Source organism: Eleutherodactylus coqui, chromosome 1 (assembly GCF_035609145.1).
Source record: "Eleutherodactylus coqui strain aEleCoq1 chromosome 1, aEleCoq1.hap1, whole genome shotgun sequence".
NCBI classification, from domain to species: domain Eukaryota; kingdom Metazoa; phylum Chordata; class Amphibia; order Anura; family Eleutherodactylidae; genus Eleutherodactylus; species Eleutherodactylus coqui.
Window position 1 is genome coordinate 304,414,071 of NC_089837.1, and position 72,089 is coordinate 304,486,159.

General features: G+C 43.6%; 1 protein-coding gene across 1 annotated transcript; it reads right to left on the reverse strand.

Annotated features, from left to right (window-relative positions):
• Positions 1-15,096: 15,096 nt before the first annotated feature.
• Positions 15,097-57,532, reverse strand: FHL3 (four and a half LIM domains 3). Its single transcript, XM_066574825.1, has 6 exons — positions 57,394-57,532; positions 23,794-23,962; positions 23,292-23,466; positions 18,568-18,737; positions 18,268-18,454; positions 15,097-16,832 (listed from the first exon to the last, which is right to left on the reverse strand). Exons 2-6 carry the CDS (start codon positions 23,947-23,949, stop codon positions 16,681-16,683), a joined length of 840 nt encoding a protein of 279 aa, XP_066430922.1. The 5' UTR covers positions 23,950-23,962; positions 57,394-57,532; the 3' UTR covers positions 15,097-16,680.
• Between the last annotated feature and the right edge of the window lie 14,557 nt (positions 57,533-72,089).

Here is a 72,089-nt window from a genome sequence, read left to right on the forward strand (position 1 = left end):
CGTTATAGTGGATAACGGGGTCATACGAATATGTGCTGGATCACTTTTATATCTGGACTGACATTCACATCTCTCTCAACATAGAACCTCTAAATGACCTATCATTAATGCTTCCCCCAACACTATATGCAGAGCCTCTGTTGTGCAGACGCTCCGCTAGGTCACATGAATGAGTCACTCGCTTTTCAAGTTGGTGATTTCATTTTTAACTGACGTAATTCCCAACTTAACCCCCATGGGACTGCCAGCTGTTCCAAATTACCTAGCAGCGTTATATTACTCCATTCATTTTAAGGCAACACATGCAGTCTTACAGACAGTTGGATTAACCCAGTCAGGGGTCTTGCTGCTTCAACATGTTCAGTCACATTTGTATTTAGGGATGTGTACAATAAGGCACTGTTAACATTTGTCCTGTGGCAGATATGTTGCACAATGAACCCAACTGACTTATAATGGCAACTGACTTATAATGGGGTCTTTTAAATTCTGTCATCAGCACGGCACTATTTTCCATCAAATGTGATGCAACTTGCGACATTTACTCCTAAAGGCGCCTCCAATGCAAGTTTTAACTCAGCATAAGGTGGTGAATGGTTACGATTTTTTAAAGGGGTTGTCTGGTTGAAAACTAATAATGGTGTATCATCAGGATAGATTATCAGTAGTACATTAGCAGTGGTCTGTTGCCTGGGCCCCCCATTGAACAGCTGTTCACCGGGATTGTGCCATCATGTGCTGAGCTGATTTCTGCAAGAAGCAGATAGCCCCATTTCCACTGCAGTGGCCAGACTTGACATTACACTCATTCACTTCAATGAAACTTTTCCAGCAATACCAAGCTTGGCCACTGCAATGGGTACGGAGCTGTTAGCTCCTTGCAGAAATCAGCTCAGTGCATAAGCTCACCGGCCCAGAGAACAGCTGATGTGTGGTGATCCCTGGTGATGGACCTTAATCAACTATTAATGACCTATCGTGAATATATGTCGTCATTAGTATAACTGGACAACACCTTTAAATACAAATTACTCTTTACTCACTCCTGTTGCAGCCAGTTTTAGTTTTTCTGTTCTCATACCTTTTTATGTGTCCTCTGACAGTCATATGTGGGCTGTGTTTTTCTTTGCAGGATGATTTGCATTCCTAATGACACGTTTAATATACCATGTAGAAGAAAACGGTGTATGATAGCAGCACAAAGGTGTCGTTTCAAGGTCCCAAAAGGACAAGCTTTATTCCGCTTCAAGCAAGTAAAAACGGCAGATAGCTGTGACGTTTCGATCAAAACTAGGTCTTTGTCTAGACCTAACATACCATATAATGTATTGAATAATTGTGACATTTTTTTTTTAATACCAAGAGCATGCATGTACATCTTCGGTCAGTTGGCCTAGGGAGCTGAGTCCTCTCCATATACAGCAGGTGCCATAACTGGACCTGCCTCTGATCGCGGTTGTTTAACTCTTCTGTCACCCGTTGCCCTATCAAAAAGTTACATATACCCCATAACAGTACCCATATAAATTACAGCTCACCCCATCGAAAAAAAGTCCTCTCACAGCTCCATTTATGGAAAAATAATAAAAAGGTTAAGGGTTTCAGAATGTGTTGACAGAAAGGGATTTAAAAACAAAAAAGTTTACATTTTTTAAAAGTAGTAAAGCATACAAAACCATAAATTTGGTATTGTTATTATACTAACCCGCAGAATAAAGTTAACAAGATGCTTTTACTGCTCTATGAATGCCAAATAAACTAAACCCAAGAAACAAATGGCACAACAGCTTTTTTTTCCCATTTCGCCGCCCTTACAATTTATGAAACGTTTTTCAGTATCAAACTACTAACAACCACTTGTCCGTGAGTATGTGTGGGTGCTTCTCATGCTCTGACCCTGGTGACGTCATCACTTTGCCCCTGTTGATGTCATCGCAGGTCCTAAAACATATATAAAGGGCATAGCCTGACCGACAGAAAAACAGCAAAGTTAGGGCTCTTGGAAGGGGAGGACAAAAATAACACAACTCAGTGGTCCTGACAGAAGATACCGAGATACCGACCTACCACCACCACCACCACCAAGATCCTGTGGGCTGAAGGACCTGCGGAGATGTAACTGGTGTGGGAGGAGCCATTGTGCAGTTTGGTAGAAAGTTCTGTATACTGGATAAGCCGACAGCAGCCACCAGGACCTGTGGTGATGTCACCATCATGTGATCACCTGTGTGGGTGGAATCAGGGATCACATGACCAGGGGCTGATAGCTGTATCCCGGAGTTTGCTCAGCTGGTGATGTCTGGAAATCAGCATGGATGTACCATAGCTGTGTGTGTGTGATGTGTGTGAATAAGGATGCATGTAGTAGAGCTGTGTGTGTGATGTGTGGGAATTGGGATGGATGTAGTAGAGCTTCGTGTGTGATGTGTGGGTATCATAATGGATGTACCATGTAGCACAGCGAAACACTGGTACTATTGTTTCCTAACAATTACTGGTATCATATAATACATTAAATGTCCCCCATTGAAAGTACACCTTGTCCTACAAAAAACAAGTCCTCATACTGCTATGCTGTCAGAAAAATAAAATAAGTATAGGTCTTGCAACATGGGGGCAAAAACCAAGAGCAAAGAAAATGATTGGGGGAAGGGGTGAATCATATTCCGTGCTGGGTACAGACATCTACCTGACATAATCTGACTGTACACCTATGCTCAATTAAAAAGTCTAGAAGTATTTATTATAGTAAATCTGTATGGGATTGGGCAATGTTATATGTGGGCTGGTGAGATCTGAGGGCCGGGGCTGGTTTATGGTCTCAGTCTGTCCCTGACCCGGACTCCTGCAGCTGCTCCTTCCACCTCCTAACCGGAGCGAGTTGACTGATGATGACGGGATGGGATATTCCGCTGTCCTCTGTTCACACAAATCCTGCTATTTGATACAGTCTCCCTATGAAATGAAAGATAATCTGGCCTGCATCACTTGTAAGAAAAGCGTCATTCATTTCTTATTAAGAAGTCATGCGTTTTCTTACAAGTGATGGTGGCGCCCTTTTAAAGCTCTGCAGGGTTGTAGCACTATCACTGTGCAGGCAGCCGGATCATCTTACTATTCAGACAGTATCATATAGCAGGCGCCTTCTGAGATGAAAAAATAGTATGAACAGGGAATGGCTTAAAATAAAATATGCTATAATCACCGTTCGGGTGTCGCCCCCTGCCCCCGCCCCATCCCCATTCCCATATACATTATTTGTTTCTTTGGACTTTTTTCTGTCTATAATACAAGTATAATGACTATTTTGTGTTGAAAAATGGTTTTCAGATAATTAAGTGCAGGGAGAAGAATGTATGCAACTACCTATATATTAGATCAGTGTAACTGTTATCAGCGAACTGGGGCTTAATACAATATTGTGGTGCACATCACCAACATACAAAAAGTGGCAGACTCAAGAAAAGCTGTCTCTTAAAGGGGTTGTCCCGCGAAACAAAGTGGGGGTATACACTTCTGTATGGCCATATTAATGCACTTTGTAATGTACATTGTGCATTAATTATGAGCCATACAGAAGTTATCAGAAGTTTTTCACTTACCTGTTCCGTTGCTGGCGTCCTCGTCTCCATGGTGCCGTCTAATTTTCAGCGTCTAATCGCCGGATTAGACGCGCTTGCGCAGTCCGGTCTTCTTCTTTTCTGAATGGGGCCGCTCGTGCCGGAGAGCGGCTCCTCGTAGCTCTGCCCCGTCACGTGCCGATTCCAGCCAATCAGGAGGCTGGAATCGGCAATGGACCGCACAGAAGACCTGCGGTCCACCGAGGGTGAAGATCCCGGCGGCCATCTTCACCAGGTAAGTAAGAAGTCACCGGAGCGCGAGGATTCAGGTAAGCACTATCCGGTTTTCTTTTTTAACCCCTGCATCGGGTTTGTCTCGCACCGAACGGGGGGGCTATTGAAAAAAAAAAAACCCGTTTCGGCGCGGGACAACCCCTTTAACGAAATGAGCTGCACTTCTGGATAAAGAGCTTTAATGCTAAGGGTACACAATCACAGCCTCTGCTGTATGCGCTGACCTTGTCGATCATGTCCTTATGTGCAAATACTAGCTGATGTATAGCAGATATTATGGGTCATTTATGTTGCGACACTTTATAAAGCATCACAAAATCAGTTCATCTGACTAGAATCAAGACTAGAAATCCATTTTATAGGCTTTAGGCCTCATGCCCACAGCCGGGTCGGATTCCGCCTGTGAAATATTGCATCTGAATGAGACCTGGCGCCCCCCAGAGACCCCATACTCACCTCTCTGGATCCGCCACGAGTGTCTCGCCCAGCGAGCCGGCGCTGCATGACGCGCCAGCGCTGGACTGTGACATGGATTCTGTCGGTACTTCCGCAGTGCTCGCTACGGAAGTATCGCAGGATGGATGACTTCGATTGACTGCAATGGAAGCTGTCCGTGCAATTTTCGGCACAAAATAGAACATGCTGTGATTCTCCCCCACGAGCGGAAAATTGCAGTTGATTTACACTCATGGGCAGGGAAGAATCGTTTAACATTGCATGTCTATGGACGGACATTGCTGTGGAATTTGTGGCGGGTGTCTGACTGAGCATTCTGCAGCAATAATCCGTCCATAAGAATTGGGCCTAAGACCAGGTTCACACGTGGCAAAAATGCTGCAGATTTTCCATGTAAATGTGAACCTAGACTTTTGAAATGGACTGAGTGCCGCAAGCCTGCAAAATGCCACAGGGAAATCTGCAGTGGCGATCCTGCACTAAGGCCGGCTACACACGAACGGATTTGCATTCCGGAATTTGCAATCGGCGATCGCACTGTGGATCAGTAGCAAATATCATACACAACATGCTATGTAAAAGCGCTTCAGTCTGCACATTCATGGAAACCAATTGTGAGTTCCGCGAGCGGAGGAAAGAATCACAGCGTGTTCTATCTTAGTTCGGATTCTGCACGGACGGCTTCCATTGAAGTTATACTGTAAGTAAAATATACAAACATTGCACTTCTTGTCATGTTTTTTTCTCTATTATTATGCTGGGCTCACATGGGGCAGAATTGCCGCAGAAACTCTGTGTGGACTTTCCGCACAGAAATTCCACAGGCATTTTTAAACCTGAGACTAAGCAGCAAAGTGGTTGAGATTTCAATAATCTTGTTCACATGCTGCCGAACGTCCGCTGCAGACAAGCCATGTGGAAACTGACATGCGGCGCGGAATTCAAATCCGTGATATGTCAATTGTATCGCCGTCTCCATTGCAGACTCTTTTCTCTTTATGGGGAGAGATTTCCATATGGGAATACCAGCTGAAAAGCTGCTTCAAACCCACGCCAAAGGGTGCGGGGTTTGAAGCAGCCTTTCTGCTTCAAAAATCTCATGGAATCTTCGTGTGGTCCCGCTGCGAACATTCTGCGACATTTCCATTCTGTGGGAACCCTGCCCTAAGGCTGCCTGAACATGACTGGGTCGTAACTACGGCCGGCGTCCGCACATACCTGTCTTCTTTTGTTTTAATATGTATTGCAGGTGGTCCAGATGGTTCGCTGTCAGACATGCGCAGTACAGATTTTTCCCACGCCGTCACAATGCGATGACACAAGTAGTTGCGACCTATCTGCAATGTCAATTGTGGATTGGCCGGGGCGAACTGCTTCCATTGTCTTCGATGGAAGTATCTGTGCAGACACCACACAAAAATAGAGCGTTCTGCGATTTTTTCCTCCTCTCACTGAAATCGCAATTCGTTTCCGCGAAACTGCAGGAAGAAGCGATTTTCCATAGTATGCTATGAACGGCATTTCTGCGGAACCACAGTGCGGACACTGACCGCGCATTCCGCAATACAAGTCTGTTTGCGGCCTAATGCATTTTTTGGTGCTTTTTGCAAATTGCAGCATGCTCTGTGTATTGTGTTTTCTAATGGCGTTTTCCCATAGCGTCTCTGAAGGAAAAACAAAATACTTTATAAATCGCCCACATGGTCTTTTTTTACACAGCAAAAAAAAAAAAAAAAAAACACTAAAAACGACGAGTGAAGGAAGTAAGTTTAAGAGCTGGAATGGTTGGCATATAAGAGAAGTGCCCGATTTACCACCTAGGCTCTGTGTTATTAGTTTGGGTCACCTTCCTGCCTCCAGTGTTTACAGTCCACTAATAGAAGGATACATAGGAGAAGCTGAAAACTCCTGTATACAAAAAGTGACTGAAGTTAGACCAGGATTTATAATGGCCCTGATGCAATAAAGAGTATAGCGAGGTCTGAGCCTAACTGGTTCTTGTCTATAGCAGTTATTTGATAGGATATTGTGTGCACATATAGTATGAATGAATAGGCAACAAATAGTTAATATTTTCTTCCATAACGTGTGCAGGAGAGCTGCTGGGAGTCCGTCTACATAGGAGACATGGTGCCTGAATACCCATGACAAGGATAAAATCCAGATGTGTCCCATGCTCCCTCCGCCCCCAAGCTCAGCCTTCACAAATCCTTTTTCATTTCCTTTTTTGGCTAAAATTACAGAGCTTCCAGTCCATTTCAGGAGCACCCTGAAGCCTGTTAGTAATAAACTCTGCACAGTTACCAACATTGTTTTAACCCATTCATAACTGCTTTACTTCAGTGCTGGGAGCAGGACTCAATCTCTGTACATATCAGAACATTCTGTAACTGGCTAACTGTACACTTGGAAGAGCAGGCAGAGGAGTAGATTAGAGAAGAACCAGTATAAAGACTAGAATTCACTGAAGGGCCTTCTAAAACTAAACTTTTATTGAAGAATAAGTTAAAAGAGGCAAATCAATAATGTATCAAAATAAAGAGCTATCACCAAATAATAATAGAAAGGTGACCCCTCAAGCAAGAGACAAATATATAGCTAGACTAGACCACTCCTATTTTGGGTAAAGAGATGAGAGGCGAGACTCCCTTAGGAGATCACACAATCTCATCCTCAAAAAAGGTGAGAGACACTAAACAGCAGATCCAAATCAGGAGAATGCTGTTTCGAAGAACAATCGATAACCCTCAAAGAAAAAAAGGAAGAGATATAATTTAAATAGAGACCCTACCTGTGTATACTAGGGGATGTTGATGGCAATCCTGTGTGCATCATTGGGATCTCTAGAGCTGCTGCTGCTATCTATCCATTATAGTAAATATTGATATAATCTAATGCTACCGCTGTGCTCAAGAAGGTCATAATGTAAACTAAAGACCAAAACTAATCTAAGCAAGAAATCACTCCAATATGCACCAGGGAATGGTGAGAAAAGCTCCCATCTACCTGAGTGCATCATTAGGGTCTTTGCAATGATTGCCGCTTGTATCTATGTAAATTGATAAACACCAATATCAGGAATCAGAAGCTACTACTATTTTTCAAACTTGTGAATATCAATAATCAAATGAATCTACTCTGCTCAATGTGTTTCCATTGGTAATGGGCCATTTACACGGGACGATTATTGTTCACACGAACAAATTTGAGCGATAATCGCACAGTGTTAATGTACAAAAAAAAATTTAAAAAAAATCAAAAAATCGCTCACTATTCATTATCACTGACTTTCAATCAGCCAAAAAAGTATCGCTGGATCGTGGGCTTCTCGTTCCATATAAATATAGAAGGTGAAGCTCTGAGTGGGAGTCCCGCTTGAGATTAAGTTGGTCAGTGTAAACGTTCTGCACGAGCGCTAACAACTAGAGATGAGCGAGCATACTCGATAAGGCAAACTACTCGAGCGAGTAGTGCCTTATTCAAGTACCTGCCCGCTCGTCTCTAAAGATTCGGGTGCCGGCAGGGGGCGGGGAGCGGCAGGGGAGAGCGGGGAGGAGCGGAGGGGAGATCTCTTTCTCCCTCTCTCCTCCCCGCTCACCGCCGCAACTAACCTGTCACCCGTGCCGGCAGCCACTCAAATAAGGCACTACTCGCTCAGGTAGTTTGCCTTATCGAGTATGCTTGCTCATCTCTACTAACAACCTTAGTGGTGATATCAGCATTCGTGCAGTTGTTTACCTGACTGTCACTGCGTGTAAATGGGCCATAAGAATTCATCAGGAGCCATACAAAACGAGGATAGAAAAAATAAGATAACAAAATAAATAACAGCGCTACCACTTCTGATGGAGAAGTCAGATTAGCTGTATATCACTGCAGGAGGTATACTTTAAATAGCCCCCGAATGATGCTGCCCACATAGGGGGCTAGGCCAAGGCCATTTGCGACCACTTTCCCATCAGTTCAATGTATAAGACTCCTTGTTCCTTGCACTTTATGGGTCGCAGAATGCAAACATACTTTTTTTTTTAAAGCTCCAACATTTAGGAACTAAAAGTTTTACGAATAGAGGAAGTATGCATTTTAGCGTATGGACATAACAGTAGTGTAGTGGCCTGAAGGGTCCTCCAGAATGGTCACATCAACGTTTGTCTTGCAACACCTGTCTATGTGCTTCCCATAGGCATAGAAGGTGCCGTACGTTAGAGAAATCCTGTTTCTCCCCTTTCTAAGCTCAGAGCTTAGTGTTGGCAAATAGATGGTTACATATTGGCTGTTTGTCACATTTCCACTGATTGGTGGGTGAGCCCATGGCAGGAAACCTTGACATGAGTCCCTATGCAGAGTCGGCAGAGAGGGTAAAAAGCATGGGAATAGGGAGAGGAAGTGAAGGATGGGTCAGAGTTAGGAAAACGAGGAGAAGAGTCGGAGGAGGAGTGTGCAGCAAGACATGGTCGGTGAGGAGGAATGTTAGCCGCTCAGTCATGTGAGCAGTATCTTTAACAGAGCCAGCGAGGGTAATGAGGTCCCATTCTGCTCCCATGCCTTTTTCTGCAGTTAGGAGATCCGAGTTGGAAGCCAGCATTCCACAAACAGTGAGTTTAATTACCCGGTGAATTTTAAAGCCAGGATTAGTTCAGCGGCCATCTTTGACTTTCATCCAACACCTGCATCATACACTTCCAGTAAACCCACCAGCTAAACAATACTGAGTAACCTCTAGTAGAAAAGAGAGAGTGTGTTGGAGTATCGTGTTGTGTAAAATCTACTGTTTCAATGTGTTTAATCACTGCATCATTGTTAGCTGAGCAGCAAAGTTCAATTGTATTTTGTTGCACGCTCGCCATAGGGCAAGTACAATTGCTTTAAGCCCTTATAGAATGCAGTCAGCCAAACTATGATATGGAGGAGCAAACTATTCAATGCAGTCTAATATGCAATCGCGCACTCAACCCAGCCCAGACTGGGGAGGCGCGACTGCAATCAAACCTAGCCTGCAAAGTGAACGATACCAAAGAAGACAGCCAAAGATGGGTGTGCCCTACTATACAGGATAGCAACTCTCACTGACAAGTGGGTTGCCCTGTATCTCCCAAGTGGGCCACACTGGCTGACATCTTCAGCTCCCCCAAAATCTCTAGCAGACTACATACAAAAAATACTGATACATACTAATAAATGTGGGTGTTTGTTCTGCATTCTTTTCTGAGTTTACTAATACAAGCTACTGGACTCCCCTCTCGTAATTCTGCCATCATTAGACTTGTGAGTTCAGGTTGAAGTACTGGCATCACCCGTGACAAGACAATTGTTCGTTCCAAACGTATCCTTATACGTTATTTTTGCCATTGTGCAACAGCTGAGCAGAGCCCCGTTATCGCCACTGTTGGGAGGGCTTACAAAGACACCCGTGACAACCACCTTATAATACCCGTGGTCTCACCCACTTTGGCGCGCTCAGCTCAGTTGTTGCAGTGGTACTGACACTAAGAAAGGGCAGTGACAAATCATGGCCCGTTGGCTTTGACAATGCACAGTGTGGTAACAGGGAAGGCAAGTAATACTCACATCATTGAACTCAACATTTCAGCTCCTATGAGCCCACTGGTAGAATTGAGATGAGTATATTCCCTTAGGCTGGGGTCATACGGGATGTATTCCCGGCGGAAATTTCGCAGTTTGGCCACAGTGAAAAACCACAAGATTTCCGCAGGGAAAGTGCGAGTTTTGGAGCGGATTGGCCGCATGCTTTTCCGCTTTTCCGTAACAAAGGCAACTTTGGGCCTCTCAGGCACCAGCGCCTAGATTAAACTGCTGGTTTCTGCCAACCCGTGATGGTCTGCTTCCTGCCAACCCGTGATGGTCTGCTTCCAGTGCTCAAGCATATTTGTTCTATAAGGCTGGGTTGCAGGGTTTTTTTTTTTGCTGAAGGAAAAGTATTAAATCACTTATCGAACTTAAAAGAAAAAAAGCTGCCATTGGGGTATAAAAAAAAGAAACAAACCAGGACTCACCTCTTTTTTTCCCCCCAGCAATACAGTGGCTGCCGCTTTTGTGGTCAACTGACGATCTCCATTTACTGTATATACAGGAAGCCGCAACGTTTCATATTGACGGCTGCAGCGGTCATGTGCCATACTACTTGCATCATGGAGCCAATCGCTGAGTGGCGAGGCCTGAAGTAGGGTATCAGACCACTGTAGAGGGCACATGGTGCAACTTGTAAATAAAAGACCAGAGGGCACCACCAGAGGATCATTAGGACATACAAGAGGTCAGTAAATGTTTCTCTTTAAACATCAATGGCAGCAGTTTTAATTCTTTCAAGGGGGTTATTCCCCCCCCCCCCCCCAAAAAAAAAAACAAAAACAAAAAAAAACAAGGTAGGGCTTAAACTGATCAGCCATAACACCAAAACCACCTGTCAAAATTTCTGCAGGTCCCCCTCATGTCTTCACAACAGCCTTGATCCACTGAGGCATAGACTCCAAGACTTCAGGAGGTGGTCCTATGGTATCTGGCACCCAGAAGTTAGCCACAGATCCTTTAAGTCTTAGAAGTTGTGAGGACAGGGCTTAATTGACCAGACTTGTTTTTCCAGTTAATTCAACAGATGTTTGATTGGACTGAGATCTGAGGAATCTGAAGGCCAAATTAACACAGTGAAGTATTTGTTACGTTCCTAAAGCTATTGCCGAATAATTTTTTGCAGTGTTGCAGGGCGTATTTTCCTGCTGAAAGGGACCATGGCCATTAGTGAATACCAATACCATGAAGGGGTGTAGTTTTTTAGTAATGTTTAGTTAGGCGACACCTGCTAAGTAACATCTATATAAATGCAAGCACACAAGGTTTCCCGGGAGAAAATTGCCAAGAGCATCAACACTCTTGTTTTCTTCCTATAGTGCACACGGGCCGAATGCAGCCCGCCACCTCATTTTATGTAGCCCAGCAGCTGTGCATCAACCAAATAGGCAGTCGACTCCCACAGCTTGCAGCTCTGGTCCGGCGGCGGTGCACAGTCTGATCGCTGACCACTTCCCTTCTGTGTCTGTGTGTGCATTACTGTATGCCACACGGCTAATGAGGGAAAATGCCAGCAGTTACAGGCTCAGGAGCAACTGGACTGGAGCTACAGGCTGGGTGAGTGGAATGTCTGTAGGAATGCTGGCCAGCTAGGTGCCAATTACTACTGAGGCTGATGTGGGGGTCACTATTAAGGTCACTGTTACTACTTGATAAAGGCTTATTATGGGCCGAAACTTAGCCTACCATTTTATGACCATGGAGAATTAAAAAGGTTGCTTTTTTAATATTTACTCTGGTTTATGCTGCCGCTACATCTAATTTCTTCCGGACTGCACGAGCTTGTTTGGCTCTGACCTACTATAGTGGCATGCATCTGCTTTCCACCTCACCCTGAGGAGGTATATCTTGTGAGTGCTGCTGTATACCTTCTCTTTCTCTGTTACTACTGTGGCAGTCACTGTGACCCCAGTAGTAACAGAGACCCCATAATGGCCCAAGTAGTAGCAATGGGGGGGTCACTATTACCAGTGGGGCCACTATCACTACTGGGGTCACCATCACTACTGCAACCACAATGGGAGACCCTGTCCCCTTAATCCTGCGGCACTCAATCAGCATGCAATCTTCAGCAGAGGTGTACCTTTAGATTTCGCAGAGCCACAGCCCATGGACCATGGACCTCCAGTCTCCCTTCAAGTGTCCAGTCACGAAGTGGCAGCATCAAAGGTGTTTGATAAAATAGTAGATCTCTATTGCTCCATGTAAAAAAGGCAACATTTCGACTATCACAGTCTTTATCAAGCCTGGCTTGATAAAGACTATGATAGTCGAAATGTTGCCTTTTTACATGGAGCAATAAATATTTATTGTTTTATCAAACACCTTTGATGCTGCCACTTTATGCGACTGACTGCACAATGGAAGACCCTATCACTACTGGGGCCACTATGTGGGTCACTCTTATTATTGAAGCTACTCTGGTTAGTGGAGTTGCTTACTACTGGGCTCACTGTTACCACTAGGGCCACTATCACTACTGGGGCCACTCATCATTGGAGCCACACTGATTTCTGGGTTACTTTGACTACTGGGTCCACTATGGGAGTCACTTACTACTGGGGCCACTATTATGACTGTGGTCACTATTACTACTATAGTGGTCACTATTACTATACGGTCTTACAATTACAATCGGCCCTTTGAAGGCACCCATAAGGCTGATGTGGCCCTCGGTGAAAATGAGTTTGACGCCCCTGCCATAGTGCCATCTCTTCCACATGTAAGTAAAGCATACACATTTGGCTGTCCACATGATATAAATGAAAATGATATTCATAAGACTAGATCACCCACTTCCACTGCTCTGTGATTTAGTTCTGAGGCTCACATGCCTATTGTAGTCACTGACCACTCTGTGGCTATGCAGCAAACTGTGATACACATTATTCTGACATTATTCTGACACATTTCTATCAGTGAATATCACGTTTTTAGCAATTTTTACTAAAGTAGCTCTTCTGTGAGCTTAAATCAATCAGACAGGCTAGCTTTTGTTCCCAAACAGATTAATGAGCCTTCAATGACCAACATGTTACCGGTTGTCCTTCTTTGGATCATTTTTGGTAGGTACTAACAATATGTTAAGAATACTGCACAAGATCTGGTGTTTTGAAAAACCCTCTGAACCAGTCATTTATCCATAACAAGCTGGCTCTTGTCAAAGTAGTAACATCCCTACAGTTGCTCTTTAATTCTTCCAAACACATCAATTTAAAAGAACTGCTGCGTAATGTATCCCAGCACTTGGCAGGTGCCACTGCAACAAGATAATTACCCGACAGCTGTTTTTATGTTATGGCCCATTGGTGTACACCAAGTTTGTATTCACACCTGGGTTTGGATTAAAAACAAAAGAACTGCATGTATGAAGCCAGTTGAAGTTTCAGATTTAAAAATATGTTTTGTAGTTCTACAGCTTTCATTCCTTAGATCAACAAAAGCTACAGAGCCCTTTTAGAGTCTTGGACTACAAACCTTCATTACATCTCCTTTTCCCTTCCCCTATGTTTTTGCTGATAGAAGCATACATGGTTAGAAGAGTTAGGGAGGAAGCTATCCACACGTTTTTACCAAAATGTTTTTATTGCATAAGATTTTAACAAATATCATTAATAAGATTACATGATTATGTGAACATTATAAAAGAAAAACAAACACTCTGATTATTGCTCTTCTTAAAACTGCAACTCTGATATGCCCGCATCAAAGTTGGTATAACAAAATTACAAATATGTCGAAAACAAGCATTTGATCAGGTTTGGTTAAGAGAAAGAAAAAAAATGCATTACAAAAATCAGGATCTTTTTCTTAAAAGCAACCCTTCCGTCCTGGACAAAGATGGCCGCAACACTCCTCTTACTACGAGACATGCACTGTGCATTAGTATGCATCACAATGTAAGACACAACATGCTGCAATGACTGGCCACAGCTGCTCACATGGAGAACCCTGCCCAATCAAAGTGGCATGTAGTGTCTTAGACTACCAATGCAAACTAATACACAATGTGCACCAGGTAGTCCGATTTGTTTGTCCAAGACCAGTGGGCCACTTAAATATTTTTACTCCTTTTTAAAGATCCATTCCTGGCTTTGGTTAAAAAAAACAACAAAAAAACACAACATCAAAAACTTCTCCAAACTGCCCTGTGCGAACCTGACCTAATAAACGCTGCTCTGCAATACTGCACTACTTACAGTGAAAAAAATTGTATAAATTGGTGTACAGGAATCATTCGACAGATTGTGAAACTTAAGTCAAAAAGTTAGCACAGACCTGCAGCAATAGGAATTTATTTCAGTTCCTTGAATGACTACTTACTGTAGTTTTAGGACAGCTCACCTTTGGGGGAAGTATTTAATGGGCAAATCGTCCATTCCCTTAATTAACCAACAGCAAGCTTTCCATGATCAGTCACCCATGAAACTGACCAATTGGGTTGGCTTGCTGTAGGCAATGTACAATTTTCTTTTGCACACGTTATCATAAAGGTCTCCAAAAGATTGAAGAAAAACGGAGAAGCAGGAAGAGACCTTCTGGAGAAAAAAAAACCCAGAAACAAACAGGACTGAAGAATACCAGGAGTTAATAGAAGAGACTCAAACAGGGGATATCAATTTACTGTATAAAGAAATTGATCAGACACTCCAGCTAAAACACATTTTTTATGCCTGCCCCCCTCACACTCTGGAGGTCTTTGAGTACCCTAGCCACTTTCCTGCAGTGTAGCCCCCTGTCTGATGCTTCTCAGACACCATCTTGAGTAATATCTTACATATCTATCCCATGATGCATCAGCACATTAGCTGATTCTATACCACTTTTGTCTGCTGGGGGAACAGTTTAGTTATCATAACCTTTTATATTCACCTAAATTATCTACAGACAACAAGTATACAGGCAGGAGGATGAGTTGTGATCTCCTCTATTATTGTAAGACAGGAGCTGTGCGTTAATCATCAGTAACTGATGAGTGCCTGTGCCCCCTCTGTAGGCAGTTTCTGTAGTAGATCCATGTAATAGCATCACACAAACTGAGAATTTGACTAGAAAAGGAATAGATAATCCTATAAAAGATCTAATCTGGTAAGAATTGAGATCCCATGACCATCAAAGGAAAAGAGGCAACTAACTAAGGTAACACTAGCTCACCTATACATACACTGGGGAATAGCTACATAATGAATTGTGGTCCTAGTCCCACCCCCCCCCCCCCTCCCTGGACCTCAGCCTACTTTTTATTTGTGAGGGCACTAGAAGGCATGGATCAGTGGGATCAAATAGTGGTCACGAATCAAAAAACATACTTCAAATGCAATTATATGCAGGTGAAGAACAGCTGAACGTGGTTTCAAGGGAAGGTCAACTACACAGGACATGTTTTGTGAGTATTCTACACACAGTTGGTGTAAAAGTGTGACCATTTTCCCCAAGTATGAAGACTTTTGAATCAGGTCGAGCTCACATTGGCCAGCATGCTGCATGTGTATCCCACGAGTGCGCAAGAAGTACGCAATGACATGCGTACTTGCTGCATTCCGCCAATCGCTATGCACCATCTTGGCATGTATATGTTCCAAAAAAGAACCTTCCATGATTTTTTTTTCTTCCCACGTGGCACAAATGAAAGTCAATTGGGAGATTGGTACCATGTATCACACACAGAAAACCTCAGCGTACAATATGCAGCATCATACGCTTGTGTGGGACAGCTCTTATTCTATATATGATCATATAATATACAAAAAAAAGGAAAAGCCTTGAAATGAAACTATAACACAATACATTTTCCATTTCCACCAATGTTTTATATAAATTCTACAGTTGGTTGGTAAGAAACAATGACTGGCCAAAAGTGAGCAGCCTTCTGTTATTAAGATGCAGAGACCTTGTATTCCTCACTCTCCGCCACCAACGATTGCCAACAGCAAAACCCATGTGGATATATGCAGCACAGGAGGCCATAAAGTGCTGTTCTTTGGGATAGTCAACGGAGGACCTCAATGTCAATACAGTATTACTGCTGCGGAGTCCATGATCGCTTGGGAATTCTGGTTGTAGCACAAATAGTGGTATAAAAGGCACTTTATATTGCAGTCCAGAAGCAGAACATCGATGAAAAAAAAAAAAGTTATGACACCAGTTTTAGGGCAGCTATATTGTATGAAGATTCTAAGCAATACACAGCATGTTTGTTTTATGTGTGGGAGATCCATGACAAAAGAAGGTTACTGCCCTCCAACTGCTTGGTTGTTTGCAGGCAGCAAACCAAGTCATGAGTATAGTATAACCATTGTTTCCTGGTTAAGACGGTGCGTTCAGACTCATTATAGGACTGTTAAATGGATATCAGCTTGTATTTGCCAAGTCTTCACTTCATCAAAAGGTCTGCTCTAATAGTAAAAGTTATGGAATAGAAAAATGTGCATTAACAAGAAGCTGCACCAGAAGTTAGCCATGTAGGAAGAGCTGAATTTTCGTTATTATACAATCATTTTATTTTTAACCTTTTTCTGCAATATTTAAATTATGAAGCATGTTTAGTAACTACTGAGCAATAGCTGCAAATCTTACTGCAAAATCCAAACAGAACGAACCGACGTACTCCAGCAACCGAAACAATAGGCGATACAGACAAATACTGGAGCGTCAAGAGCCGTTACAGGTACACAAAATTATTGTGCAGTCCACAAGCGTGTTATCGGGCATTGCCCCATAGGCTTATATGGATTCCTGAAATGGAGTACACATGGGTGCAAATAAATGGCGCCCCTCGGGAAGGTTATAGGTCACTGTTGCAGTCACGGCACAGAATGTCCTCATTATCTGGAATAAATCCTTTCCCTACCAGGGAACACGAGCAACGGGAGCAGTTAAAGCAGCTGTGATGCCAGTGCTTGTCTTCAAAGGAGACATACTTACCTCCGCCAAAGCCTAAAGGAAAGCAAACAAAGCATTAGAAAAAAGACAAAGAAAACCTTGTAAATTGTTGCACTTTAACATTTTAATCCAGGTAACATGAACTTGTGCTTTTAGTTTGTGCATCTAGTGGATGTTCATAGGAATAGGAGTACTTGGAGGTAATTTATGTAAGGGGCACTTGAGTTAAAGGGAACCTGTCACAGGTTCCCTTTAACCCCTTAAGGACCAGGCTATATTGTACCTAAAAGGACACTTTTTAGGGATTTTACCCGTGTGGTAGTTTTTACTGCTTTATTTTTTTCCTAGAGTTACCGAAATTTTTGTTGCTGAGTTTTTCTCCCCTGTGATATATAGGGCTATTTTTTAAAATATTTTTCACCGACTTTTCCCCCGTTTTTTTAGTTTTATTGGGTGTAAAATGCTTAAAAAAAAACAACCCAAAAAAACCATTTACACTTTGTTTTTTCAATTCGTATATTTACTAATGGGTTGCTTATCTCGTTTTGGACGTTTTGTTATTAGGTATGGATTCGGATTACAGAGCGCATACGGCAACTGTTTTAGTTAACGTCGGCTTTGGGTCATTTTCTTTAATGTATAATTTTTATTTTATTCTGTAAATGTTTTTAACCTATTTTTGCAAGTTTTTTTTTTACCATCCATGTCCCCCGTGATGTCATACAAGACCTCTGGGGGTAATTCACATGGTAGTGATCAGGGTCTGCTGTAACAAGGGGCACTCGGCGGTCACGTGATAGCTGGGTTGCGTAGTGGAAGAAACACTTCCACTGCTACGCCATACATAGCGCTCATTGACTGCTATATACCCTAGGAAAGGAGAAGGCAGAAGCGGTTAAAAACAGCTTCTCCCTTTTCCTCTGGGTTCTCAGCTGCTACTAACAGTTGAGTATCCGACCTGCTCCTGCTTGATTGCAGAAGAGGCTTTAATCCCACGCCATATTTTTGGGGATTTAAGCCAATGACCAAGCGCCATATATTTACAGCGCTTGGTCCATAAGGGTTTAAGGACTCTATACACAGCAAAGCAAAGTAGTGAATTGAAAAGGCAAATAGAGGGATGTGACGTCAGATTTGTGACTTGATTTGTTGCACAATTGGGTGGAGGCAGAGAAGCACCAGGTCAGCAAGTCAAAAAAATTTTAGGAGGAAAAAAAAAATATATAAAAAATATATAGGTCTTTAGATCCGTGTCCTAGGTGATAATAGAACTCAACAACCTTTTGGTCAGCAAATTCGCACAGTGAATATTCTTCTGATTCTACTGCCCTTCGTGCCACTTTCTTTAAGGGTTTGCATATACAACACAATAAAGGCTCAATAAATGCACATGAGCAAACAGATCAAGTTCAGCATATACTGACAGACTATGGAAGGAAAAAAATTTGGAATTTCAATAAAATTACTCACAAATTCATTTTTTACATACCCGTGATAGGTTTAGTGCATCCAAAGCATTTCTTGGCATATAAATTTCCAAAACACTTGATACAATAAGGCTTCTCATCCTGCGAGGTAAACTGTTGGCCAGCCAGCTGGGTCTTACACCCAGTACAGACAAAACATTCCTTGTGCCATGGCTCATCCCGGTAGGTTACACCACCTTTGGTCAGGGACTGCAATGTAATACGATTGTGTTAGGGATTCGTAAAACCAGAGATGGGTTATCAGGACTGGATATTCAGTACAACACTAGTGGCAAGTCTATGCTCAGGCCACATTCCTTTACCTTTTTGCAATGTGTACAGCGAGGGGCAAACTTGCTCTCATAACATGGAATGCAATAATGGGCCTGATTATCTGGAATGAATGAGCGCGATCCGATTGGCTGCTTACAGTTATTGCATATGAAACAATGCTCATGCCACGTCTGTCCATTGTATTCCAATTTGCGTGACCCTACAGAAAAAAAAACAAAAAACAAACACACAACATGAAGTTTCAGGATTACACATATCCATACATAAATAATACACAGAACTACAGTATGGGAGCCATTTACTAAGCATAGCACATTCCCAAACCAACACTAGAACTAAGCAAGTCAAAGTTACAAATTTGACCACATTGTTAGCGATTACAAAGTATTCAATTTTGGATGTGTCAATGGGATAAAGCGGAAAATGCAAAAACAGCACCTGCCAGAGTCATCAAATGAAAGATTTTCAAACTGTAGGTGAATTTCTAAGCACAGTGAAAAAAACTAATAAACTGTACTAAAATGTCAAAATGCTTGTATTGTAAAATACATCAAAATAGCACAGAGCGAGGAACTATAAAAGGAAACTACTAACGTTTTGTTTTTTTTAAGCTCAGACTTATTATTTGCTCTTCTGTAAACACGAGGCAGGGGAGCATAGTTATCCGTTTTCTAGGAAAAGTCCACATAGGCTTAAAGTATTTTAAATATTTATAGCTTGAAGAAGCCTTTAATCCTATTACTGCTGTGTCAAGAAGACTTCAGCTCAAAGCCAAGGCTCAAACCGAAGAGTGCAGCATCTAATCTCAAAGAACGTAACAGTCAGAAAAGAGCAAACTCGCACCAAAATTTGAAAGAGATCACAACCCAGCATGTACTCTAATCCCCAAAATAAATAATGTAATCTGACAGGTTTTACACTGGCTAAAGCTGACCATAGATATCGGAAAGTCGTCTCAACTACAATTAATATGTATGGGTGGATTGACTGAACCTGCCTTTTTGGGAAGGGGTGGTGGGGAGTATAGAAGTCGCCGCTAGGCATGCTTGAAACAAAAGCTTGAGGTGCTGCAAATGCGGAGATGTCTGGGGATTACCTGGCAGCCCCCAGACATGTTCTACTGTCAAATCCTGCTGCAGTGAATGAGATCTGCCGATAGTAGTGTAAGGTACATGACCAGCATAACACCGTGCTTTTACATATTGTGGATTAGCAAGTATGACAACATTATGATTAGAGATGAGCGAGTATACTTGCTTAAGCATTGCCCTTAGCGAGTACCTGCCCGCTCGAGACAAAAGGTTCGGGTGCCGGCGCGGGGGGAGAGGCGAGTAGCGGCAGTCAGCAGGAGGGAGCTGGAGAGAGATATCTCCGATCCAGTCCGCCCCGCTCTCCCCCGCAGCTTCCTGTCCACCGCCGCCACCCGAACCTTTTGTCTCGAGCGGGCAGGTACTCGCTAAGGGCAATGCTCGCTCGAGCAATTGCCTTTAGCGAGTATACTCGCTCATTTCTAATTATGATCAAACCTATACACTCATCCTGGAAATAAGGTAAGCAGATACTTTGCCTTTGAATATATCCTAAGCAACATCAGCATATTACAGCAATGGTTTCTGTGGTTACATTGTTACAATTTCACAAACATACTTTGGATATTGAAATGAAAGGCTCCCCCTAACGTTTCTTCCTCATTTCATTTAGCATATAGAGAGGGGAGAGTTGTGGTGCCACATACTTCATTTTAATCAATCGGAATATTTTTCCTACATTAATTTGTTGAGAGGGGTTACCCTTTAAATTAAAGGCAATTTTTAACCTACATTTTCCATCATTTTAGAATTCCCTATTTGGATTTGGGCAGCATATATTCAATTCATCAGTAGCTAGACTGAATCATAAAGTAGTTGGAGCATGTCATAAGAGAACATCCGGGCACACTTGACGACAATTTGGCTTACACACTACAAATGTAACATATGCCAAGGATTCCCGAACATTGATTTATTTGCTTTTCCTGTAAATTTCCCTGAGTTCCTTTATGGATTATATGCAAGATAGATGCCAAGTAGTTTTTCAGCCCCTTCACAATAAAGTAGTGTCGATCAATGTAGTAAAAGACACTAAAGATTGGAATAGAAACCCAGTCTCTTGCATGCATGTAAAAAGGCACTGTAGTTTAGGCTAGGCACACAAGGTCGTGCTTCTAGGCTGTGTTCTATCAATGTAACATACTAAAGCCACCCCCACCCACCCCCCACAAAAAAACCAAACAAAAAAAAATAAAAAAAAGACAGACATGTTACGAGAATTGATTGTAAATGCAACCTTCAGACGTTTTATGTGCCAGTTCGGGTAAAAATTAGGAAAAAAAGGGGGCAGAAAATGTAAAAAGTGATACAAAACATCTTCTATCCCTACTTTAATTCAATGTGGAACCTCTAACCCCTTCCTGACATCTACTGTACATATGCGGCAGAAGTCTGGGGGAATGTATGGAACAGATTCAGGACCTCAGAATGCACTCCATATGCAGCGGGTACTGGCTCTTACACAACTTTCACAGCTGGGATTGGAGATCATTTGCATCCTGGCCCTTTAACCTAACAGGCGCCAACAGCATCTGAGCTGTTAGAGGGAGGAGGTTCCCATCACACGATCATATACTCATTATGGAGTTTAATTTTTAGTAGGAAAACAAAACTAAAGACTTAGACAAGAGTACTGAGCCAATGAATAAAGATAACATATCATTTCTGCTAAGACACAATGGCAGAACTGCCTTTTTCCTTCTTTCAATTCCAAGCCACAAATATTTTTTTCTAAGGTTCTTAATATAGGATATAGAATAGTTCAATAAAAAGGAAAATTCAACTTTAACAAAAAAAAAAGAAGCCCTCAGGACGACTATATCTATGCAGAAAAAGAAAAGGTTAAGGCCCTTGGAAAGGGTTAATAATGAGATCCTCTTTGCCTGTGTGGCGAGGGTCAACCAGGGCAGGAGGACAACTTTTATTTTTATTACTGTCAGTCTTCATATAATCTCTAGAATTTCTCCTGTCCCGGCTGACCCTCACCACACAGGCAAAGAGGATCTCATTATTAACCCATTTGGGACTCACAAATTGCCTGTAGGTTTTAAACACCAGCTGAACTGATGTAGGGGTTATCCCCGAAATGTGTCTTCAAATGCTGATCACGCATTTTATTCAATAGAAGAAGTTTTCCACACCTTTGGTCTCTTCCTACATGCCTTAATCTGCAGTGTTGCGCCTCCTTCACTGCCAGCTTTTAGTCCTATTCTCTTATTCCCTGTAAAAGGACCTTAACATGTAAGGTCCTGTGCATCGCGAAATATCAGTCAGGTTATAATGCATATATGCAGGTCTGTTTTGCCTTCTAGTTAAGACATAAAAGGTAAAAACTGGAATATTTTGCCGATCTGCGAAGCCTGTTAGCTCTAAGTTTGTCAAATGTTTTTCTTTTCCTATTTAACAATAGTTTTTTACAGTTCTTTTGTCTTGTTGCAAAGTCTTTCTATGAAATTAGTAACCTGTTACAAAAAATAAATAAAATTGTGTGTGCCCCAAAATGGTACTAATAAAATCTGCAACCCATCTCACAAAAAAACAAAACAAAACATGCCCCTATAAGGCCAAGTTGACAATAGAAAGGGAAAAATTATAGCTCTTGGAATGTGGCGACACAAAATTTACTTTGTTTTCTCCATAAAACAATGTCTTTATTGTGCCAAAGAACAAAAACAAAAAAAAAAAAAGGAGGGAAAAAACTTATACACAAACAAAAACAAACAAAAAAACTTATTTGGTAATGACGTATGCGTATTAACCCATAGAATAAAGTAAACTCGTTATTTTTACCACATAGCAAACAAGAAAAAAAAAAGGGGCCTAATTTAATCCACCCCCCCAAAAGAAAATAGCTAAAGCTAAAATCAGCAAGTTAAATGTACCCCAAATTGCTACCATTTAAATATACAATTTACAGAAAAACAAGCCCTCATAGCACTATATTAACAGAAAGAAATAAGTTCTAGCTCTTCAAAAAGGGATGATGAAATAAAAACACACACACAAACAAAAAACACAGGAATAAAATCTGCTGTCTTGCCATATTGACTTCTGCATTACACCTTTTGGGTTTAGCAATGCAAAGCACTGCAATAAGTGTTAAAAATCCATGTGCAAATTGATCTGTAGTGTGAATTATTAATTAGTAGTATGTAGGGATGAGCGAGTATACTCGCTAAGGCACTACTCGCTCGAGTAATGTGCCTTAGCCGAGTATCTCCCCGCTCGTCCCGAAAGATTCGGGGGCCGGCGTGGGGCAGGGAGCTGCGGGGCAGAGCGGGCAGGAATGGAGGGGAGATCTCTCTCTCCCTCTCTCCCGCCCGCTCTCCCCTGCTCCCCGCCGCAACTCACCTGTCAGCTGCGGCAGCTCCCGAATCTTTAGGGACGAGCAGGGAGATACTCGGCTAAGGCACATTACTCGAGCGAGTAGTGCCTTAGCGAGTATACTCGCTCATCCCTAGTAGTACGTTAACATCCCTTTCAATGAGTGGCAATGAAAGCCGCATGTAACAAATGTGAGAGTTTTGCTGAGAATCCATTGCTAATTCGAATCAATGCAAAATTATGTTGTGTGAGTAGATGTACCCCCCTTAGTAGTCAGTCTAGTTGTACACCTTCTTTAGTGCTATAGGACAATGCCAGGTTTCTCATTCCCGAGTACCTACCTGGCATCACAGTCTTGTCACAGCTCACACACTTGGAGGAGAATTCACTGCAATAACAGTCATTACACAGCAGTTCTTCATCTTGACACGTGAAGGGCTCATCAGCCAGCGACCGTTCACATCGGAAGCAGCGGAAACAGTTCTCATGGTAATGACGATCCTCATAATAGAGCTCCTAGAATTCATAGAGATCAGTCACGATTACAATGCTGTATATTACTATAGAAAAAAGTAAAAAAAAATAAAAAAAAAAAAAGCCTTCTAATCCAGATTTTGATTGAATAGACGACCATTTCTACTTTTATTACTTCAAATATTCTCTAGATAGAAATCCAGACTTGAATGCCAACACTATGACCAAATGTGATCATCACTGCAGAGGATTCTTACATTCATACATACACATTTTATGTAGCAATCATAATTCTGTCTTTCTTCACAAATTTACTATAAAAACATGAAAGTTTAGAAAGCAAAGCAAACCTCCACAAGGTTGACCTACCCTTGAATCGTGGCCAATAAGCTCTTTACACTCATCGCATGTATTGGCAAATAGGCTGTCATAGCACGGAATACAGTAAGGACCTTCTTCCATTTGGATATACTTCCTTCCATATAGAGACTCCTTGCAGCTATCACAGTCAAATGGTTCACTCATTTTTGTGCTGGTTCTTAAAGAGATAAGAAAAAAAAATCCTGGTTAAAAAGACCCATACTTTTACTTTCGTACTGTGGACACCACGCCAGATGTGTTAAATCATGCATGCCACATTGTCTGAAGATAGCATAGCCAACACAAGAACGGTGCAGTAGGATCTTCATAAAAATGGCTTTCTACAGAGCCGTACCGGCGCACACACATCTTCACGCCCAATGCATCTGTTGGCGTGGTGTAAAGTGCACCCCTCTACTGGAGTCTGGGGCAGAACGAATCACATTTCATTATCTGCCAATCTGATCGGCAAATTTGGGTTGGACTACATAGGCAAGTGCATAGAATAAGTGGAACGGTCCTCTCATTCTATGTGGGCATAAGCAGATCGCTGGGTGCATACAGTGGCAGCTTTGATGGCACACTGCGGTTAATGCTGAGGAGGGCCAGTATAATGCATCCTTGGACTTAATCACAATGGGAATGTTCTAGAATAATGGACATTACCTACTTCAACTTATATACATAAAAAAAGTAATGTAGACCATTCGGTCTTTAAGGGGGACCTATCCAGGAGAGTGGGCCAGATTGTACGAGTGCAGCCGTGGCCCTGCTGAATCTACAAATATATCTAAACACACACACCTTCATCGGATTCGTTCTTAGGTCCAGCTGCCAGTGCTCTCATTCGGTCAAGAGGGGGGCGGTCCTGACAGCTCACCCTCTATGGGTGATGTTGCACAGTCAATCAAGTTCAATGACACCCATTGGGAAAAGAGCAGGGGACCACTCTTGATGAATTGAGAGCTCTAGGAGCCAGACCTATAAAGCAGTACGTCCAGGCAGAGGAAGCAGACTATAAATAAAAAAAAAAAAGAGAAAAACAAGATAAGAGTCAGTGGGGTCATGGCTACAGAGGCATGCAGCCAGCCTCTCGGATTATTTCTCATGACAGATCCTCTTTAAATCTAAGGAGCAAGTAGGTATCCTATCCATTAGGCTGCATTGGCTGTCGGCAGCATGGTATGGTGACCAACATGCTGATTTCAATGATCTGCCATTTATACTGATTGATGCAAGAGTATATGCATGTTCCACCCCATCCACTAGATGCTAATTAACAGATTTCTCATGCGCAGTAATAGAGTCCTGTTAGTCAGTGTCTGGAAGCAGTGGGAGGGCAGGAGGAGGGTGCATACATGAATACTAGCTGATATACCCAGCCTCGCCCTGAGTTAATTTGATACAGGTGTTTACGTGTTGTTCGCACAGAAAATTTTATGAAGTCAAGTTTACTATAGCGTAATCGAGGAATAACATATGTATACATATAGAGGAGCGTTAGATTCTCCTCAGGCTGCATGTATCGATGTCCTTCTGCAGAATGTGGCACCCTTCCATTCTTCTCATTTAGGACCTAAAGAATGCTCCTGCCAAAATTTCACACTAGTACAACACTGGGAAGTTAAATTACAAAAGGGTGCACATACTTTTGCAATTAGCATTGAATAATCAAGTTGTGATCCCTTTACTTTTCCTATTTAGGACCTAAAGAATGGTCGTGCCAAATTTCATGTTTGCACGGTAGCAGGATGGATGTAGTAGAGCTGTGTGTGATGTATAATGTAGCAGAGCTGTGTGGCACATTGCGCCACCAGAAACACTGGTACTATAATTTCCTACACAACTCAGCAGTCCTGACAGAACACATTGACTTATCCCAGAGATCCAGTGGGCTGAAGGACCTGTGGTGATGTCACTGCTATGGGAGGAGCCAAAGCTGTGTTTGCCATAACACACACACACACACACACACACACACACACACACACACACACACACACACCTTGGGCTGACGCTGTAAACCTTCCAAGTACCCTTTAAGTTTACCAAGCAAGTATCTTTAGGATAAACTTAGATTATAGGTAGTGCTGTAGCAATCTGTACTCATGGTATTCTGCCATCATGGAGCACTGATTGACTGATACTAACAGTGTTGGTTGTTATTTCTACAAAAGGCTATGCAGTCTATAAAACAGTCCCGCAGAATGTTGCGCACACAGAACAGTCTTATCAGAGTACACATCCCAGGAGCAAAACTAGAAACCCAACACACCTCGTCCTTTCCCTCTTTAGTCAATAAAAACCACTCCCTGCACTATAAAATTATGGAGGCAAAAGGTTAAAGTCAAAATGGGTCTTCAAGCCGTCTAAGGAAAGTGTGCAAAGTGTTTACATACAAGGCAAGGCATTTATAAAATCTACCAGGTATATTCAGCTCCATGTATCACCGACTTTCTTCCAGCAATCTGCAGCTGTCCTGAGTTTTATCCACCTACCTTAACACAAGCTGGTAGCACATTCATTAGGATCGGTGCCCTTAGCAAGCCCTCTTCAAATATAGAATTCAATGCATTGATCATATAATCTCACCTACTCTGCTGAATCTGTTTGGTCAGAGCCCTCTCCAACTCCAGCCCTAGCAGACCCTTTAGACTGATCTACTGCAATTCAAAGTTTGCTGAAAAATGTAAGACCCTAAATAATAAATTTACCCAAGTGTCTACAAGAGACTATATAGCTTAAAAAGCTGAAGTATGTTGTTCACTAAAGTTATAGGGGGGATGGGGTTACTAGTAATAAGCTAATCACCACACTGGTCTTGGGTTGGGATGGATTCAGTTAGTAGGTGTGAGTAGACCAAAAAAGGCCACGCAAGGACGCTCTATGAAGTTTGGTGGCCTGTAAACAGGGCCAGGCACTGAAGTAGTAGAAAGCCACTTTCCAACAGGTAGCACTGACTACGCATTGTAACATCTGCAATTTGCATGCCAAATTGCCCAGGAGGATCGCTGCATGGCCTTTTAAGTCTCCTTATATCTACTAGGTGGTCTCCACAAGATGAAAGTATACTCCTCACAACCTACATCATAGGCCTCTCACCCAACTAGAAACCTTCTGTACACTGCTGAGGGGCGAAAACTTCAAAACAGTCTGTCTGTACATGGTTATCTTCATTCCTGAGAAGAGGCTGGCTTTGGCTTAACATATTCACAGTCATGTTCCAAGGTACCTTAAAAAAGGTCAGACGGTCTACGTTCTAAAAAAGGTGGCGCTGCTGAGACATTACACTCTCTCTTCATCAAATTCTCCATCAGATGTCTATGCCACGGGCTCCCCATTCCATTTGAGAATATCAACTGGGTCAAAGATGGCAGCTTTCAAAATGGCCACCTTGTTAAGACACTGCCCCTCACAGATTTTCCCCCCTTTACCTTAGCAACATGGCATACACACAGGATGGCATTACCAACCACGGTTTTCCACTTATTCAGGTGTCTCCATACCTTTGGACCACCCTGTAGTTATATCTCGGAGAGATACTTTTTTTTTACTGTTTTTAAGAGACTTGTACGTATATTACCGATTCTTGCATTACTAACAATCACTCATCAAAACTTCATACACATTATTAATGACATGCAAATTTTGATACTCAATTATTCAAGGATGTGCGAGGTCATCCTTAGAATTCCCAACAGGTAAAAACAGGTCAGTAAATGGGACGACATTTGGAGTTCAACTTCTCAGAGTTGTCCCCTTTCCAGGAAAACAACTGAATCTGCACCCCACATTCTAAGACCCATTTAAAAAAAAAGTCATTTTATCCATTTAAAAGGTTTTTTTTTGAGGAGTAGGGTAGAGATGTGCATTTAGTTTTTTTTTCCAAATGAAGCATTATTGAACTCGTTTGATAGCCAGGATGGTATACTGCATTGCGTATGTAATGCATTCTACAATGACTATGACATCAGTCTGTTAGGCCTCCAGCTGCCATGGGATCCCCTTGGCATCTTACAATCGTTTGGGTGGGGCCGAGTCACCCCACCTGCTTACTGTTATTGATTGTGGCATGTAAGGGGTTAAACTGCCAGGATCTGGGCTCTGTCTGTTCTTGGCAAGGAGCGTGGCTCTCAGTAGTCAGCATCTCCCCTACCTTAAGAAGATGTATGTGCAGGTTTAAAGCCCATTAGTAACAGCCGTTAGTACAAATGTACAAGTGAGTGTAGCAATGAGAGACATATGGAGTAGAGTAAGCCCCGATATATTTGTGGTACGTATGCTGTCCGGGTCTACAATAGGCTCGTCTCTGAAAGCACATGGACTCCTAGTAGCCAATATACCTATTCACACATTTTTTTTCCATACATAGCTGGCAGAGGAGGAGCGGAAAAATAATTACTAGAACGTACTGTTCTTGTCCAATTACGGACCTGACCCTTTAACATTAAACTGGACATGGCAAAAAAAAAAAGAATATAAAATGGACAGCACATAGTCCATATGCACATCTGTATTTTATGGGTCAATGACCAAGAAACACGTGGGGAAAAAAAATAAATAAATAAAAATTGACAAACCAGGAAGAGGGGTCTGTTTTTTTGTGAACGTGAAAAACAGATGACCTACAGATTGAAAAAAAAAATTACTATACACAGACTACAGAGAAATGTTTCAATGCCAACATGAATTCAGCCTCAGTAAATATGTGAAACCTGATCTGCTAAAAGACTTCATTCAATCATACGGTGAATGAATATCTCTGCATAGGGACAGGGTGCCAGACATTAACCCCATGAGAGCCAATGTGGCTGACAATGGCGGTCACACAGCTACTCTCTCCAAGGAACTGGAGGCAGGAGAATTTTAGGACAAAAAGGCAGATTTACAACAAAAAGACTGCACAAGCCGCTTCAGGAACATAATCAAGTTTTCATTGTTGGCAAAAAGAGGATCTATCCATCCCATATCTCTCCATCTCTCTATGGAAGGGGGCTACAAAATAGATAACGAGAAGTCCATGGTTTTATTAGCACTGCAGGAAACCTCCTTGGAAATCATGTTATGTTCCTTATTGTGATCAATATGAGGCTAATTTGAAACTGGTGTACATAATGTGGATACATGCAAGTTCCAATTAAATAGGACTATATACCAGTTCACATTTATGGAGAAGTGGGGAAACACAACCCCCCCCCCCCCCCCCCCAAAAAAAAAACAACACAAAAATACAAACTATTCTCTCTCAATATTCTCTCTCAATACTGAGTGTGAAAAGTTCTATAAGGTTTTAGAACTGGAAAAAGCTGCAGCCAAATGCGATATCCCAGAGGATCCATCTTCCTGCAGCGATGAAGTCCATTCTGGTTAACTGCCAATAAGATTTTTCTTGGAGCGCCTTGCGCCATTTCTGAAGGCAGATAGTGTCAGGCAAGGACGCAACAAAACCTTGTAGAAAACGAATTTATTTTTACCAGCAGCAAAAGAATCCAGGATTCTCACATTACTAGCGATGCTTAAGTATCACGGAGAGAACCCAGTAGATACAGACAAGGTGAAAAGTCAAGAATGATGGACAGACCTTCACCACTTTATTAGTCATTTAAGTGAAAGGCAAGTAGTGCAGACAAATAGTACAAGCAGCCCGTCTTCATCTTGGCCAGGTGTGAGCATGTGTGCTAACATAGAAGATCCCTATAAGCTTTCTGGCACTGGGTCACCAATCTAAATTTTGTTTCTATAGGAGCACAATGGCTTATTTTCACAGTTCTGAAAGGCATGAGTGTATGTACCATAGAAGCCTCAGATGTGGCTGCTCTGGGGCCTTTGGAAAGAGGAGGTCTAGCTCTGATTGCCTCACAAAAGGGAGTGGGGAATCAGCCCAATCAGGACCTTTCAGTCCTGAATTGCAAAACCAGCACCATAATGGGGAGAGGGAGATGGTTCTGTCCTATGCTGATCCCTCTTCTATGTTATTGAGGAACAGAAGAGTCGAGTTTCTTAACTCCATCCCTCAAGTGCCCTTAAACCATCCAGGCACTTGAGTTCCGAATTGAGAAAGCACTGAAACAGAACAGTCACACAGGCCAAACAAAATGCAGTATAAAATTCATATACACAAGTAGTGCCTCAACATACAATGTTAATTAGTTTCAGGACGACTGTTGCATGTTGAAACCATAACTGTACGAGAAAATTGTTACTGGTTCCAAAGCCCCAATAATTTCATCCAATAGTAATATAAGATAAAGATGATAGAAACATTAAGTAGATAACTAATAAAACGAAATAAAGTACTTACATGAGGTCGGAGCTGCTGAAAGCTGTATACCACTTTTCATGTAGAGGACCAGAGCTGCCTCAGGGTTCGGTACAGTACACATAGAACCATAAAAATACAATGGAGTCACCCAAAAGCTCATCCTGGCACAGGTAAAGTGCAGTACAGAACAGTACTGACTGTACTATAGAGAGGCACTCGAGACAGCATGCACAGGGGTTTTACCAGTTAAATGCCCGTGCCAATTGGCTGGATTTTCCATCCAAGTGCACATGCCGCAGATCTGGCCTGTCTGTGACATAGTATGTTGAATCTGGTTTCAAGTGACAACACTGCAGGAAAGACCCTTGGATATTGAAAATATTTCTCTCCTCTCGCTCCCCCACGCCTCTCCACTGAGATTACACAGCGGCTGTTCACTACTGAACGGCCGCTGTAGAAACTGGACGATGAGCTGATCGTGCATCGTTTATGCAGCATAAAAGATCAGCGATAAGCTCTTGAGGGGGGGGGGGGGGGGGGGGAGGGAGAGGAGAGAAAACTCCTGCTCTACCCCGCCTTCCTGCTGGCTGCTCCGTGAGCGAGACAGCTCTGCTAGCTGCTGTGCAACAGCACGTGTGCAAGAAAACACAGGGACGAGTGTTGGGCATCGTTTGGCCGACATTTATCCCTTGAAAATGGACGCTTACTGGGAGGTCAAAATAGCAGGGCATTCTTATTATTTTGTGGTGGGCACAGTGTGAATCTGTGACTGTATAGAGGGCACTGAGAGGAGCATTGGGGGTAGTGGCAGGATGGGCAGTGTATGTAGAGATGAGTTGTGACTGGAAAAAGTTTTTATGGCAGTGTGGACGCTGATAGAGGAGAAGCGATATTAAAATTTCTGGGGGCACAGTGTGTTGGAATTTATTTCTGAGGCACAATGAGAAGCAGTTATTTTCAGACGAAATTGATGCTATTGTTTTCAGGAGTAAAAGATATCTGGGCTACAAACTCCACAAAAGCAAGAATTAGCTGGAAAAGTAATGAAGATCTGGACCACAGTGGGGAAGAAAAGGAACAAGTCCAGAGGACGTTACCTGTGAATATCAGTATTGTGTTCACATGTAAGGTCGGCTGCATTCTAGTTTGCGAGAATACAACTTTCAGCATATTCTTACCATAGTAAGGTCATACTGGGAGCTGTAGGTTCACATGGTAAAATCTTTTATAGCACACAACTGGTTGCCAACAATGCTTTTTGCAACCCAAGTATACAACATGATTTGACCGCACAGGCTTTCATTCTCTTTCTCTCTTGCTGCAGGCTAGACACACCCGCAAAATGACCATCCCCATCACCCCATGTACGGCTCTCCCAGGCTGATGTCTTGGGATTAGTCAGCTTTGTGTACAGTAACTTGTGAGGCACGCTGGCCTTTCTCTTGTTAGGTCGTGAGTGAGTGATAGGGGACTGACGCAGCAGTACAAGTGGAAAGAGCTGTCTGTTCATGGAGGCAAAAAGCTAAAAGGAATAGAATATGTAATGATAATAAAAACAAATGGTTTGGTACCATGTTAGCCAGTAGAGCAAAATGTGATTGTTCCCAGCAAGAGAAACCACGTAATCTTGTAGATATGATACCTTTTAATGGCTAACAAAAATACATGATGTTAATGTGAGCTTCCGAACCTACATGAAGTGGTCATTCAGTAGATCATTAAAATCATCCAAATAGCTATAACTGTCCAGTAAGCAGAGGAATAGACATATCTTCTCTCTACACAAGGAAAGTGAACCTCCAGCAAATCAAGAAAAGTTTTCCCTGTGACTATGAATCAGAGTCGTCCATCTAGTTTTTAACTGAGAGTCTGTGTGCGTTTTGCTCGTTGGCATAGTCATATCAATATCAAACAACTGAACGGCTAACATAAATATCCTTCTGGCACGCAACTGGCCATTATTCTTTGGGACTTTGCAGCCCCAGCTTTATTGAAAAGCGCAGTCGACTTTGCAATCCAACCGTACACAAAACAGAAAGAAAACGGATAGTGATCTTTGAAGACTGTCCTGGGTACATCTCAAGACAGGTGGGGTTTAGGCCAAGTTTTCATTAAAATGGGCACTTCTCACAGCTCGATCCAAATGTGAAATAAGATAATACATTTCCTGGAGCAGTTTGTGGTCTTCTTCCAATTACATATTCCAAAAAGATCCACTGAATGGTGAAAAGTTGTTTTGAGCTTGGGATGGCAGACAATAAGAGTGTATGGGCTACAATCCTGCCAGACTCGCTGGATACAAAATTGCCTGAAAACAGTAGAATAATAAGCAGCAATACATTCACAATCGTTGCTGTTCGAATTACATAGAATTAGAAAGACAATTCCCAGGCTAGTAGACTTCTACAACCATTCCTACTGAGCACAGATATGCATCCAGAATACGGCTTGTCAGAAATACAAGTAAAACTAACTTCACTTCTCTGGCATGAGGTCATCGTTAAATCAGGCATTGGAAAAAAACAACTTAGCCGAGAACAGAAAATAAGTGAGGGGTTGCATGCTCACTACATGAGTCAGTCATCAGCATTAGGGGTCAGATTATTTATGGCTGGTGGGCCTAGTCCCTATCTCCACCTCCAATTGGAAATACCACACTGACAGCACAGCCGGGCAGCTGGAAGAGGTCAGCACAGAGAAGAGACATGTGGCGGCACACAGTTTTACTATCTATAAACAACCCTGTGAGATCAAAGAGATTACACTCTATATCCAAGAGAAAAGAGAACCAAAGTTACCCTACATGGTATTCATTTACATCAAAACAGGGATCCAATACAATAGTCAGGACCTTAGCCACCAGATTGTGTCATCCTAGATCAGGGGTGTCAAGCTCATTTTCACCAAGGGCCACATCAGCCTTATGGTTGTCTTCATAGTGCCTAACAGTCTCATAACACCAAGGACATAGATTTTCTCCTTGAAGCACAAACCCACATTTCGCCTTTCCCATGGCTGGCAGGAACTCCAGTCAAACTTAGAAGTTCTGCATGTTAAATCGGATTCAGGCGGTCCGGATTCGGGCAGGCCTTATGTTTGAGATCGCACGGTATAGCAAGTTGTACCTGGGGCAGCCGCTTCTGTCGATCCACAGCATCCCCCACTTCTCACCTAGAAGGACTAGATTAGACCTGGAAAACCTGGACATAACATAAAACAAAAAAAGTGTTCCCACTTGTTGACAGCAAAGATTTAGAAAGCAGTGAGAAAGTAAAGAGTATATTAGAAAGTTGTAGAAGTCTTCACTTAAGAAGGACTGTAGTTCTATAAATCTAAAACCAAATATGTGGACTGCCAACATGATGCCACCATGCCAGACAGAGCCGTGTCAGAAAAATATTCAATAATTACACCAATTTATAATATTGGTTAACTTACCTACACAAACCTGAGGTGACTATAAACCATCAGCTAATTTCTATGGCTCATATAAGGCCTACATAGTGATCCTCAGTAAAATGTGTGCCTTTGCCACTAGATACCCATGTGTCTGGCAATGTGACAAGCTGAAACCGGAGTGTCACCTGGCTTATAAACTCCTCCTGCCCAGCTAACAATAGCAGATTCCAGGAAAGAGTCTACATTTTTATAGCCAAGGCAAAAAAAAAAAAAAAAAGCGATCTGTTGTACTGCGTGAGCGATGGAGGGACGTCTATTACTGCTCGCCTCATAAACTAACAAAGTATTTTCTGGCAGTCTATTAAACCTCTTCGGTAACAACAGTTCTCGCACTAAATTGGGCTTATCAGAAACTACTCCGAGAGCTGAAGGAATACTAACCAAAATGAGCGGAAAAGAAGCGATCTCCAAAGCCGTAGTAAGAACTGTGTAGGAAATGTCAAGTCTGATAAGTTCCTCCTACATCTCCTTGACACAAACGAGTTAATAAAAAAAGAGCCTCGAGAAAGCAAATTACATAGGCTTGGTCGCTGTTCTAGTTGTGTCAGGATGAAGCAGATGACATCATTGACCACAATCTGAAGCCAGACTAAATACCTACTTCTCAACGCTACTGTTTGAGGTTCCACAAGCCCAGACACCCTCACAGATGAGAGACATCTAATTACACCACACACAAATGGGAAAGCAAACTTTGCGTTTCATTAGCTAAATACCCATTATAAAGGCCTGGCATTAGCCAAGACGGCTCTGAACATGGTTATTATTTGTTCCCTACAAGCAGTACATACGCATCATGGTGCCAAAACTAAGAACAATGATAAAGAGGGCTCCTTTAATGCTAATGTTACTATAAACCTGGCTCATCGTAAGGTAGCGCTGAGAAGATACATGTGACCCCTATTGGAGCGCCGTTGGCTTCTTCACTTTCTTTAGCACATTTGCCCTTGTCACCTTGTCTGTGATATGACTAACATCACACAGGTAAGCAGTTCTACTATATTACAGCATATCCCACAGACATGTAATTAGAGTCATACGTATAACATGCCGCCGCCATCGCTGCGTCCTGATGGAGCACATACGCCAGTGGCTCGAGGCAAACCACAAACCTCAGACAGTTTCCACTTTCTCTGGAACAAAGCATACTTGCAGGGTGAGGTAACATCACACCAGCACATCTCTCCAGTAACAGTAAAGGGTCCTTTCCCTGATGGAGGTTCCTCTCTACAACATGTGATAGACCCGGATAAAAGTGCAGGTGCGGTGCCGTGTTCCACGCAAAGTAAGTGATTATATACATAAACATTAGCACATGACATTCATTGGGGTGTCAGGCCAGAGGCTGTAACGGGCCACGCTCACATCAGACACTTCCTATGAGGCAGTCACAGATTACAGAAGAGACGGAAGCCTGTGAAGTGGTTAAATAGTTGCAATGCATATACACCATACAATTACTGGCTATATAAAGCAGACCACGTAGCAGAACCCACTGCAGAAACACAATATTTACTGTCACGGATAGCTTTTTGCACAGACAAAAACTGCGTGCGCGAAACACTAAATAGAAACCCTTGATTTATTTCTTTTTTTGTATCCGCAAAAAAACAAAAAAAAAAACAAAAAAAACCCTGCATTATTTTTCACATATTTGCACACCAAAAAGGCCAAACAGAAGACTATGGGAGGTGTGCAGATGTATACACAATATGCAAGAACATGCGCAATACGCTGTGCAATTCTGTGAAAAAGAGAACACATCCGAACATAATTAGCCAAATCGTTTTTTAAAATCAGGGCAAGGGTGTGTCGCATGCACATATGATCAGGCCCCATGTGCCCAAAAAAAGTACAGTTCTATGCGCAGACACGTGAGCAAAATCAAGCTTGTTTACTGCACAAAAGGGGGGGGGGGGGGTAATAAATAAAAATTACCTGAAAGTGCTGCTAAATAAGTTGAGTTGGCACTATACAAACAAGATTTTTTTTTATTTTTAATGACTATGGCCACCTACAGACGGCCGGGTTGGATCCTGCTGTGAGAATTTTCGCAGCGGGATACAGACCCGTGCCGCTGCAGAGGCTGCGGCTCACCCGCTCCCGACGTCTTCGGTTTCCTGCTATGCGCCAGCTGCACAGAAATAGAGCATGCCGCGATTTGTTTTCCACGTGTATGTTCACGCGGACCAATTGCGGCTGTTTGCATAGGATTGCATTTTGTAATGCAATCCTATGCAGGCGGGCACGGGCGGAAATTCTGTGGGAAATCCCACAGTGGAATTTCCGCCTGTATGTGCAGGGGGCCTATTTGTATAAAACACACTAAACAATGCTAGTTTAATCTTTAGTGTAGCCCATTACAAAATATCAAAATCGGACAAGCAGGCTTAATTTAGTAGCCTAGGACATGTGGTTTTAGTTTCCCTAAGCAGAGCAGATGAATTGAAGGAGGAAGGGAAGCTATGGAAGGAAGCCGGAGTCCCTATAGAGGGAGACCGATACTTATGGACGTAAGGATGCAAAACAAGCTGCTGCTGTATGAAACTGACTAGAAGGACTAACTCTGCTGCTAACATTAGGGAAGCATCAGTGATTAGCAGTATTCTCCCCCTATAGACTCCCTACTAGCTGGGGCTCCTTTTGTACAAGCAGTAAGTTACATGGTAAAACCCAGCACCAATATTATGTATTTAGGATACTCTGTAAGCCACGGAAACGTAGAGACTCCAAGATGCTTTTTCCTTGAAAATCCTATTCGACAATTAAAATGTTAAACTTATTCGGCTGTAAAGAGAAAAAAAAATGATATTAAAGCCATTATCCCTTGTGCAAAGCAATTGCTGTATAACATTAGTAAGAAGGGGTTAAACTTGAATTTGGTGCTCCCCAGGATAAAGTACAATTTCATATAGTATTAAGGCTGGATCATTAACGGTTATGATTGTCATCTAGGAAAGAGTTATTAGAGAGGTTTCATCTACCTCTGTATATCTGCCCATTTACTGAGTGTACACTATTAGATAATATTGTTTCACCCTTTTTGCCACCAGCTAAGGTTCTTCTATAAAGCGGTTTTGCCATGACTGTATAAGCCCCGCCAGCAGACATGATAGGCGCTCAGTGCCCAAGCAGATCAGCTTTATTTCTTTATCCGTTCCCAAATTAGACTGTAAGCCCGGCAGGACTGCTAATGAAACAATCGCTCCCCGCGGCAGTGCCATATATAAGAAAAATATTATATGATGCAGACAAAAGGGATAGGAGCCAGGGATTTCCTGAGGTCATTGTGCTTGGGGCAATAATAGCCACTTCCACCTGCTCTCTCATGTTATTTTAGGAAGTCCTTGTCTACAGGCCTGCTGCTATTATTTCTTGGGCTGCTGCAGACAGGATGCACCTGTATACGCCACTCAAATGTTGTGCCCAGGTGTGCCGCACCATCAGCTGGCAGCCTGTATGCCACTCACAGTTAGAGGATTTTTAGCCTTTATTATGTGGTACACTCCTAATCCCAAGAAAAGTGGAGATGCTGTGTAAAACGTAAATAAAAAGTTTAAAAAAACCAAAAAAAAAAACAAACACATACATATATACACACACGATTTGTAAGTCTCATATAACCATATTTTATACACACTAGAACACATCAGAAGGTGAAAGGAAGTCATTTTTAAAAAATGAAATTGAAAAATGACTCATGATAGAAATTGATGGCAGCAACACATCTCACAAAAGTTAGGCCAAGGCTATGTCTAGCATTGTGTGCGAAGGTCTGAGAAGACCAATTGCTGGAGTTTTGAAAGAGAAATGTTGTCCCATTCTTGTCCGATTAAGGGTGAATGCACACGGGCGGATTTGAATTGTGGAATCCGGAGCGGGCGTACGCCTCTGGACTCAGCAAATACCGTCCAAAACATGGTAACGCAAAAGTGATTCTTCATGCACACAAGGGGAAACCAATTGCGGTTTTCGCTCGCAGATGAAAAATGGCAGCACACCATTTTTACATGAGCAGCTTCCATTGAAGTCAATGGAAACCGTCCGATCCACGGTCCATTGCGGAAAGGTCGCAGATTTTGCGTCATTGCTAGGCAATGACGCTGGAAAAGTAGAAGTTTTTAAAAATCTGTAATGCGCATGTTCGACAGCTTGCAGTGCGGACCATCCACAGTACAGAAGAAGCGAAAAGAAGCCAGGTATGCCTGAATGCCACTGCTGCCAGGGCCAGATTACACATGTGGAATCCAACCCATCCATATGCATGCTGTAGGATTCTAGTGGCTCCACAGTCCTTGGTCGTCTTTGTTAGATTTTTTGTTTCATAAGGTGCCAAATGTTTTCTATTGGTGAAAGGTCTGGACTGCAGGCGGCCGGTTCAGCATCCGGACTATTCGTCTGCCATGGATGCAGTATGTGGTTTAGCATGGTTTTGCTGAAAGACGGTCTGGATGGGAGCATATATTGTTCTAAAACCTCTATATACTGCTCAGCATTGATAGTGCCTTTCAACATGTGTAAGCTGCCCTTGTCATAGGCTTTTTAACAGTGCATTGATAAGAGGAGAGGAGCCATCCAGCCCGAGTCCATAGTTTACAAGAAGTATTTCAAATTTTGAATCATCTGACTACAGAACAGTTCTCCATTTTATATGAATTTTGGCCCAGAGAATAAGCCAGTGTTTCTCGATTGCGTTGATATATGGCTTTTTCTTTGTATGATACAACTTTAACTTGTATTTCTGAATTGCACAGTGCATCATGTTCACAGACAATGGTTTCTGGAAGTATTCCTGAGCCCATGCAGTGATCTGCATTACAGAATCATGCCTGTTTTTAATGCTGCGACGCCTGAGGGTCCATAGATCTTGAGCATTTCACATTGACCGTCAGTCTTGTCCCTTGTGCACATGAATTTCTCCAGATTCTCCAAACCATTTGCTGATATTATGTAGATATTCAATGTCTTCATACTTTTACATTGAGGAACATTTTTCCGAAATCGTTCCACAATTTTTAGATGCAGCCTTACACAGATTGCTGAACATCTGACCATCTTTGCTTCTGAGAGATTCTGCCTCTCTAACATGCTCTTTTTGTATTGGTACCACTTTTCCAGCCTTTTCTGTTACCCTTGTCTCAACTTTTGTGTGATGTGTTGCTGCAATCAATTTCTAAATTAGTCAATTTTGTAAATAAAAAGCAAAGCGGTCTCACTTTTACCTTCTGATAGGTGTTCTATTGTGAATAAGATATTGTTATAGGAGATTTCCAAATCATTGCATGCTTTTTTCCCAATACACTTACATTCTACACAGCGTTCCAACTTTTCTCCAACTGGAGTTGTATATACATTAGTATATCGGCATTAGCCGACAAGGACATGGAACTATACAGCGAAAATGCGATTGTGTAAATATCAACTAAGAGGTAAAAGGTGCTTCACCATTAATTCAGGACCGAGATGGACCAGTCCAGGGGACATCAATTATCTCATCGAAGGGATAACTAATCCAGCTTGCTAGTCAACAGCAAGCTCTATGCTGTCCCGTTGAGTCAATAAGCAAGTATCTATTCCCCAAAGACAGACGTCAACGACCAGCTTATGGATGCCATATTTCCATACTTGCAAGCCAGTAGTCAAGAACCTGTGGTCTTACTAGGCTTTTAATGTTGAAAGGGTTTGAAAAATAACAACTACTTTTCTGAGCAAGAAATGTACCAAGTAGATGTCACCTCTACAGTTAAGCGAACATGCTCGTCCGAGTATTAGCATACTCGATGGTGCTCATTACTCGAGCGAGTACCACGTCGAGTTTGACCCCTTCCCGTATTACCACTTCCAGCTGTGACATGCCAGAGCTTGGCACCCGGCGGGTCCAATACAAAAATGCTCGAGTCCCCCATTCACTTTAATGGGGTTCGTTACTCGAATACAGCTCTGGATTACGAAAAGCTCGACTCGAATAACTAGCACCCGAGCATTTTGGTACTCGCTCACCTCTAGTCACCTCCCATTTTTTAGGCCGCTCTAACACTGGCGTTTTTTTTTTTACAGCATTTAGTGCAGCGTTTCTAATGCAATAAATAAAAGTGCAAAAAATGCAATGCACAGTAAATAAGCACTGCCCGAGTCCGTGAAAACACTGCATGTTTCTTGGACCAAAACCAAATAGGTCTTACTTGTCTAGAAGTTCACTTACTGCTGAGCTCAGCATTTTTTGTGATCAGGTTGAGAACGTAAAACATGTGGATCATGGTGACTAGAAAACCAAGCCTGGAAACCATGTCTCACTCCCTGCATGCAGTAGATGGCCAGATGCGTCCAGCACCAATTATACCTGCAGTGCCAAGTACAGCCCGCTCCTGCTGGGAAGAGATCAATGTTGTATAAGGAAGCCATCTGCCACCATACAGCGCATTGCAGGAGGAAGTTGACTGACTATATGGGTGAAGTAGTAAGGAAAGCAATGCTGGGACTACTGGGGAGGGGATACTTGCTGAGGTTACTGTGAGAAAGGGGATGAGAGGCACTGATCTGCTCCCTGTAGGGGAGTGCGTGTGTGTGTGTGTGGGGGGGGGGGGGGGGTGCAATCTTGACTAATTGGAGATTGGAGCTGACTACTAAGGAAGGGTATAGGGTAGTAGCCATGACCAGTAGCGAGTCTAAAGCATGACTCGCATGACACAGAACCAGGACCGTGTTCTGTGCTGGACATCGCACATTTGCAGGTACTACTCTTGTGCTAGACATGAAAATAGGACACGCTGCGAGTTTTTTGTGATCTTGGTTAATCGTAGTTAAGAAAAACGACCAAACTCAACAACGTACTGAAAGTTTATGGAATCCCACAATGTATAGACAAGAGCAGTTTTTCCAGCATAAGATCTAGTTGTGGTAAAAGGCAATTCTGTAAATCCTTGGAAAAACAGGTAGTGAAATCAGTTTTAGGCTGGCTGCACACGGCTGCGTCGGAGTCCACATGCGGGAGCCCGCAGTGAATCAGACCCTGTGCCCAGCCAGGATCCTCCTCTTCTTTCTCTGCCGCGGATGGTCCGCATGGTGAGCAGTCTTATTTTAAATCGCAGCTTTACCGTTGTCGTTGCTAGTCGATAACACGGAATGTGCAACCTTTCTGCAATGTTACTGCAGAAGGCCCGCTGGTTGGACGACTCCCATTGACTTCAATGGAAGCGGACTGTGCGGAATTCGTACAGAAAAATCAAGCATGATGCAGTTTTTCCTACGCAAACAAAAAAAAAACAACTTCTGCTTGTGTACAGGAAAAAGCATTTTGCCATACCATGCTATGGGCGGCATTAGCTGTGGAATCTGGAGGTGGACGCCTGCTCTGGATTCCGCAATGCAAACCCACCAGTGTGCAGCCGACCTTAAAAAGGGACTGGATAACAAAATGTTTTGTTTCTTAGAACCATATGCAGAAACCCATCACATTTTTTTACGTTTTAATTTTCTGATTGTAGAATTTTTTTATTCTATTGCCTGCACCTGAGCATGTAGTTGGCCATCTTGCCTGATCTACATTTAACACCATTTTAACACATTTATAGATCAAGTGATACAAACCCCCCCCCCCCCCCCAAAAAAAAACCTTGCTCTCCCTCCTTAGGATCCATGGGCATACAAGAACATTTACAGAAGTCATAAGTGATAGTATGTAACGATCCTCTGGATTCTGCCTCAATGGGGGACATTAAAATTACCACCAAGCAGCTGGATAATATCTGACCAAACTTCTGCAATATGCAATCTGGAGCATTAGGATGCAGGGGAATATTAAAACCATAAATAGCCGTGGATACATTTAAAATGGGTTTTCTGTACTTTTCACCGATTATCGCCCTTTGTAATGGATTCCAACCATCCATTATCTGAAGCGGTAACTTTGAATTTCGGAATCTAATAGCCTAAACCCCAAAAGCTTTCTGTAACTTCAATGTGAAATAAGGATGGTTAAATGCTGTGCGTGATGTAATCCTGCCTGCGATGTTAGTGAGATGACTCTGCAAAGCTTTCTATACAGATCAGGAAGTATCACACTATTATTAAGATCTGTGGTCAGGCGTGAAAAAGAAATGCAGGATTTTTATGAATAACGATTACGACTGAAAATGAAAAGAATAAAAGTTTTTAAAAAGTCACAAAAATGTCACTTTATAAAATAGGTAATAGACTGAACTGGATGAACACGTGTCTTTTTCAGCCTAACATACTATGTTACGCCATTTTCTGATGGTACGCTCCCTTTAAAAATGGTTCCATCATTTGTGGAGTCATATCCATCAACATGAAAGAATGCATATCTGCTAAAATGGCGTGACAAATTCGCAAGATTTTTTATCGCATAAGTCAATGGGACTTTGTAATGGTAAAATCGCATCGCAATGTGCGCGTTTGTAGCGGTGTGATGCGATAAGAGAAGCCACCATCAGAATATATTAAAAACAAAACGTGGCACGCTCTATCCTCTTAAAATCACATCAGTGAAAACATCGCAGAGGAGAATGAAACCGTTGTAAATCAGGGGTTTGATAGTCTGCATTTTTACTATCGTGCGATTTTCTCCCTCTTGTGGAGTCAGCCTCAGGGCTTCACAGCAATATTTTGTGAGCCAAACCCGGTAGAGGAGAAGAGAGAAAGTATAATGGAAAGATTTGCCTTTCTTCCGTGCTTTGGACCCGCGCCTGGTTTTGGCTTACGAAATACTGACGTGTGAAGGAGCCCTTAGATCTAGTCCCCTCCACATCGTGGCATTACTAATTCAGCTCCAGTACAACTAAGTTCCAGAAATGTTAGAAGAATGCATTATATTGGATAAACCCAACTGATGCGGACAATAAATAAGACATAGCTCCACCCCAGAACACGCAGGTCTACTGCAGTAGGAAGCCGGGAATACGTCGCTGCCAGACACATCCAGCATCTGCCCATTTCTCTGCCAGTGTCAGTCACATACACATTAGACCATTGGCCGATGCAGCAGGAATGGGAAGTTTGGTCAGCCTTATTATGCATGACCAACTTGTTTCAGGAATAGAGAAAACACCATGTATTTCCCAGCCAAGTGGCAAAAAGATGTTGGTGCCAGATGTTAGCCGAGTCACCAGGCTTATTGCAGATACATGGCATTCACTGCATTTTTAAGCGTTAGAGAAAAAAAACCCTATATAAAAAAAACAAAAACAAATGTGTGAATGAAGTCTTGGGCTGGGTTCATACTGCCGCAACCGAATGCGTTCAACACCCCACCTACCTGTAACAACCAATGGCGACATCATCTTGCCAACGGCTGCTGCTAGTGGGTATAGTATGAACATATCCACTTCACACAACATGGGAACCCAGACTTATGGCCCTTTTACACACGATGATTAGCATTCAGATTCCAGCACATCTGATTACTATGAATGGAGGCAGGGGTGGGGGCGTGAGAACGCTGGCCTGCTCCGCCTCCATGTCGGCAGCGCTGTGGGCGATGCCAGCGATACTCGCTCCTATGTAACAGCACAGGAGCGAGCATCACTGGAACGAGTGCTGGGCAACATTTGCTCAACAGCTCAACTACTCAACCTAGGTTGTGTGTAATTAGTGTAAATCCACTGTTGCCAGGCAGCCATGTAAGTTAAATCATCATCAAAAGACAGATATTTCTCATCAGCAGACCTGGAAAGCAGCAGTCAGGAATATGAGGTTCCAACAATAGCTGAAGATTCTTTGCCATATTAAGACAAGATGCGTTTACACTGATCTGTATTTGCACACAGTCTACAAAGAACATCTGCCCTTACCTAACCTTTACTGGGACTCCTGACTCATGTATTACTCCTATTCTTCCGGTCATTATGCAGGAGACCACCATCTGTAGAAAACCACCAACTTCAGACAACCCTACTTTCGGCTGGAAAGTTAATCATGGTACAAACGTCACCATACAAAGATATTCCCCTAAAAAAAGCATCACATATGTAAATAGAGATAAATGGAAGGTATAGCATTCTGCCTCAGAATTCCGCAGCAAATGTCGCCTATAGAATGCTATGGCAAAACACGAGTGTGATTCTCCACTTGCGGAGAAGAAATTGCAGCATGCTGCGATTCTGTGCGGCTTCCATTAAAGTCAATGGAAACAGTCCGCCCTGCAACCCTACTGCAATCATCCTCTAGCAACGGAGCGGCACAATCTCTACTGCGCACGTTCGCCAGCTAGCACATCCACAGCAGAGATTAGAAGGCGGCGGAGTTACGCTGGGGGTGGTCAGCCGGGCATCGGGTCAGATTCCGCTGTTGGATCCGACCTGGCCATGTGCAGGCAGCCCAACAACTGTATGTTGTGTTAGGTCTTATTTTGCTTATGTTACTTCTGAATTGAAAATGCTATGGACTAGAGATGAGCAAACATACCCGATAAGGCAAACTACTCAAGCGCGTAGTGCCTTATTCGAGTACCTGCCCGCTCGTCTCTAAAGATTCGGCTGACGGAGGGGGGGCCGGGGAGGAACGGAGGGGAGATCCCTCTCTCACTCTTCCCCCCCCCCCCCCCTCCCCCCGCTTCTCCCTGCTCACTCCAGCTACTCACCCACGCTGGCAGCCGAATCTTTAGTGACGAGCGGGCAGGTACTCGAATAAGGCATTACTCGCTCGAGTAGTTTGCCTTATCGAGTATGCTCGCTCATCTCTACTATGGACTATGTTGGTGCCATATAAAAATTACTATTAGGCCAGGTTCCGCGGCAAAATGCAGCCGTTTCTTTTTTGTTTAGACTTGCATATGCGAATTGCGGAATTACATAAGCGGAGATAAAAATTGAAATTTTTTATTTAAATTAACCCCTTAGTGACGAAGCTCATTTGTGCCTTAGGGACGGTGCCAAATTTTGGAAATCTGACATGTCACTTTAACATAGAATAACTCTGTAAAGGTTTTGCATATCCAAGTGATCCTGACACAGTTTTCTCGCCACATATTGTACTTCATTTAGGTGGTAAAATATACCGATAGAATTTGAGTGTATTAAAAGTACGAAAATTGGGAACATTTTGTAAAAAAAAAAAAAAAGACATTTTCAATTGTAATATCTCAATTATGTGCAAACATACTGTACACATTTTTGATAATATATATTTCCATCTGTTTATTCTGAGTGCACATTTGAAAAACTTTAAAAAAAACAGTTTTTTTAAAACCATTTAGGAGACGTACAAATTTAACATTACTTATCAACATTTTGAGAAACACTGTTTTCCTACACCAAGCCAAAATGGCAAAGGCTTGTGGGAGACAGAATGATAGATTACCCCCACTAATGATCCCATTTTAAAAACTACACCCCTTAATATATTCACTGAGTGGTGTCAGGAGTATTTTGACCCCACAGTTTTTTTTCAGAAATTAATGCAATTTAGAGGAGAAAAAATAAAATTTCATATTTTTGCAAATATGTCATTTTAAATACATTTTTTTCTATGGTGCACATAAAAATGAGGATTGACACCCCAAAATGGATACCCCTGTTTGTTGTGCATACAGACATAAAAGATTAGGGCCACAACGGGGCCCAAACCAAAAGGAGCATCCGGTGGCTTTCAGAACAGACATTTTGCATGAAGGTGATTTAGGCCCCACTGCACACTTGTAGAGCCCTTGAGCGGCCAAAACGACAGAGAATCCACACAAATTACCCCATTTTGAAAACTAGACTCCACAACGGATTCATCTATGGGTGTACTGCGTATTTTAACCCCACAGGTTTTGAATGAATCTAAGCAAAGCAGAAGGAAAACGTTATTTTGATTTTTCTACAATTGTCATTTAAAAATTTTTTTATTTTTTTATTTTTTTTACACACAGCATACAGGGGGAATGAAGACTTGCATCCCAAAATAAATACCCCCTTTTGTCCTGTGTTCCGAAACATACCCATTGTGGCCCTAATCCTTTGTATGCACAACGGGGCTCAAACCGAAAGGAGCATTCAATTTCAACCGTTTAACTTTTACATGATCGCCATTATCCGCTGGATAATGGCGATCATGTGACCAGGGACCGCTTACCACAGCCCTCGGTCACTGCTCCAGGCTCTCGTCTACCTTTCGTAGCCAGGAGCTTTTAAGTTTCCCGAGCCCTCGGCGCAGGCGTCCGCCATTTTGCCAAAGGGTGCATGGGCCGAAGTTAGGGAAAGGTCAACGGATAAAGATCCCATCGGGGAAATCGCCGGAGGTAATTTCACCTTCCCTCATGGATCAGATCCTTGATGGTAGGTGAAATTTTAATTTTTCTTCTTCTTTTACGTGATCGCCATTATTCATTGCCAGCAGCGTTCACGTGACCAGGGCCTGCGGCATCCCATGAGATCGCCAGGCTCTCAGCTACATTTGGTAGCCAGCAGCAGGGGGATTTTAAATTACCCGAGCAATCTGTGACTTTTGGGCATGCGTCCGCCATTTTGGCGACGAGCTGGTGCGTGGAAGCCCGGATAAAGGTAAGGCCTTAGGTCCGGAAAAAAGCAGTTTTTTTTTAAACTGTACTGTGCATGTCAGACGGCGAGCCGTGCGGACCATCCGCAGTATAGACGACGATAAAAAGGGGAGGAAGACCTGAGAAAACTCAGACCTCAAGGTCGGATTTAAGAAAGTCAGATTTTAATGAACTCAGAACTGCGGAATATGTTGGCGCTATACAAATAAAGATTATTAACTCAGAAAGAGGGTAGGAAGAATCCAATGGCTGGATGTTCTTAAGGGCAGAAATGTCCAAGGAGGTTGGGAAATATTGTGAAATGAGATTCTCAAAGCACAATCATTAGCAATCCCTAAAAGAAGGGAGAATGGGAAGCATTTAAAGAGACTAGGATGGATGAACACAGAACTTACACACATGTTAAAAAGGAAGAAAAATATGTTTATCAAATGGCAAGAGGGGGAAATATCTAAAGAAGAATATAATGCGGTCTGTAGTGCAAGTGTCAGAAAAGCAAAAGCTAATAATGAATTGAGACTTGCAACAGAGGCCAAAAGCGATTTGGGAGGTATGTCAAAAGCAAAAAAGTCAGATGCTATTGGATGCTTACAGGCTGAAAATGGAGTAATTAACCAGAGCCAGCATAGGTTTGTAACAAGTCATGGCAAATTAATCTAATTTCCTTCTATGACAGAATCACCGACTGGGTTGATCAGGATAATGCGGTGGATATAGTTTATCTTGACTTTAGTAAAACATTTGACAAAGTATCTCATACCATACTTATTGAAAAAAATGACCAAATATGGGACTAACAAGGCAACTGTTGAATTCACAACTGGCTGAGTGATCGTACTCAAAGAGTGGTCATAAGTGGCTGCACATCCAAGTGGAAGAATGTACCAAATGGGGTACCACAAGGCTCGGTCCTAGGCCCAACGTTGTTCAACATTTTTATAAATGATCTGATGGAGGAATTCATGGGACACTGATCAAATTTGCTGACGACATAAAGCTAGGAGGGATAGCGAACACTAAGGAAGAGAGAGAGTATTCAAAAAGATCTAGAAAAGCTTGAACAGTGGACAGCAAATAACAGAATGCATTTCTCCTTGTTAAACACCAAAGTCCTACATCTGGGCGAGAAAATGAAAAAAAGCACATACAGAATGGGAGGAATTGGGCTAAGCATCCGCACATGTGAAAAAGACTTGGGTATACTAATAAATCGTAGGCTGAACATGAGTCAACAATGTGATACAGCAGCCAAAAAGGCTAACACAATTCTGGGATGTATTAAGAGAAGCACAGAGTCTAGATCACATGAGCTAATTATCCCCCTCTACTCTTCCTTAGTCAGACCTCATCTGGAATACTGTGTCCAGTTCTGGGCAACCCGATAAAAAAAAAACAAAAAAAAAAAACTATTGACAAACTGGATAAGAGTTACCAAGATGGTGAGCGGTCTGCAAATCATGTCCTATGAGGAATGGTTAAAGGATCTGGTTAAAGGCTGAGAGGAGACTTAAGAGCCATCTACAAATATCTGAAGGGCTGTCACAGTGCAGAGGGATCAGCCCTATTCTCATTTGCACAAAAAAAAAGATCACACGCAATGGGAGGAGACACAGATTAAATATTAGAAAAAAAAACAAAAAACAGTGCAGGTGATCAATGAGTGGAACAGGTTGCCACGGGATGTGGAGAGTTCTCCTTCAATGGAAGTGTTCAAACAAAGGCTGGACAAATATCTGTCTGGGATGATTCAGTGAATCCTCCACTAAGCAGGGGCTTGGACCCGATAACCCTGGAGGTCCCTTCCAACTGTACAATTCTATGATTGAAGAATGTAGGTAGGTGCAGACACCGCTACTCCCAGGGCCAGATTCTGCATGCAGAATCAGTCCCTGCCATGTGTATGTGGCCTTATTATAATCTACTCTGTGCCATAACTATAGAATACTAATACCTCTGCCAGCAGTCTTCTGCCAGTTGCCCAGCACAACCATATCCACCCACTGTTTGAGCCTTCTGTGTTACGACGCACATATAGACGCAGAATAGCTGCCAATATAGCATAAAAGATGGTAAGGATATGGAACAAGTCATGACGAATAAGGCATGTTATCTGTAGAAACTCTACTCTGGGTATATTGCTTCCTAAGAAAATGCTGCTGGAGGAATGTGCCCCCTGACATTACTGCTTAAAAATAGTTCTTGGATTGGGAGAGCATGCAGAGGATTTGGCGCTGCAGGGGACCACCAGTGCCCTCTGCCAAATCAGCTGTCTCGGGATTTGAACATGGGGGATTGGAGTGAATTCAGGCCATTAGTTATTATTTTACAGTCCACTTGAATATTATGTAAAAAGGTCTTCACTGGCCATGAAAGAACACAATGTACCGAGCTGGGAGATTACAGGACACCAAACCTATAGTATGAAAACAGGAGTATGTATAACTGTGCAGAACATGTGTAGGGGGACATCCACATCCAGCGGTCACACGTCACAAGCCGCCCTCACAGGAGGGTGACAGGTCACTATTTCATTTATCACATTTTGGCTTTGCAATGATATGGGACTTCAAAATACGTATCATCAGGTTCGGACGTGTATTTTGATGCATAAAAACAGTTCACAGAGGCCTATTTTGACGAGTACTTTTCCGAGCCATCAGTGAACATACGCTAATACAGTCACTGGCATAAGGCAAATGCCACGAGCCATGCAGCATGGATTAGAAAAACTGACTGTCTATTGTTCCATTTGCTCTGCAGATGCTGAAGTCTATTGTTTTCTGTAACTAGCCATTGTGGAAAGGCTGGATGTAATGTCCTTCAATGGCATTAGTAGCAAGAAGTCAAGAAAATACTATTCTGTCTACCTTGATTATTCCAAAATCCACCAGCACCGTGTCTATACATATGATGTGTGAATGGTTATAAGTGGCACTTCAGAGCTGCCAGCTGGAGATCTTAGTCCAGCACATAGAAAGTAAATAAAAAGTTGTAATGAGTAGAGCACTGCTATAGATTTACCCAGTCGAGGTGTATACGCCACAACCTATTTCCACAGGGTCTGGTTTCAGGCACACAAAGCTCGGAGTATTGTATTGTAGCGCTGTAATAAGTATGGGGTATTCAGACAACCCTTTAATGTCTTCCTCATTCTCAACACTTCTTGAAGTCTGACCCTCTGCAGGAGTTAATCCTCTCCGTGCCTCCCAGGTATAAGACAGCCTTCAGGCATTCTCAATGCTGCTTTATATGTCATTCAGACAAGATAATTACTAAGTCGGTCAGTGTTGCATTCTCATTTTTCACTCCTTGTATAAGGCGACAGGATATCTACACTGAGTGTACAAGGAGTCAAGAACGGGAAGCCACGGATTTATCTGATACAAATGAAATCTTTATGTAAAAGAAGTTTCAAGAAGAGCTTTTGTTTCTGTCCTCCACATTCAGAGATCACATGGGTGCGATCACACACGTGTGCGGCCGAGGGATCTTACATAGACCCATAACAACTAATCAATTCACGCCTGCAGTTTAGTGTGATAAGGGCCCATGGGGAAGGAGGAAGGGGGGGGGGGGGGGGAAGGGGACCAAAAGAGAAGGCCGGCAGTAGTTTAAGGATTAGAATGACCCAGTGTTGAGATCCGCAGAAATTGGAGTGGGTTTGAAGAAACCAAAAAAGAAAGGGGGCTCACTCATGTAACTAAGCCCATATACTACGGAGCACTAGAAGTGCTCATCATTTGGAAAACCGCGCAGTATACGATATTCTATATTGATTACATTACGATTCTTGACCACCACACCTCAGTTCCAGATGTGATAGGTAGAGTTCCAATCAAACTTTTTACTTAAAGGGGTTGTCCCGCGCCGAAACGGGTTGTTTTTTTTTTCAATAGCCCCCCCGTTCGGCGCGAGACAAACCCGATGCAGGGGTTTAAAAAAAACAAAAAACGGATAGTACTTACCTGAATCCCCGCGCTCCGGTGACTTCTTACTTACCTTGCGAAGATGGCCGCTGGGATCTTCACCCACGGTGGACCGCAGGTCTTCTCCCATGGTGCACCGTGGGCTCTGTGCGTTCCATTGCCGATTCCAGCCTCCTGATTGGCTGGAATCGGCACACGTGATGGGGCGGAGCTACGAGGAGCAGCTCTCTGGCACGAGCGGCCCCATTCAGAAGGGAGAAGACCGGACTGCGCAAGCGCGTCTAATCGGGAGATTAGACGCTGAAATTAGACGGCACCATGGAAACGAGGACGCCAGCAACGGAACAGGTAAGTGAATAACTTCTGTATGGCTCATAATTAATGCACGATGTATATTACAAAGTGCATTAATATGGCCATACAGAAGTGTATACCCCCACTTGCTTTCGCGGGACAACCCCTTTAACATTTCCTGAAATTTGACAGAGTATTGGCGAGATTAATATAGGCCCCCTCCCAGCATAGAAAGATGAAGAGCCCGGCCTGAGACATCTTGAAGAGTAATATTTTATATCCTGCATATTGTCAGCAATCACAGTTCTGTAATATAGTATGGGAGAAATGTATTATGTATAACTTTGTGTGCAAATATCGCTAAATTTGGTGCAAGACCTGCTCGCATGAACATTTTGTGATTTTTTGCTGTCTGTGCTGTCCCATAGGACTTATTTTTTTAAAGGGTGTTACTTTCTCACCCCCTTAAATATACTTACCTGCCTCCTAGTGGCCTTGCTATCACCCCAGAAAGTCAATGCGCGGACGGTGCAATTGCACTCATAGCTCCAGGCTGTGCACGCATATTCCCATTGATCTTTATAAAGTGTGCGTGCGCAGACCGCTGCACGATCCCTGCGATGACTTTCAGACCTGACAGTCTGGGCAAGGGAGGCGGGTAACTATAAAAGATACCTCCCAGGGAACCTGACCCACAAGCTTCATGACTTAGTCTATGGTGCTCATAGCTGGTGACTGGTTCCCTTTAAGTCATGTGAAAACCCCTTTAAGATCACCACTGCTTGGATTAATAAATTCCTCTCTATATCGTCACTCCGTCTGATTGCCACCTTAGCTGGTAATAGTCAGCAGATTGCTATTTTACTCAAGGGCAGGTAAGAGAACACTCCTGTGAAGTGAGCATGTACAAGTTATCCGACAGATCCTTGTACGGTGAATTATAACACTTCAGACGTGAAGTGGAGATTTTTGAGGCTGACACAGAATTATCTCACTGCAACCTAGTTCTGCGAAGAACATGCAAAGGAATCTACATCATGTGTGGTCATGTCTGTGTACAGTACATAGCACACTAGAAGCCAGGAAAAGTTCTCTGTCCTGAAGGAACTGAGCGCAAAGCATCTCCGAGGAGACTTGGAAAGTGCTCCAAGTCATTTATACAGCATTCACAGAGCAATAGTTGTGGTGATTAACAATATGCAGCAAAGGTGCAATGCACAAATGAAAGCGAAGCAATGTAGCCTCCATAGAAAGAGTGCAGGGATGTCCTCCACAGGATAGATCATGTAAGCCCCTTCCTGCCACATGCAGCTTGTATGGAAGTGTACAGGGTTTTATGGACGCATTCCAGCCTCAAGATGTTATTTCTTTCAACTCTGACAATAATACATTGCAGCCTTACTGCATTCATCACACTGAAGTCTTAAAAGGTCTTGTGATGCAGTGGGTTCAAACTGCAGGGTTTAGATGCCAATAGGAAGGCCAACCACTTGCTGAGAGACAGGATCACAACAGCATGGACTGGGCAGGTCCACCCAGGATGGAACTGCTGCAAACTGCACCTGAAAACTGGCACAGTAGAATCCGCAGTGAATTACAGTATAAGGCATGTGGCTAATTAACAGAACCTCATACACATGCTGCAGACTTTTTCCAGTGTGTTTCTGGCAACAAAGAACTAGGCATGGTGACACTCAATATGCCTGATCCTTCTTTCCCTTGACATCTATGGAAGAGGGAATTGATGGGAAACTGATCAAATTTGCCGACGACACAAAGCTAGGAGGAATAGCTAACACTAGAGTAGAGAGAGAGGATTCAAAAAGATCTAGAAAAGCCTGAACAGTTGGCAAGGTCCTACATCTAGATAAGAAAAATGGAAAAAATACATTACAGAATGGGAGGAATTGGGCTAAGCTGCATCACATGTGAAAAAGATATACTAAAAGATCACAGCCTGAACATGAGTCAACAATGTGATGCAACAATAAAAATGGCAAATAATTCTGAGATGTATTAATGGAATCAGAGTCTAGATCACGTGAGGCAATTATCCCCCTCTACTCTTCCTTGGTCAGACCTTATCTGGAATACTGTGATTAGTTCTGGGAACCCCAATTTAAAAGAGACAGACAAACTGGAGCAAGTTCAGAGAAAAGTTACCAAGATGGTGAGCGGTCAGCAAATTATGTCCTATGAGGAACGGTTAAAGGATCTGGGAATATTTAGCCTGCAAATAAGATGACTGAGAGGAGACTTAATAGCTGTCTACAAATATCTGAATGGTTGTCACAGTGCAGATGGATCAGCCCTATTCTCACTTGCACAAGGAAAGACTAAAAGCAATGGGATGAAACTAAAAGGGAGGAGACACAAATAAGATATTAGAAAAAAAACAAAAAACAACTTTCTGACAGTGAGGGTTATCAATGAGTGGAACAGGTTACCACAGCAGGTGGCAAGTTCTCCTTCAATGGAATTCTACAAACAGAGGCTGGACTGACATCTGTCTAAGATGATTTAGTGATCCTGCATTGAGCAGGGGCTTGGACCCGATGACCCTGGAGGTAATGTCCATCTTTACCATTCTAGGATTTGCCATCAGAGAAGTCTGTTGACAGCAATATACATTAGATGGTTGGCTAACCACACTGAGATAAGAAAGTTTGGCTGACATTTACCTAAATAAATTTGGGCACCTTTGGACTGGAGACATATTGTGGAGACAATATGGACAAGAGGAATAGTAGTAGCCAGTTGTTACCTTACTTATACATCACTAGGAGGCATAAGAGGAGTGACAACGCAGAGCTCCAATAAAAGGTGATACAAGTATTTACTAAAGCAGACGTGTTGGCAGAGGTGACCGGTTGCCTTTACTAGAGTTTATAACAACCATCCCATATGCCTACAACAGACAGTCACACAATGAAATGCCGTGGACCTATATAACTGGGAGGCTGAGATACTCACACAAGGCACGTATGGAAGTGCTGAAAAAGCACAGGACATTACTGCAAAAACATCACCCTGACTGATGAGGAAATGGGACAATGCAAAGAATGATCACAAAGCTTCCTCCATACAATTGTCTAGTCAGCTATAATCCACTTCCTGCCTTTCTTAGGTTTCCCATATCATGAAACAACAAGGCAGCAGATAACGGGCTCCTATAGATGCTGAAGCAAGGTACATCCCTTGTACAATTGGGGAAGAAATGATGAAGGAAACCAGGTAGATGAATTTACAAGGATACAGGACTGATGTGACGTATGGGGCAGCTCTACAGGTCAGGTCCATCTGTGGTGATAGGAATACTAGAGGAGAAAAAATAACATGGGGATTGGTGTAAGTAGACCTTCCGTATAATGCAAAGGAGCATGGACTAGCTAGGTAAACATGTTGGTGCATTCGGGTACTTTTCTACAACTTTTTAATGCTATTCTATTAGCACTTTTTGGCATTTTACACTTTTATAGGGCTACCCCCTATTATCTACAGGGTTTTTTAAAAAAAAAAATACTGCTCATCTGGGCGTTTCCATTATTTTGATAAACAAGTATATTATTACTTCTTGTGAATAAGCCCACAGTAGCGTTTTGTTTCCGTGAGACTGTGCCATCGCTAAACCCTGCAGTTTTTGTGCCCATAGACTTGCATTAAACAGAAGATCTTCAGTTTCAATCAGTTTGACAATTTTCCGTCACATTCAGTTTTTGTCAAACTGTAGCGAAACCGCAGACTGACGCACTTTTGTTTCCAGTTCAAAAAACAGCCAGAACAACTGCAACATTTCCAGGTTTTTTGTTTTTTTTCTTTTAAAACATTGCTTTCAATGGAATACAGAAACAACTGGAAAGCTAGCTGCTGGCTCCAGTTTATCATCTCCACTTTCTTTCCGTTTACCTGCTCCAACAACAGAACAGATAGAAGGAAACAAAAACACTCGTGATAGGCCGGCTGCCTGTCCATGGCCGACTGTTCATTGCGTTTCCCGCGGCGATAATAGCGTTGCTATAGAAAGCGCAGCTGCAGAGCCCACGAGCGGAGAATCATAGGGATTCTTCGCTCGCAGGATCTAAATTGCGGCATGCCGCGATTATCCGCGGTGAGCCTGTTTGTGAGAACTGAGAGCGGCCCCCCTGCCGTGGAATATCGCTGGCGATATTCCGCAACGGCTGTGGACAGGGGGCCTAAGTGTATAAGCCCCTTGTTGTATTGGGCTAACTGGCACTTTAGCTAGTAGCGTGAATTTGTTTGACCCCTAACACTTCATGGGGTTAATGTGATTAGGTAATTCATTCCTGTTTAGACATTGGTAAGGTCAGGGTACAATAGGGCTATCAGGCGCTTATACAGAGGTTGCCCTTTTCAGGGCGTTGACTCTGTTCTTGAGGGCCTTATTGATAGGGCCTCCCAGAGTAAAGTGTATCCTGAATTACACCCTTTCCTTGAACCCCTGTGTGTATGGTATGTATAGATTTTGTTTATGGGCCTTTGCTGTATGTATTAAAGTTTCATTGACTTTGTATAGAATATTTTTGTCTTCACTGATCAGGATTTAATTTGCAATAATTGTATATTCTGTAATATCGTTCCTTTTAGTATAGAGGGCGTCATCAGGATCAGAGCTCGGAAATGTACAAGGTGGCTTCGCTCCCATTTATTTCAATGGAAGTGAAACTGCCAAGACTTCCTGCTCCGACCCTGATGGCAATGTCCAGTCGCGGTGCACTGACACAGGGGCTGGACAATCAGCTGATTGCCAGGGATACCAAATGTTGGATCTCTGGATATCAACTATAGTTGTGGGTTAAATATGTTGGATGGGTAGGCAGACAGGCCTGGAAGCAGGCAGAGTTCTGGAATCGGAAGGTGCCAAGTGTGCATAACCCCCCAATCTGCTTCTATGCATTTTGCTGGTGTTTCAATATTTCACTTGTGGGTGTAGTGGGCGGAGCATTCAGAGGGTCATGGTGGTGGGTTACTGAAGTGCTGGCTATACCAGCACAGAGGATGATGGAATCTGCAGTCTGGAGGGGTGACAGCGGGCAGGACGGGACGTGAAAAGATAATGTAAACAAACTCCTGCCACAGGGGCCGATGGAGGACTATATTTTGCCTGAAGAACCCCTATAAACTATTAGAAAAAAAACTTTCTGACAGTAAGGGTGATCAGTGAGTGGAACAGGTTACCACGGGAGGTGGTGAGTTCTCCTTCAATGGAAGTGTTCAAACAAAGGCTGGACAGATATCTGTCTGGGATGATTTAGTGATCCTGCACTGAGCAGGGGGTTGGACCTGATGACCCTGGAGGTCCCTTCCAACTCTACCATTCTATGATAAGCTGTGCATATGTGATTAATGTTCTATGAAATGGCTAATTTTGGCCATTTCAGGCAATAGCTGAATAAAAACCACAAATGATTAGTTTGCCATCAGTCTGCCAGAAATGTAATCTGTCTTCTTGGAATATCTCACCCGTCACCTACTGGAAATAGAGAACAGAAGTATAGAGCACGATCAGCAGAATTTGGTTGATCACTCGCCTTCTGCACAATCCTAGGGTCTCTTCTCAACATCCTTCTTCGCCAACATGGTCCCTTGTTGGCCAGTTTCTGGCTCGTTACTGGTGGAATTGTTCATATGATGATTGATAGCAATGTGTCGAAGGTGTCGTCTGCTAAAGACATCCTGTCTATATTGCTAGAAGTCTGAGGACCCCTCAATGTAAACCAGAACGGAGACTGCAAGCTGGCTCCCCTATACATTATGGGCAGCTGGTATAGAGCGACCGCAGGCTGCAGACTATAACGTCTGTCAGCCCTCTGGAGGGACGAGCGATCACAGCACTACATACAGCCACATACACTTCCTGCAGCTGCTAGCTTCCTGTCCATAGGAGCCCTGCAAGCTATAGGTTACCACACATATAGACAGACATATGCGTACATGAATCCAAATGACTGCAGACGATGAAATGGGATATTACACAGTTATGATTGCACAACTCCTGCAGCGCAGACATGGCACACGCGCAGCGCCAATGATCACAGGCGAGACAGTTACTGCGCTTCAGACGATCATGCTGCACCGTATCTGAGTCATCCGATCCGTTCATACTTGTCAGTGGCAACAGTAAAATAAAAACATTAGAAGCGAGCGTCTCGGCAGCGTGCGCCGTGGATTAAGATTTCAGTTCCATTCCGAGCGCCCCCTGCGGTCATTTCACATGCACTACACCAGTCAGCTCTAAACCCAGGGGCAGCATACTGTCCAGCATCTGGTACACCGCGCCGACATCTACACCCGTCTCCTCCGCAGGTCCTCATACAGCGCATTCTAGAACATCCGAGAAGGGTTCTATAATGATTCGTGTATACGGTTTTACGGATTTTGCTGCATGAGCGCCTAGAAGCTTACCGCTGCTACACTACGGAGGTGGGGTAGTGGCTGCCCTCGGTGAGGGACAACCAGATCTTGGAGATACCACACCTTTTAATGACCTTGCAGCAAGCTTTCCAGACTACTCCGATCTCTTCTTCAGGCTTGCTACAGAGCTCTATGACGGTTCTCATTGCGGAGCCCCTAGAAACTAAAGCCAGGTCGGTGAAGCAAAGAAGAAGTTTTCAACAGTGTGTGCCATAAGTGTCTGATCACTAAAATAGGGGTCCCCAAACTCCATTTTTAGAGAGGGGGTGACATCCGCACACTCCAAAGTCAATGGAAGATGCAGAGACCACCAAGAAAACATATGCAGCCATCTATCAATAGTTGAAGGACACCCCAGCCTGCAGATCAGGAATCCACTACATACACGGGGTCCTAGAGGTGGGACCACTGATGAGGTATACACTAAGAAAGAAAAGCCCTTTAAGAGTTAACTCTGAAGTTGTCAAATATAGCAGAGCTGAGTTTGTCATTAGGCACAAGTGTGTCTGCATGTAACAACCTCAGCTCTGCTACATCTTCTGTAGGAGTACAATCAGTCTTCCCTGACTAGTATATATCACCCCTCCGACTAGTAGAGGCAGGGGCGCCTCAGGTGAGGAGGAAGACTTCGCAGCTGGCTGACTGTAGGTCCGTGGCGGCTGCACACAAGAGGGTCCTGACGACCCCACTAACCGCTACACACGCTCTGGGTAACAGGTAGGTACACAGCGGGCACTCACCTCCTGCAGTGACACACGGCGCCCTCCGGCTGTGAAGTGGCTGTCTGCAGTGAGTCGGAGCCCCGCGTGTAATCCGGCTACTACAGAGGAAATGACTAAGAGAGGACCGGCCTCATTCCTGAGGTACGGCTCATTAGCATAACCCCGCCCACCGGGGTGGGGGGTGACGGGGCGGGGGACAGCGAGCACACCGCTACCTGTGAGGAGGGTGCGAGTCATCAGGCAGTGCTGTCACCCACCGTGCGGGGCTTACCTCCCCTCCTACCCAGACCCGGTGTTGGGGGTCAGCTGTGTATTTCTGAGGAGACTTTACAAGCATACCCCAGCCTGCCTGCTGCTCAGCTCATGGCTCCTCTCATAGAGGCTATGGAAAGTGGCAACCGCAGCAAAGTAGCGCTGTATGGGGGAACAAAAATGTAAAAAGTAACGCCACGCACGTTCACATCTGCGTTCGCTATTTCCGTTTGAGTGCGTTACGTTTTGGAGCGTAAAACGGAATTCAAGCCGACATAAACGGTTCAGTTTGTTACTCCCATTCATTTTAATAGGTCCTCAAAAAAAATCGAACACTTTACATTTGACTCCAGTTATGGTTCCGTTTTTTAGCAGCATACGGCGCCGGGCCATTGGAATTCTAATTTTTATTCTGTTAAAACAGAATAGCCCAATGTAATTCCAATAGAAACAGCCAGCACAGGTGTGAATGCGCCAACAGCGCAGGTGTGAATGTGCCAACAGCGCAGGTGTGAATGTGCCAACAGCGCAGGTGTGAATGCGCTAACAGCGCAGGTGTGAATGCGCCAACAGTGCAAGTGTGAATGCGCCAACTGCGCAGGTGTGAATGCACCAACGCTACTGACCCATGTAAGGACGTTAAGGGCTACTTCACGTGGGAAAGAAGCTTGCGCATGCTTTGTGCATTGTGAGATGCACTAAACTAGCACGAATATGAACGCCCTTCTTTTGAATGGATCTACCAGAGTGTATTCACGTGAGCGATTTTTCTCCCCTCGCTGCGAAGATAAAAATTGCACCCCCCCCCCCCCCCCGCATCTTCAGGGACGAGTCAGCAGTTACTCGAAAAAAGGGGTGCTCCCACAAGTGAATCGCCTTACCGAGTATGCTCGCTCATCTCTATTTCTAATACATTAGTTATAGCTTCTGGAATGCAAGGATGAAAAAACAAAAAGCCAAAAAATGGCTGGTAGTCACAGGGTTATAATAATCCGCACCAGCAACTGCTGTAGGGGCCCAAACGAGATTGACAGACTCCTTGGGGGTCTCCTTGAGCCTGGTGTTGGATCGGTACACCAAACGCATTTAACCCTTTTAAAACACCAGTTACTTATTCAAGTTAGCAAAACTGTTCCCACCTGCCCACTTTCATGCCAGCTTTTATTCCCAGAACCACTTTGGATCAGGCTGAACCCAACTGTATTTGATATGGGGCATCAAACTCTTGAGTCTTAGCAGTGTGAGATCAGTTGGCAGAACTATTCCGTTAAAAATCTGGAACCATAAGGTGGCCTTCACATATAGCATAAATGCTGCCGAAATTCCGCATTTACAGTACAAACCATGTGAAGCACACCTGATCTGGCTTCAGCCCATCGAACCCAGATATCTCCTGTCACAATGTGACATCCCCCTTCTTGCTGACTGCTAATCCCATGCCCAGCTATACTGTTGGAGACGCCCTCTACCTCGAAACGCATTTGTCTTTAACCTAATAAATGAGAGGTTGGTCACCTATTCACAGACTTGCCCCTTCCACTTTGTCCTGTGGAAAGTTGTACCGTTACACCAGCTCTTTGCTTACCCACTCCTTGTTATAACACGCCTGCGTCGTCAAGGCGTCATCTGACTAGCAGCACTTCCACATTGTTTGGTCACACCCAAGACCTTCTGATTGTCACTAAATGTACTCCACACTGCATAGGCACAGTTATATCCATTTGAGTTGCTTCACAGTTCTCACGATCATTTATGGAGCCATGACAGCTTTCATGGATTTGCTTCTAGTGGATCCGATTGTCAGCGCTCAAACCTACAACCTCTTGTGTTCCAATCGGCATCTCTCTCTGCTGGGCTATCCAGGATTTTGGACAGTTCCTTGCCTTGTTCTATGTTTCCTTGCTCCTGCTAAATCCACTTCCTGTCTCCTTGTTATGGCACCCCACTGCTACTAATTAGGTCTTCCCATAGGACTTCCTGCAACTAATGAAAACCGCCACGGGCAGTAAAATGGCACCACAATATGCCAACCTTTTCATGGCAAAACTGGAGAGTGACTTTCTAGCCTCCTGCTCCAGCAAACTTTGGCCTACTTCACTACACTACATGACATGATAATCATCTGGACGAACACAGAACAAGAACTAATAAATTTCCATGAGAGATTCAATGCATTTCACCCCACCATAAACCTGACATTAACCCTTTCCAATCCACTGTCTGACGTCTGAAGACATTTTGATTGAAGGCTGTATAACTTCGATATCGGAAGACGTCCGGCAGGGTATTCTTACTGTATATTACTGGCGGCTCTGTTGTCGAGGGCCTCTCCAAATGTACATCCTGGAGCTGGAAGGGGTCAAAGAGCTTCTGGAGACATACTAACTGGAGGCAGCAATGTAGGAGGCAAGAGCCTGCTCCAGCCTCCAGTCCTGGTCACAGATAGGCTTGCTGTGCAGCGGTGCACCGCCATGTGACAACCAGGAGCTCTGTACTGTGTTTGGTTGAGCAGCAGACTGACTGTTGCTCCACCAATCAATGAGATTCACTCGTTCTGTGGACAAGGATTGGAGGGAGGAGAATTAGCCTATATACAGGGCCGACCACTTTTAGTTAGTTGCCAGTGAAGAGGCCCACCTGGTATAATGTGAATCACACAGCGGCCAGCCTGTATATAGCCAGGTGGCTGGCCCATGTTGAAAAATCCCAGTGGAATATATATTGCCCTGATTAGTGCTGGGTGACATCATGCCAGCAGATAAGAACAGTGATGCTGCAGCCTCTGATTGGCAGGCAGTGGTCACCTGATTTCTACTGTTCACAGTGATTGGAGAAATCGCAGGGCTGCAGTGCTGGATCACGAGGGCTGAGAAAAGGTAAATAGTCTTTAATTGTTTTTACCCTTTTGGCTTGGATTTAAAAAAATAAAATTATAACCGGACTACGACTTTAACCCCTTAACGCTACAGGGCGTACATTAACATTCTGGAGGTGTAGGTTTGTATGTAGGGGGATCGCGAGTTGATCCCGCTCTGTACAATGCAGGTGCTGGCTGTTTCTTACAGCTGATACCTGCCCTCAACTGCTGAAATCAGAAGGGCTGCTGATCGGAGCTACTAACCCTTTAAATGCCGCAGTCAATTCTGACAGCGAGATTTAAATGCCCTGATCGATGCTGTGTGGTTGCCATGACAGCCAGGGGCCTTCTGAAAGCCCCTACGGCTACCATTGCCTATGATGTGGGCTTGATAGATAGCCTGTTCCCTGGTCTGCTTAATGGACACAGGGAACCCACGATTAATGGTGTGCTAAAGCATAAAAATCTTACACTTACCTTTTTCCCTGTTGTTGGTGTGCAGCGGGGTCATCTCCCAGCAGGCTCTTCTTCCTCCAATGAGCCGCCCCACTCCGGGAATCCGCGCATGCGCAGAAGACAGGTGCCCTCTGACAGGAGTCAGGTCGGGCCGCCTCTCCACTGCGCACGCGCAGAACTTGGGAGTTCAGCCAGGACAGACGGGCCGCCCACAGCAAGCACTGCTTGTGACGTGCTTGCTGTGGGCGGCCCGTCTGTTCACCTCGGAAGTGGCTGACGGACGGAGCAGAGCAGGAAGCGGTCATTTTGACTTCAAGAAGATGCCCGATGGAGGGGACATGCCTGATGATCGGTCCTGGCCAGGCAAGGTAAGTAAAAAAATTTTTTTTTTCATGTCAGATCCCCTTTAAGATTATGAATTAAGAAAACATATTTAGTATCACTACATCCATAAAAGTGCGATCTGTCAATGTAATGCATTATTTACGCTGCACAGTGAACATCGTCAGAAAAAAATAACACCAGAATTGTGCTTTTTTTGGTCACCTTGTCTCCAAGAATAAATGTATGCACTCCAAAATGGTACCAATAGAAACTGTAGGGCGTTGTGCAAAAAAGAGCCCTCACATAACTATGTCAACGGAAAAATAAAAAAAGTTATGGCTGTCAAAGATCTTTGGAAAAAATAAAAGTAGTACAGCAAAGGAAAAAAAAAACGATATAAATTTGGTATTGTAGTAATCGTACTGACCCACAGAATAAAGTTATCATGTCATTGTTTGCTGTAGTGTGTGTGTTGTAGAAACAAGACTTCCCCAAAGATGGCGAAATATAGTTTTTTTTTCATTTCACTCCACTTAGAATTTTTTAAAAGTTTTTTAGTGCATGATGTGGTACATTAAATAGTACCTGTTAAGCGTGTGTGTCTTGGACCGGTGATTGTACAGATTTTCTTGTGCACACCTTCACAGGTAGGGGATAATTGAGCTGGCTGGGAGTGGTATTCTCCACCAGCCAATCACCCTTGTCTGCTGCAGATAAATACCAGCAAACTCTTGTGAGAGATTGCTGATCATTTTAGTGCTCTACTGTTTTAGGCCCCCTGTCCACGGACAAGGCAGAATATCGCTAGGTATATTCCGCCGTGGGGAAGGAGGGCGAGCACTGACAGGTCTCCTCTATGAGCCTAACAGATAGGCTCACCTTGAAGAATCACGGCAATCGTAGTGTGCCGTGATTTAAATCACGCAAATGGAGAATCACTATGAAAACGGAGTGCTGCTATGCAAAACTTCACAGAGTGTGATCCACAGGCGATTTATCGCCCGCGGATCAACGGCTGTGGACAGGTAGCCTTACTCTGTGTTGAGCCCACTTAGAGCTGGTGTTTGCATGCTTGTTTGTAGCATCCCTCTCTCCTCCCCTGAAGACGGTCTGGGCACCTGCTGTCCCTCCCCTCCTTGTGTTCTAGGGTGCATACATTGTGTAGTGTGTGGTACGGTGACCACACAGGTGCAGGCGGCCTGCAGGTTTCTCCCTATCCCTGGGCAGGTGCGGCATCCAGACGTCTGATGTCCTATGTTTGTGTCAGATGTGTGATGCCTGACACTGTTCCCTATGTCAGCACGGTGGTGAGGACACTTGGACTGGCTATGGTTTACCATCTGTCAGCTCTGGGTGGGGATCCCGTTATATGCTGTATGTACCCATCTGGTATGTTTGTGTGCACAGTGACATGTGGTATGTCTGTGCAGGTGGCCATACATGTGCTCTATGTGCAGTCCTGTTCTGTGTTCTATGTGGTATGTGTAACCTGGTATGTTGGTGTGAACAGTGACGAGTGGTATGTCTGTGTCTGGAGAGGTGCGATTGGTCCTTGCAAATACTATGTGTGTGATTTTCATGCTTGTGTCCGTTCTGAAAAGTGGCACTTTAGTGCACTGAGCGGACGTAACAGTACCATTCAAAAATAAAACTCATCCCTCAAAAAAAAAAGTCCTCAGGCAGCAATGTTGATGAAGAAATAAAAGATTTTTTAAAAGTGGGGAGGAAAAAACGAAAATGGGAAAAAAAGGGCCATGTCCTTTGGGAATTAAAGTGTAACTGTCGTTTCTGTTTTTTTTAATATATAGAATAGGTGATTCTGAGAATTTTTGTAATTTATTAAACTAGCCTGTTCTGCGTGCTTTTAGTAGAAAAAGCCTTTTAAAATGCTGCCCTATCCCTATTCAGATATGTAGCTATGAGGAGCATGGCTAGGGAAATTCTGTATTCAACCAGTTGCATAGCTGAATAGAGGTCGTGAATACATATTTGGTCTTCACACCTGTGCCTGTACCTCATATGGATTGCGACACAGCACTGAATTCAATTGCCTGCTGATAACATTTGTATAATTATTATTTTTCTCCATAGTAGTAGCTCTAATAATGCAGCTTAGCTGCTGGTGTTTTGTGAGGAGAAGCCGCCTTTGCTGCCTACAGTTTCTCCTCACAGCACTCTCCTCTTCAGAGGAGAGAAGTAGAGACTCACACAGATATGCTTTTGAAGCTAATGGTAAGTGATTTGCTTTTATTTATTCACATCTCCACTGCTCAGTTCTTCTCCAGGGTCCTCCTTGTTAATGTTATTTGTGTGTGTGTGTTACAGAGAGTCAGGAAGTAGAAACAGCAGTTTTCTCAGTGTACAGTACATAGAAGACAGGATACTCCTTCCACCAGATTACTTTACCGGAATATCTGGAGCATTTCCAACATGTGTAGAGATATCCTATTGGCAGCATATTTATACCTATTTTCCTATTGGTTATTGCCAAGGCTTGCTATGGTAAGGTGGCACAATGGATTTTTTTCCCGTCTTTTTTAATTGGCAAAGTTATTTAAATTTGTATTACAGATGAAAACCCTTCGTGTCCACCATCTACTTATATAAATCCTAATTGTTGATGGACCATGCAGCTAGGACGTATATGTAATTCCCCCACTTTACAGGCAAATCTCACTGTGTAGTGCCCTGCCAGTAAAGAGATTGAGCCGCCACTTTGCCGGTATAACCCAAATAAAGTGACAGGAAGTTGTAATAATCAGATCTCAGCAATGAGAAGTGAAAAACATAGGGGTCAAAGCCAAATTACCAGCTAACGACAGGAGATACCAGAAAATATAGGGAACATTGTTACCAGGTATTCCAGTGATGAGTTAATTGGAGTACACATATTTGGTATTGTTATACACAGAAATGTGAGAAGACTTTTTATTATTAACCCTTTGCAATCCAATTTTGAAATCAGGGTTTCCTAGGTTGTTTTCTCTTTCTGCAATTATACAATGGCGCCATCTGCTGGCTAGAGCCAGTACTGCAGTATGGGACATGCTGGAGAGGCCCCCAACAACAGAGTGGCCAGTAATATACAGTAAGAATACCCTGCTGAATGTCTTTCGACATCGGAGCTGTACAGCCTTCAATTAAAATGTCTTAAGATGTCAGACGGTGGATTGTAAAGGCTTAAAGTATAATCTATTTTTTTTTCAAATTACACTAATGAAAAAATGAAGTAAATTTGAATTTAATGCCTGCCACACAAGCGTTTTTATTCACAGCGTGCAAAATCAAATGCTACATGTCCTATTTTTCGGTGTATTATGCTTGCATAGCATGCATAATATGCCTATTGAAGTGAATGGGTGCGTAAAAAAAAAAAGCCGAGCGTTCGCAATTGTCAGCGTATTCACAGCGTTTTTCATGCAGGTTGCTAAGAAACTGGAAGGAACCCCCCCCCCCCCCAAAAAAAAAAACAAAACAAAAAAAAAAAAACAGGAAGTCACTCACAGTTTATGCAGACAAGCCATTATCATGTCTCCTATAGATATGGGGAAATGTATTGCCCTGATGGAGGGAAAACCTGTTATATGGGATTCCAACTCATCTGATTACAGGGACAGAATTGCGAAGGACCAAGCCTAGGAAGACTGCTGTGTGCTCTTGTGCAAAAAAGAGCTTTGTAAGTGGACACTTGGTGTTTTTGTGTTTATGAGCATACTGCATAAAATAAATTATTGTTTTTTCACTTTTTTGAGTAAAGGCATTTTTAAACAACTTTTATGGCATACAGTTATGTGATGGATGAGTGAAATTTGTGATCAGTTCCGCTGGGAATATATGGAAAAGCAGCGCAGTGGATCAGGCACCCAGAAAAAAAAGGCAAGATTTGTTCTTTATGCAGCTCATGTATATGGTGAGGACTGTGGACCTAAGTTTATTGGTAGTGTGTTTTTATTTGTAAAAAACATACACATGCATATTTTAAAAACCTTTTTTTTTTCTTACCACAGCACGCGTGAAAATCTTGAGGCTAGTCAGCAGTGTGATGACAGACTGGAACATGTGTCATCACCAGAAGACTCCCATCATTCCGATCCACTGTAAGAACACTGTAAGAACATCATTACAGTCCATAGCACTGCCCAGTCCTGCATTAGCACCTGCATAACAAGGCTCAAGAAAGCACAAGCTGCTTTCTGCAGGTGCCATGCAGGTGGCAGCAGCAACTGCTGCTGGAGCTACTCTACAGGTGCAGAACGGAGTCCTGGAGCTGCTGTAGTCCATGAAAAACAAGGACTGGGCAGATACATTTTGTCGGTCTATGGCAAGGAACTTGCGTAACATTTCACCTCAATTTGCCATGCCTATTCAGGCATACACGATGACCCTGGTAGAGTTTCAGTCATGGGTCACTGGCCCCATATGCACCACCAAAATGAAGAGCTCGATCAAGCTCAGATGCAAAGACCAGGATACAGGCCCCGTCATTCAGACCATCAGCTGTATCACAGTGGGCATATAACTTATCAACAGAGCTATAGGCCATATACACCTGAACAGAGCAACATGGACCGTTTTTCAGCATCATAAAGCCAGTCATTCACAGTGCCATGTGGACCATGAGGACCTGCTTTTGGCCATATGTCAGAAACAAGCCATTACACAAATCTTTAATTTAGAATTTTTTTTGTGTGTTATTGATTACAATTTTTTGAATGTTTTCTAGTATGTTTTCGTTTAATAAATGTTAATTGTTTTCAATGATGTATGGTTTAATAATGTTTTCAATTTTAAAAGGTTTTTGAATTGAAGACAGAAACCTGTAGGCTGCTTTCACATCTGGGTTCAAGGGTTCCGTTTTTCTGCTCCATTACGGGAGAACAGATCCGTCTTATAACGGAGCCAAACAGCACCAAACAAGCCCCATTGACAATGATACGATTCGTTTCCTTACCTCTCAGCTGTCCAGCATTGTTCCGGATAAAAAGCTTGTCTTCCAGTATTCTGTGCCAGACCTGCACTGCAACTTCCAAACGGCAGTTCAAGCGTGGATTTGAAAGTGGCTTTAAGCACACCAACCATAGGCCAGCTATATTTAGAATGTGAAGCAATAAGGCTTTTGCCATTCTGATCATGGAGACATAGGAAATGTAATAACAATGATGCTGTCACGTCTGTCTCTGGAGACGTGTGGTTCTACAGATGTTCTGGAGTTCTCCTGCTCAGGTGTGGGGGATTGTGTTGGCTGGGCGTGTGTGTGTTCATAGTCAGCCAATCACTCCAGGTCAGTACACATAAGAGCCGTCTTCCCAGTTGTGGGTGTGTTCATCTTTCTCTGTTCTCATTTCTGTCTCTGTGTGGTGTGAGAAAGTTTTATGTGTGGTAGCAAGGTTTGTGTTTTGTGTTTGGCTGTGTTGCTGCACTCCTGGTTAGTGTAGGGACTAGCGGTATAGCCAGGAGCCATGATGTGGTCCACTAGCTTTGATATTTTGGCCAAAATGTTAACAAATACCAGGCATTTATAGCATTAACATCTGCTACTAGTGTTTGCATATTGGCTGCTGTATGGTGTGATTATGGCTCTGAATGTCATCCTATCCTGTCTAGTTGTCCGTTAGTAGTAGCATGTGTATGTGTCCTAGCCTGGGTGCGTGAGTTTCTGGGGGTAGCAAGGACCCAGATCTGAAGACCGCTGAGCCGCCCCCTATTGGGGCGATGTCCTTGCTCAGGTATGTCCTTGGTCACCTTCTCTGGTCACCTCCCTTCTCCTGCTGACTGCCTGGCGTCCGCACTAGGTCTGTATGGATAAGTCCTGTGCACGCTATGTCAGCAGGAGGTATTGCCATCTTTTTCCCTCCGGGCTGTGCACTGTTTTTGCAGACTTCTGAGACTGAGGCTGGTTGTGTAAGGCACAGAGGTTCTAGTTTGAGGTGCACAATTTCTTACTCCATCCTATTTGCCATCTTTGCTTTGGTGTCAGGGCCCTTTGGATAAATAATGTACACATGTGTGGTTTGGAGGAGCTGCATAATTTTTTTTATGCCTTAAGGGTACAGAGGCCCCTTTTTTAAAAGGGGTGGGGATTGGGGGGTGTCACATCTGTCTCCTGAGACCTGTAGTTCTAGAAGTGCTCTGGAGTTCTCCAGTTCAGGTGTGGGGGATTGGGCTGGCTGTGCATGTGTGAGTCTCCAGTCAGCCAATCACTCCAGGTCAGTACACATAAAAGCTGTCTTCCCAGGTGTTCTCATTTTTCTCTCTGTGTTGTGTGAGCAGGTTCTATGCGTGGTGGCTGAAAGAAAGGTTTGTGTCTTGTGATTTTGTTTGGCAGTGTTGCTGGACTCCTGGTTAGTGTAGGGACTAGCGATATAGCCAGGAGCTGTGACGTGGCCCACTAGCTTCCATATTTTGGCCAAAATGTCAATAAATACCTGGCATTTATAGCATTAACATCTGCAACTAGTGTTTGTGTATTGGCTGCTATATGGTGTGATTAAGACTCTGAGTGTCATCTTATCCTGTCCAGTTATGCCTGTTGGTGGTGGCATTTATATGTATCCTAGCCTGGGTGCGTGAGTTCCTAGGGGCAGCAAGGGCTGCCCCCTATTGGGGTGATGTCCCCGCTCAGGTAGGTCCTTGGTCACCTTCCTTTTGTAGAAGATAGGGAGAGGTGTAAATCAGTGGTTGTTTCACCTGGTGTTCCCTATCTTTGGTAACATTCGTGTGGGCCCGGTGCTCACTTGTCCATGCGAGCATAACAGATACCATGTAAACGGACATTAACTGATTTTTTTTTTTATGTTGATGTACTGTAGGTGAACATCATGAATCAAGGCCAAGCCCGCTACACCTCCATCCATACACCAATCATTGTACTTGTAGCATATTAAAACTTTTTACCCCTCACAAAAATAAAAAATTATCTAATGCAGCTTGTCCAAACACCTAACACCACAGGCAGTTGGATTCCTCCATGTGACTTGTTGCTTTGAGATGCAAATAAATACATACTGTAGAAGTGCAGTACACAGAAGGGCCTGTAGAGGGCTGCAGACCGATCTTCTGGTACCAGTGAAAGAGGGTTAACATCTGTGGGCGTGGCAGGAAGCAATACAAAAGAGCCAGTTCCTGCCAGACTCAGGTGGGAAGTGATAGCTCAGTGGAGCTTAAAGGGCTAGCCTAAAGTCCTATGTGGACCTGTTTGGGACCAGTCATCCAGTGTGACGGAGTAGGACACCCTCCAGATGCCCCAGGTGGGGTTAGTGACAGGGACCATGTGGGTTGTAAATCCTGGATTGTGATATTCTGTATTGCTGTGCTATGAAATAAATGCTGGCTGGCACCAGATTTATAAGAAAGTAAAGTCTGCTGGAGTCTTCTGCATGTGTGGTGCCCATTTCCTTACATTGAGGTCGTCAATCTGCCTCAGTACCAACATATACTTTTTGAAAGCATTTATTTGTAAAAACAAAAAGGTAATGATGGGTTGTCAGGCCAAATCTCTCATCTGCCACAATAACGAATGAAGCTTGTGGGCCTGAAGAACCAGAAAGTGCACGTGGCTCTGGCAGGAACAGCTGGTTGGAAAGAGGCCAATGCCCCATTCTGAAAGCCCTGAAAATGCAAGCATCCACATTGTTCCATAGGACCTAATATCAATAATTATAAACCGATAGCTGCTACCAGCCAGAGTCAACAGAAATAATGAAAGTACTGTTTATAATTGTAATATCAGAATTCTGAGTTAGCCGGCTTCTTCACATGGATGTGCATGCCATCCAGTACTCGATGCATTTTGGAAACTGCGCTGAAGCTTGAAAGTCTTCAACATCGTCTATCCAGGCTTGTGGAGAGGATGGAGACCTCACCAATGACTTCAGCTGCATCCAAAGAATATTGCTTGTCCTCCTAATCATTCCAGAGATGGTGGAGCTGCTCAACAGAAACTCAAAATGCAGTGATACAAATGAGTTCCTGCTTAAAAGACTCTGTTAAAAAATGGGGGGGAAAAGGGGCTACCTAGGGAACACTTGAGTATTGGTGTATCTTGTCTCCACTGGAAGGGATGGGTGGAGACAAGCATCAGTGAAAGGGAAAGCCCTGCTCACACACCCACCAGGAGGAACCAGCTTCAGGAGAGGAGCAGATGGCGAAGCAACTTACGTTTAGGAAGTGGACAGCTGCGAGGTCAACCCTGCTGTGACCAAGCATCACGAGTGAGGGCAGAGAGCAGTGGCCGTCCAGGAGCTTGAAAAAAGGCAGAGAGGAGCAGCGATGTGTGGGAGCGGCATCGGCGGGGATTCCGGCAGGTGAACGCATGTCAGCACTTCTCAGGGGGATCACTGGCGTACCCAGTGGCAGGCATGGACGGGACTGGAGCACCGTAGTATGGAGTGGGAGCTCTGGGGAGACAGTTGACTGAGCGAGGACCGCCGGAGGATGGATGGAGAGGGGGCCCAGGGGAGACAGGTGATGGAGCAAGGAGTGGTGGAGCATGGAGGGTAACCCCCCGGGGAGACACCTAACAGAGCAATGAGGCAGCAGAGCAGCACACAGATGAGTCACAGCAGGCATGGGAGAGGGGCCCGGCTTCAGCGGCTACAGCAGTATGGCATCCGGGAGGGGGGGAGTAGACATGCCACCCTGCCAGGGGGGAGAGATTGACAGGGTTGGCAGAACTGGAACAGCATGGCATCCGGGTGGTGGGGAGCGGACATGCCACTCTGCCAGGGCAAGAGAGTGACAGGGTCGGCATAACTGGAAATTGCAGTCTAGCAGGATGCAGTGTCGCCGTTGGCCTCCACAGCCTGCTGCTGCCTGCTGTCAGTGTGTTAGCGGCTGGCCAGCAGTGCAGAATCGTCCACACTCATTTTAGTCAATCGTCAGCTAGGGGCCTGACAGGGGCATTCCCACTGTTAAACCCCTAGCTTCTGGTGTCGACAAGATACACCACTACTGAATACTTGTAAAGGGAAAAGAGACTCTACACTGAACATTTTAGATTCCACATTCAAAAAAGTCAAAAATGTTACTTCAGGGTGACCGGAAGACATTCCTCAGGAGATATACACTGGTACATGTTGGTTTCGGTGCAAGTTAGTCTAGAATGCTCCACCTCTATCAGCTTATCGAATAAGGACATTGCATGTGCTCTCAAATTGCTGTAGAGGCTTGTGAAGTGGCCCTTATAGCCTCGCTGGGACACCAAAGAGTGAACTCAGAACCTCCATTCTTTCTCATAGGATTTTTCTCTAGTATTGGACGTGGCTGTCCAAAAGTGGAAGACAGTAGCAAGCCATAAGCATGTCATCCTCAAAAGAAGACATCATCTGAAGACAACAGCTACCTCAGAACTCTCTGCTTAGCGTTCACGTGACTGATTCATGGGTGTTTCCTGTTGGTTTCCTCAGTTCTGTCATCAACTGCCTGCTTGTGTTCGTTTTTGCGTGTGATTCCTGTGACATCCTTGCTGTGTGAAGCCCAGCATTATCCTGATGGATAGCCCTGCCAGCTAACTGCAGGATGTCCAGAAACATATTTCTGAGTTGTTGTTGTCCCTCCTACCTCTACAAGGAGTGAATGACTGTCATAAGCGTTGGCCCCCCAGACCACCACATCATCATTGGGGGCAGTGTTCCGCCCCCACAACAAAGGCAGGATTGAGGTCCACTACACACAAGTAGCCACTGAGAGCCTGTTTATAGGCCAAGAGTGGAATCACTCTTAGGGCTTACAGTGGTAAGACCATTCCTCTAATCATGCGACACCTCTAATCATTTGCAAATCAGCCTGAGATGTAACTGCATGATGAGTTTTGTAGCAAAACAACAACTCCTTATAGATGCCTGATTTTTTTTGACAAAGAGTGCATATATAAATTCATTTCTGTTGTCTTCTCTTTATGCACAACCAAATAACCGGACCGAACTTCACCAAATTTTCCACATAGCTAAATCAGGCACTTCTCAAGGTTGTAGACCAGGTTTTAGCTCTCTAGGACCTTCGTCCTCGACATATTTGTAAAAAATTTGGAAATACAAAATAAGAATACAAACAGAACAGTCAAACAACTAGACCAATCTGCACCAAATTTGTCACATAGGTCAAACAGGCACTTCGGAAGGTTTTATACCAGGTTTCATCTCCCTAGGCCGTACCATTCTCAACATATTTGAAAAAAATCTGAATGCAAATGCAATGGTCAAACAACTAGACCAATCTGCACCAACTTTACCGCATAGGTTAATCAAGCTCTTCAGAAGGTTTTAGATTGGGTTTGAGCTCCCTAGGACCTACTGTTTTCAACCTATTTGCAATAAATCAGAATACATATGCAAATATTAAAGGGCTTGTACAATTACTGCACAACCCTGCTTAAATAGGACCTCCTGTTTTAAAATAATAAAGTGAGCAAGCCTTTGTGCCACCTGGTGAAGATGAAGGTCTTAAAGGGGTATAACAGTGGATAGCGTAGAAAGGCAAGCCGTGGTAGCATAAGTAAGGGGTGCAGTATGGATTGGGTTTTTAAATGAAGCTTAGGCAGCAGTAGGACATTCCTTATGTGAAAGACGGCAGGGACCCAGCAACCTACCCTGTGTAGTAGAGTGAGAGGTGAAGTGTGGGACGGAAGGTACATATCATGGAGACTACTAGCATCCGTGATGTAGACCTGGTCCGTTCCTCACTCCAGTACTGAGTTCCACCTGAGCCAGACAGGCCAGGTTGCAGTGTGAAGGAAGAGTTAAGAGCTGCCTGGTGTTAGACACACAAGCTGCAAGTGAGCGGAACTGCAGACTTCACCACACACTGCAACAAAGGTTTGCTGGGCCTT

What these genes read in the sequence shown, in the direction of transcription:
- FHL3 (XM_066574825.1), bottom strand. Translation starts at nt 23,949, where the DNA reads ATGAGTGAACCATTTGACTGTGATAGCTGCAAGGAGTCTCTATATGGA. An exon ending in TTATTGGCCACGATTCAAGG is followed by an intron (nt 23,467 to 23,793) that starts GTAGGTCAACCT and finishes TATGAATTCTAG; the next exon opens with GAGCTCTATTATGAGGATCG. An exon ending in GCTGTACACATTGCAAAAAG is followed by an intron (nt 18,455 to 18,567) that starts GTAAAGGAATGT and finishes ATTACATTGCAG; the next exon opens with TCCCTGACCAAAGGTGGTGT.